The sequence below is a fragment of the Macrobrachium rosenbergii genome, chromosome 24 (assembly GCF_040412425.1).
Source record: "Macrobrachium rosenbergii isolate ZJJX-2024 chromosome 24, ASM4041242v1, whole genome shotgun sequence".
In the NCBI taxonomy this organism is placed as follows: Eukaryota; Metazoa; Arthropoda; class Malacostraca; order Decapoda; family Palaemonidae; genus Macrobrachium; species Macrobrachium rosenbergii.
In genome coordinates, this window is record NC_089764.1 from 9,099,748 (window position 1) to 9,171,836 (window position 72,089).

A 72,089-nucleotide genomic window follows, 5' to 3' on the forward strand; every position below is an offset into this window, starting at 1 on the left:
AAAGGAACAAAAGTATTTGTGTGTATGTGTGTGTTTTCTGGTAGTTTAAATCCATTCTTGGCGTAGTTTGGAGGACGAGATAGGATAGTAGTTACGGGTTATATAAATGCTAAGAGTGCGTTACACAGACACAGAAGACGTACAGTAGATGGCGATCAGTGAGCAACCAAAGTACTCAAGTTTAAAAATTATAATGACAATTTTATCATTTACCATGTCAAAGGTAGAATTACAATTTATCTTAACTAATCTGGTCTCATCTATATAGCAAAGCTTGTCTTCGGTATATATGGCCTCAGAAATGTCAAATTGTCCTTCATATGGATAATAGCTGCCAGAAGGCAAGTGTTTTATTTAAAGTACTTACAGAGTCTTTTAAAGATAAAATTTTTATCGAAAACTGCGATAATCATCATTTATACAATACATTGTAGCAGAGACCGTTGTACCCACTGGGCATTCAACTGGTTTAGTAGAAACAGTTATGAAAAGCAAAGTGGCAAATGCAGTTGAAGATGAATACTCAGTAGAAGTAGTATATGTATCAATATTAGAACATTATAACAACACGTAAAGTTCAAAACCAGCTAAATGTTAAATCAACCCCCAAATGTTTCACATTGAAAAATAGAAACCATGGACTATTGCTTGTTTTTATTTTTTTTTTTAAGTGGATAGGAATTGTAGATCGTGTTGGAAAAGTTAAAGAATTTGAATTTTTTGTGTGTGCGTGTAGTTCGCAATTAATCGTAACTGTCAAAATTCTTTGTCAATATTACTCCCCTGAAGCTTATATGGGGAGACTTAGGTCCATATTATCTTAGTATACCGTTCTCGTACATTTATATTTATATATAAAAAAATTATAATATTTTTAGGGCATGACTAATAATTTTGAAGCAATAATCCCCCTGGAATTTGATAAAAAAATCCAGAACATAATTCCAGCCTACAGTGAAACAAACAGAATTGAGCTAATGGTGGCAACGATGCAGTATAAAATGTGAAAAGTAAATACAAAGTGGAAAAATGTCTTAGTTGGTGGTAATAAAAATGAGAACCTTTGCTACATGGCAAAGGTGTCCGGAGCACGTGACTGGAGAAATTCCCTCATTGTATTAGGGCTCTGTTCAGGAGAATATTTGTGATTCTTAATTGTTTATATCGCCTTGGGAAAGTAGTGAGGTAAATGCAAATTCGTTTGGAAAGTTTAAATATCAAAAGAAAAAAAAAATTGATGTAATTTTACGAGCTATACCATAGCTAAATGTGAACGGTATCAGTTAGAAGCAAAAAAAAAAAAAAATAAATAAAAAAATAAACCATAAAAGAAAAATTCTAAGAAAGCACATAAGGGAGTCTTGCAACATCTACGTCAAAGTTAACGATGAGAAAGCAGTCGAGGTTTGAACCACGGATAAAAATAGTGTAGAACGTTCTTCTTTGGTGAGAAGAAATTTGCGGTGAAAACGCCAAATACTTGTAAAATAAGAATATATATATATATATATATATATATATATATATATATATATATATATATATATATATATATATATATATATATATATATATATATATATATATATATATATATAGACAAATGAATAAACGTTTCGGAATTAAGTAAAAACATTGCTTGCCGTTTTGTATTACTAATTGTTTCATCATAGAAGTAATTTGCTCTCTCTCTCTCTCTCTCTCTCTCTCTCTCTCTCTCTCTCTCTCTCTCTCTCTTCATTTTTGGGATCCTCCGCTTCTTAACTCTTGATAGATTAGTAAGGACTGTTGTAAATATATCACAAATGTTAATTCATAAAGAATTCAGGTTCATAAGATAATTTTGACAAGACTTTAACAGCATATTTTAGAAAAAAAAAGACATTGTCGTCAATTTTTTGAAGGAAACGAGATCTCCCCGCTAAATCGTTATTAGGAGGAGGTGTTTTTCATCCATAAATAATAATACTCTGTGCCTGTAGCAAATGCCTGATTTGAAATCATCCGTGCTCTTGGAATGTTTTTATAATATTAAAAGGAAATAGATATTTTCGTGATTATTTCTAAAACAAACACCTTTATTTTTTTTTACGAATGGCACAAGTTTGGAAATGTTTATTGGAAATTAGAAAGAGCAACAAGAACAACAGCAAAGAAAAGTCTAAACCATCATAATTAAAGACTATGGATAACTAAGTCGAAGACGGTTAAAAAGACAGCCGAGGAAATAGGCCTTTGCTGAAGAAAGCAATCTGAGGGTATTGATTTCTGCTGTGGGACTGAAGTAAACCCATGGCAGGTGTTACTGAACCTGAAAAAAGAAATGGTTTCTTCACCCTTTCCGTAACATAAATCGTAGAGAGAGAGAGAGAGAGAGAGAGAGAGAGAGAGAGAGAGAGAGAGAGAGAGAGAGAGAGAGTGTAGAAAGATAAGAAACCAATCAGTGATCACAAATGGCCTTTGATTATCTGCTTCGTAAAGGGGGGAATAAAGATTAAACACCTGGATTTGGTGTCATAGCGTGATATTTAAGGAAAACATAACACTTTAATATAAAAATAAACAAAATGTTACATGGAACTAAATTTCTAAAGATTTAGATTTAACATTTTCAATGAGAAGTCAGCAGAACGGTCGAAAAAGGCAAGTGGATAAGAGAGCAGACAACAAAAGGCTCTAATCAATTTCTTGTAGGTATTAAGAGCCACTAAGATATGCTTTTTTAGAGAAGTACTTGTTTGGAAATAAAAGCAGATAGAAACTTGGCAGGAAAAAGAGAAGAAAAAGACTAGGCTCAAAGATAAAACATAGAATAGTCTTGATGTAAATGAAAAAGAAATAGAATGACTTCACTCCTTGGTAAATGCAATAACAGGAGAAGGGTAGATTGCGAAAAGTGGCATATGGAGGTTACGAAAAGAGTGGGCGAAAGACAGAAAATTATGGAAAAATATTAGAAAAAGAGAAGGGGATCAGATTTTTTTCCTGTCACTTGCAGTAAATATAAACTGGGAATATAAATAAAGGAACGTGTTTAAAGAGAGAATTTAGTTAGAAATCATCAGAATGACGTCTAAAGCCTTAGTTGTAAAGTTTTTGAAATGCTAGCCAAGGCACACTCATACCTTTCCAGTAGGGGGGGGGGTGGGGGCATAGGGTTCCTCCATACCCAAGTGAGTCAGTGGTCTTCGCGTGCCAGAATTAGTACTAACGAGTACGACAAGGACTGGATTCAGGGTGTTTCAGGAAAGAACTGTATGAAGATCCTGAACTTTTTAATTTCCCGCATACTTTAGTAAAACATTGTGTATAGAAGGGAAGCTTTGAAAAATTATAAAAGTATCCTCCCTACCCTCATGCTCCTACGGAAGGTGGGTGCACAATTAACCATCAACTGAATTAGTGAAGCCAAAGGTTCAATTAGCTCACAAAATTCATTTAGAAATTTTATTGTAGCTTACTGATGCCAGACCCCTTCAGACCATACAAACAGAGGGATCAGAGAAAGATGATGATTAGTAATATATACCTCAGAGAAGAGCGCTGCATTTTGACGTAATTATTGAGAATGCTCTTGAAAAATGCCAAGAAATATTTTCCCCTGGAAATAAGAACAAGATATTAAACTTACTTTGAAAACTAGGAAATCTTTCGATGTAAAGTAATGACGCACATAACCTATACCACCTTTGAGAGACGCATAAATTGCAGGAACAAAGGAAAATGTTATAAATGACTGATGCAACCATTTCTGAACTGGATTACAGAGGAAGACCGAAAGCAGTCATGGGACCTGTGATTCGATGACCAGATTTACGATCTCGCCTCTGCAAGTGAAGGGGAACGGTTACTTAAGCAAGAACGGTCCACTGGAAACTTATAAAGATAATTATGTTCATACGAAATATTATTATGCCACAAGGAGGTATTTTAAATATACAGTTGATGGGGCTTTGCAGATGAAATAAATGGTGGAACATGATGGAAGATAGAATAATCCAATCCGTATTACTCAAATCATTATGAAGAACAAAACCTATTCGATGGTAGTGAATACTGTAATTAGTTTAATCATGAAATCAGATAAAAAGTATGTGAGTTGCAATGGTACCAAATTAATCCACCGCATATGGAAGTCTTCAGTATATTGAACATCATATGAGCGAGAATATAAGAATTCTTATACAAAGATGCCTTTACTGATCATTTTCATAATAGATATTTCATTCTGACATTCCTATAGTTAGTGTATAAATGTGTATTTTGTTTATTATAAAAATATCTATTTATCAGTTCTATTTCATTACAAAAAGTGTTGACTGATGAAAGAATATTCGACAGAAATTCTCCTTTCATGACTAACAGGAAAATATTGCTTGCCTTCAATTCTGCAAAGAAAGGCGCAATACGCATAATTAACGAACTATAAAAGTTACTTATGAAATATTAAATTTCGTGTTATAGTCTCCTTAGAGAATCATTTGATAATAATGCTGAAATAAAGTTCTTCCTCTAATTATTATTTTTTTCAGTTACGTGCATTGAAGTGTCAAGCTTCATCTTGAGAAGAGATAGATGTTATGTGAACAGTTTATTCAAGGTGCTAATCAGTGATTACTAAAAATAATTTGGCCTAAGAAGGTATGCTTTCCAAGTCTTTCCTTTCCATGACCTCTTTCACTTTATTGCTACAGTACTTCCCAGATCCTGCTTCTTCCTTATTCCTAAGATTGTATAACTATGGAATCTTTTTGACCATTCTTTCATCGCCCATGCTTTCCATATGGACCTGAGTAATTTAAAAGTCTATTTTTGGGCTTTCATATTTTATAGGAATTAAGCATTGGTGGAGTCATATCAGGTAAAAAAATGAAGCAAATCGATTCCGCCTCAGGGTCGAAACTTTAATTCATATCAAAATAGGTTCTTATACCGTCTACTCTCCCCGTCTTTTCCATGACTTGCCACATCACCCTATTCCTAATTATATTGTATCAAACATTTATGGAGACATAACACATCGTCGCGTTGTCACGGTAACCCGGTAGTCTTCCACTATATATATTTTTTTTTCGTTTCCAGCCATTTATCAACTGTATAACCTTGAAGCCATCCACCTGCCTCTGTAATGGTTCATTTATAAGGTTTTTCTTGGCTCACCGCTGTCAAACTGATCGCATTACTTTTTTTTTTTTATAATGAACAATTAATTAATAAACCCTCTCCCTTGTTTAAACCCTCACTGTTCACCCACTATTCGCCCCTTTATCATCTGTTTTACTGTTCACTGAAAATCCTACAAAGCACTAATGTCACAGTAATCTTTCCCGCCATCTCCGTTACATTTACCATTATACAGTAGAACAGTTATTACTCTTACCCATCCCATTGAGATGTTCCCCTCAACTAAACACACCTTACGAACACAGGTCAGTCATTAAACCATACTCTCTACATTAAAATTCAACATATCTCTCAAGTTCTTGTGTCTTCTTCAAGTGGTTTCGTCTTAATTGGTCTCATGACATCCTTGCCTCTTATTTCCACAAATATTCACAAACTAACATGTACCCCATCTACTCTTGCATAATTAATCCCCGTTTCTCTTTTATATTCTATTTCCATCATATCTTAAAAAATTTCACCATTAACCCAGGACTTCACTGTCTATAGAAAAAAAATTTTCCGTTTACATATGCTATTTCGAGATCCATTTGATTAATAACCTTCCTCACTGTCTGCTTCCTTATAAAATATCTTGTATTCCTAATGTAGGGTTTACCTTTCTACTCTCCTTCATTCTTTATATCAAATATCTTAATTTTGTTTATCATCTGCCTCCTATGAGCTTATCCATTCCCTTTACTTCCTGCTTTGTCATTGCAGCTTAAAACTCTGTTTTCTTTCAGTTCCTCATCCAACCATGTAAATAAATAAATATCTCTCTCTCTCTCTCTCTCTCTCTCTCTCTCTCTCTCTCTCTCTCTCTCTCTCTCTATATATATATATATATATATATATATATATATATATATATATATATATATATATATATATATATATATATATATATATATATATATATATATATATATATATATATATATATATATATATTTTTTTTTTTTTTTTTTTTTTTTTACGAATATCTCTGCTAGATCGCTAACTCTTAAGCCTTATGTCAAAATACCACACAGTAGGAGAGAGAGGGATACCCACAGACCGAAGAGCGACAGGAGAATTTTAGCTATTAACAGTTGCACCCTTCTTAAGGATGGGTTTTATGGGCCCCAAGAGAAAACATGTGTTGGGGTAAGTAGCTGCTTTTCTGTCTTAAACTTAAGGTTCAATTTACTGCCAACTGAGTTTCTGACCCTTCTCCTGGCTGTCTCTTTGTTCCTTCCCAGCAGGTACAAGTAGCTGTGCAGCATGAAGGGATGCCCCCAGCCGAAACAGACGCCAGTAAAACACCAAGGTCACCACCCTCGTCAGTCGAGTGCAACTTTCTCATGCTGGACAGAAGCGCCAATTCCAGGACATCATCGATAACTTGGCTCGCATTGACCTAAGATTGTGTGTGCAAGCAAAACCAGGAAGCAAAAAGGTACGTACCTTGGAAGGGAAAATTGGTTAGCCAGTTCCTTTTCTTTGACTCGTCATTCTCTATCTCTCGTACATTTCATTGTTTCAGTAATTCCTTGTCTTTACAATTTGAAAAGTGAATCTATTTGCCCATGTGTAAATTTCTTGCCAGTGTATAACGTAATTATCACCCCCTGTTGGCAAGAGAGTAGAGTAAAGGATCTCCCTTAAATTTCTGCATGTATTCAATTATAGAGAGAACATATTCTCAGTGTTAGTCTTACCTGGAGCCATCTCATTCCAGGAGTGTTAATGATGCCATTACCAGCCTAGCTGTGTTTCTGTGTTCCTGATTCCCTGAAGATTTCTGCCCTAGTGGGGCTAATAGAATTATTGCCTAATTGGCTTACAGGACCATTTGCATGTGGCCCATATTTGTATATGTGACGCATCATCCATTTCAGTCAGTCATTGCTATTGTGTAAATTTCAAGTTGCTTAATTAATTTAGTGAAAGTGTCCCCATTTAGCTCAGTAATTTCTTCCATGCTGTGATTGTAATTAATACATTAATATTAAGAAGTCCACTTTCACTTGGCAACCTACCATTTATTTGTTATTTTTGCATTTCTTTAGTTTATATGCTAATGAGGGGTTTTCTTGTAAGGATAAATTATTACTTCAAGGCCCAGTATACACTCCACCCTCCCAACCCATAACTATATATATATCTATCTATCTATCTATCTATATATATATATATATATATATATATATATATATATATATATATATATATATATATATATATATATATATATATATATATATGGATATAAATGAAGTGAAAGGAGTATATTAACGAAGTTGAAGAATGAAACACACCAAATGATGTGATTACCAATGAGTGGTGCTTATGGCCGTGAAAATGAGATTCATAACTGCCTAAAATGTATATGAAATATACCTTGATGACAGAGATGTTTCAAATGTATGACCGGAAGGAATGAGAAATTGGGTCGCGGATGGTGTGTGAAAATCTTACGTGTACAAATGATAAAGTGTATATTGGGCATAGTGATGGAAAATTGCAGGAGTTAGTTATTACTTTTTAGCGAGAGAGAAAATTTAATAGCCAATGATCATTGTTTTTGTAATCTAAGATAAAATGGAGATGTAGAAAAAGTGTTATAAAAGATACCTGGAAGTTAGGATAAATCAAGATCCTTCAAGATATTTCGCTCTCGCGGAAAAAAATGTAGTGGGACAGTAAAACAAAAGAGGGTATAAATTTGATAGATTTATAAAAAAGCACCAAATTTTTTTTGCAAAAGGTATGAGGCCACAAGATCTCACTCCTAATCGTTTGCTGTAAACTAAGGCTCTACTCTTTTGGCACAAAAAGAGCATATATGTATATACAGTATATATATACATATATATATATATATATATATGCTCTTTTGGCACAAAAGAGCACATATCTTTATATACAGTATATACATATATATATATATATATATATATATATATATATATATATATATATATATATATATATATATATATATATATATATATATATATATATATATATATATATATATATATATATATATATATATATATATATATATATATATATATATAATTGGCTATTAAATTTTCTCTCTCGCTAAAAAGTAATAACTAGCTCCTATATATATATATATATATATATATATATATATATATATAATATATATATATATATATATATATATATATATATATATATATATATATATATATATATATATATATATATATATATATATATATATATATATATCTTTTGCTATAAAATTTTCTCTCTCGCTAAAAAGTAATAACTAGCTCCTGCAATTTTCCATCACTATGCCCAATATACACTTTATCATTTGTACACGTAAGATTTTCACACACCATCCACGACCCAATTTCTCATTCCTTCCGGTCATACATTTGAAACATCTCTGTCATCAAGGTATATTTCATATACATTTTAGGCAGTTATGAATCTCATTTTCACGGCCATAAAGCACCACTCATTGGTAATCACATCATTTGGTGTGTTTCCATTCTTCAACTTCGTTAATCTACTCCTTTCACTTCATTTATATCCATAAGTTTTCTTGGGGGGCATTTATAATAACTTTTCTATTTTCGTCATTCAGCGGCCGGTTTTCTATCTTCTAGATTTTCACTTCATGTGGCCAGAACTGTTTTATCTTTAAACAGCTTTTCTCCATTTGATCAAATATTCTGACAACTATTTGTTCTTTAAGCTTCTTTTTTTAATTCCTCTATTTTCATTTACCCAATTAACCTAGCCCTTGCTTTCATTCACCATCATCTTTCTCCTTTAAACACTTTCTGACTCTCAATAGCTTCGTAACATTCTCTGCACTGTTCCCAATTAACACTTTGCTATCTGAAAACATCACCCTTTGTACGTTCCATTTCTGCTCCATTTTCTTATGACACAGCTTTAAATCATCTTATGCCATTCTGTCTTTGAACTCTTGCATCAGTCATTTTATATAGATAATTAAACATTCATGGATACATACCCCAGACATTCTTTGCCTATTCTAATTTATCTCAGCCCTTAATATTTCTATACCGCATATCCTCAACACGCTGCACTTAACACTTGTGTCCTTCATTACTGTAATCTAACACTGTACTATGAAGATAAAAAGGCCCATAAAAACACTACATACACGTTACAACCATATATTTCGAATACTTCTACATTCATGATCACTCCCAGTATTCAGACTATTTTACACTACACAGAGCGGAAAGGGTGCTGTTAATATTTCCCTCGATATCAACCATAAATAAATGGGGTGATTTTTCATTAGTCCCAGAAGAGCCTCATCGACCATTTATAGGCAATTTCTCCCTGCCGAGGGGTCCAGCACTCTTTACTAGTTGTTCTTTGTTGTGGCACACTTACTATGTACTCCGTACCCCAAGTACTTTATAGGGAAGCAATTGTGCAGCTTACTACCGGTAGAGAAGAGTTCCCACTAATGGATTAACCTGGTATGTGATTGCCTACGGCCCAGAGAGAGAGAGAGAGAGAGAGAGAGAGAGAGAGAGAGAGAGAGAGAGAGAGAGAAGAGGTAGTGGCGGGGCTCATTATCGCTCTGTTAATACTTCCTCCCCAAAGAGGTTTACAGCCCTTCACTAGATACTTCCTTGCCTTGGGATACGGTACATTAGAATACAGTGAAGAAATATTTTCCATATTACACCACGGAGTAGGATATATTTTATTTAAATTCATATTTATATAATACTGTCGAATTTACAGTAATTTTCGGTACAGAAGAAATAAACCCGTTGTCACAAAGGAGCGAAAGATAATTCATTAATTTTCATGAGAACTTATGAACAAATGAGATATACCATACTGATATCGAAAAATAATTGATAATTATATTCTGATGTCTCTTATATCCATATAAATAAACACGTAACGTTTTGCTAAATTATGCAAGTTCATCCTTGAACCCAACTCCGTCCGCTTCCATTATTTTTTCTATTTACCTATGTAGGATATCCAATAACAAAAAAAAGAGAGGTTTATGATATTAAATTTTAAAAAAGAGCAATAAACAGGAGCTTTTTGTATGGAAATCTATCGTCCATTGCATATAATAACAAAGGTTTTAAAATATAATTTGTTTATGCGGTAGTCAAAATGAAATTATTTCCTTTTTCATCACAGATATTCAAAGAACGACAAATAAGAAGCTACAAACACTGATTTCAGGTACAAATTGTGAAAATATATTCCGATATAATAATAAAATAAATTTCAGTGACTTGGTATGAGGAAATTTCGTCGTATGTAAGAAAAATTAGACAAAAAATGAGAGATAATATAGGAAATTCATATCTACAGAGTATTAGTACAAGCTCAACTAAATATGATTACTTGGGAAATAATTATTCAAAAACTGATGATGGTAATTCCTAAGGTCTGACTGCATTGAAAATTTCACTGTCTTAAGGCTAATAGGCTTTCACAAACACACAGTAAGCTCCTGAAAGACAAGATACTTTGCATCTTTACAATGCTGATAGATATGAAGAATTTTATTCATTTTATTTAAGTAGAGTCACTTTCAGGGGTTTTGTGACCGTGTTTAGAATACCAGTTTTTCTCAGAGGATTTACCAAGGCATGTGATACTAAAAAAAATTTGCTCCTATATACCTTACGAAAATGGGGGAAAGTTGTTATTGTGGACGTTTTTCAAAATGGCCGCAATCGTCATCTTAGAAAACTGGTAAAGTTCTATTTCTAGAGGTGGATGGCCAAAAATGACAATTTAGGTGCCAATTCCCACTAATTTTGATGTTAGAAACACAATGGGATGGCATGTATCATGATTCAGAGTCCCCTTGACCTCAAAATCAAGATGGCAGACATCTGTGTTCCCCTATTGTATTAAGATTCACTATCACTGCAGGACAAATATGATGCATAGCTGTAAGATTCACTTCCACGGCTCCCCACGTGTAGATGATTTGGAGTTGTTGGAAGTTCCAGGGATGATGGAAGTGCAGGTTTGGTATAGCGTACTGGGAGGCATAAGCCATTTACAAGTTGCTATCTATGGCCAACTGGTGATTGTTGATTCTGAAGCTGAAAGTTCTTCTGCAATTATGTGAGGTAACTGGTGCGCTCTAAGTGTGATCGTAGATTGTCAGAGTCAGATACCAGTCTGATGATGATCTTTTTCCTGAGTGCTGATCACTTTGCTGCTCTCACCTCTGCCAGTGTCTTGCTTTTAGTGTCAAGATAGATGTACCGGAAAACAAAATTTCTGTAAGTCATTGATGGTTTCTTGTGTGGCCGGGAGGATTGTGCCACAACTCTTAAGGAGGGTGTGAGCTTCTGATGATTTTTCTACATGGTCAACAATAGTTTTGTTACCTACTCCATAAAAGCCTGAGTTATGGTCACATGCAGTAGGAACCTGAAGTGGGATCAAAGACTCGGCCATTGCCTCATCACTCAAGCACTGAGCACTTATCAACTGAGATTTGTGTTTCTAGCACAAGAGTCCTGATATTTGCCAAGCCACATAGGTTGCCTGAACATAGTTATCGGTATCCCCATTGTCTATTATAACTGTTTCTGAATACCACTCTGACCTCAGCTTACCATAGAGTGTGAACAGAGTGGTGTCTGCTTCTACACGGGCAAATGTGAGATTCTGCAATACTTCATATGTGGTGAGATTCCATGCTGATTTGCCAACAGCTATATATGAGCTGAGTAGTGGTTGCAGACGTCCTTCTTTTGAAGGTCACCTCAATGAATACTTGAAGGCAAACTTTATTTTCTGGCTTACCAAGAAGGGCATGAAAGTCTCCAGTAGAAGAAAATTTGTCCCCTGACTTCATAAGCACATTGTGAATGGACTGATTTTTTGATGATGTTGTTATTCACTATCTTTGATTGAGAAGTCTTGCTTGTATGGGTCATTCACCAAAATAATACGTTCTGCATTCGTATGTCTGTTCAGGACAAAATTCATAAGTTTCTCACCATTGTCTCCCCAAGTGAACTTGGTTCCATTTGCTTTTTCTCTGTCTTCTGTAGAAGGGATTGTTAGGCGCCAGATTAATCCCATGTCTACTACTGATGTGTAAATACCAGGGTACAGCATGGATGTCAGCTTTTCCTGTAGCTTACTCTGCAGTGTTTTGCTCATAGTATCATTTGTATTAAATACTGAAAGGCACTAATCTGTTATTTGATGCTGCATTAAGCTTCCATCTTTGAGCCATCACTTACCTCAACAAGTATGATGACCGAGGCAAATCCCTTGCTCTGCATTTCTTCAGTTAGCCTACCTGTTTCAGATTTTCAGTTATTCTCTTCTTGTTTTCTTGAGTGGCAAAATTGCCTCTTTTACTATGTGGTATTCGAGCATTGAAAAACTTTGTTTTGGAACAGTCTCTTTCATTTACAAAATCTTCCACTTTCCTTTCTCCATCGGCCTTTGCAGACTCCAGATCAGCAAAAAGAGCTGGAAAAGCTTGAATTCCAGATTTTAGGGATCTTAGTGTCTGATCTGAGTGGTCAAATGGATCACAATGGAACTCAGTGAGACATGCACTGATATCCTTCACAGGTTGTTCATCTACCTTCATCTTACTTGGGACACAATCTGCATGCTTTCTTGAACCTTGCCTCTTGTGATTTGCATGCCAATGGACACAAGCTCTTATCTGGATGATATTATTAACATTTCATGTGTTTGACAGTAGTTGCTTTTCATTCTTGAGAATAGCCACCCATTCAGACTTAAGCTTTGATCCTTTATTCATCGTTGACTCTATCCATACATCAAGGGTAATACATGAATAGGATTTATCAGTCATTGATTGTGCAAACATGCCCCTCTCCATGAATTGTGTTTGGATATGAAAAAGACTTTCCAGGATTGCTATGAAACCTGGAAGATGGCGGCCATATTTATTGTCATCATAGATATGCGTCCAAGGCAGCATCAACTTCAGTGAGAACATGAACTCCATCAGTATCTCTACCATCTCCAAGAATGAAATAAACAATTCTGCTTGTGGGGCACCATCTAAGTTCTCAAATAGAGAATCAACAAGCACCTTGAGATCAGCATTGTTCTTTAACTCAGCACGTGCATCATTAAGTTCTTGTTGGTCTACTGGACAGCATAACTTACTGAAAGATGCCTGGATCTCTTCAGACAGAATGGATCCTTCCAAACGTTTGTCTGGTGCATGTTGGACTAAAGCCTCAAAGAAAAGTCGAAGGCAATGCCCACCGCAGTTGAAACAAATTATAACTCAAACAAACGAATATAACAGTAGAGTCATATTCGGAGGATGTGACCATGTCTAGGATACCAAAGTCTCCCAGTGAATTTAGCCACATCATATTAGTCCTGCAGTGATAGTGAATATTAATACAGTAGGGGACTGCCGACATCTGCCATCTCGAATTTGAGGTCAAGGGGACTATGAATCATGATATATGCCATCCCATTGTGTTTCTGCCACCAAAATTAGTGGGAATTGTCACCTAATTTGTCGTTTTTGGCCATCCACTTCAAGAAATAATACTTTGCCAGTTTTTTAAGATGACGGTGGCGGCTATTTTGAAAAACGTCTAAACTAAATTTCCCGCCATTTTGGTAAGGTATATGGGAGGTCATTTTTTTTTATCTCATGTCCTTGTTAAATCTACTGAAAAAAATTGGTATCCTAAACGCGGTCACAGAACCCTTGAAAATGGCTCTGCTATTTATAAGAATGACATCAGAGTTATACAAAGGAGAGCTGAAAAATACTGAAAATTAATTAGAATAAATGTTAAGAGTATATTAAAAGAAAGCTCAGGTATTTCTTTCTGTGTTATTCGTTAATGAGTCTCTACAAAAAAATATGAGAAAATGTAAAAAAAGTAAAGATATGCATAAAGACACAGCATTGCCAAGACGCCATGACCTTCCTATATAATGCATAATGAGAGCAGGCACTCCCAAGAACTAGGAGTCTTAAAGCTTCTTACAGGAATATTTTCTGGAATAAATAAGGAACTTTAAGGAAATTCTGTTCGCAGGATTATGTGTCACTTTTTTTTTACTCTCTCCTCCTCTCTCTCTCTCTCTCTCTCTCTCTCTCTCTCTCTCTCTCTCTCTCTCTCTCTCTCTCTCTCTCTCCATTGAGGAGCATATATGTTCGCTTTATTTTATCAATCAGTCTGTATATATATCTATGTAGATAGATAAACAGACAGATAGATAGAACAAGGTGAGAGTCTATATATATATCTAGATAGATAGGCATATAGACAGATAGATAAAACAAAGGGAGAACAGAAGTCTGTTATATTTCAGCTAATATTTTCCCATTTTTGAGTGTATCTATCTATCTATCTATTTTTCTATCTATCTAGGTAGATGGATAGATGGATAGATAAAACAAATGGAAAACAGAAGTCTATCATATTGCAGCTAGTATTTTCCCCTTTTCAAGTCTATCTACTATTTAGCAAACATATTTATCTAGCTGTCTATCTGTCTAGCTACCTATCTAGGTAGATAGATAGATAGATCAATCAAATGGAAAACAGAAGTCTGTCATATTTCAGCTAGTGTTATCCCCTTTTCCAGCAATCTATCTATATGTCTAGATAGATAGATAGATAGATAGATAGATAAAACAACGGGAGAGCGACAATGGCTTTGGCAGAACAGAAGGCCATAATAATTATAAAGCGAGTTTCGGAATCACTCCCATTTAAGGAGAACCGGTTTGGGTGCATTAGGTTCCTCCCAAGGCTCGAGGGAAAGGAGCGTTTCCTTATCTTTACTTTTCGTCTTAAACCGGATCTTTCAAGATGTTGCCAGTCCTATGTGGAACCCATGCCGCATGGGAAAGGTTCCAGTAGTAAGTCTCCTCAAGTAAAACTACTTGAGGAATCTTATCCTTTAGTGGCACGTTCTTACGTAAACGATATTTATACGTTCAAGTTAATGTTATGGTAACAACTTAAATTGTTATAAATAAAGTATTTAGTTCTGCATCTCCTATCGACTGTTGGCGTTTGATTTCTCCCTCTCTCTTCTCTCTCTCTCTCTCTCTCTCTCTCTGCTCAGGACTTTTCCCATGAAACGAGCAAGCCCATTAGTCACTGCAGACCTGATGCTATTTAGGTATATAAGAACAAAAGAATTGTCTCCCTAAGGCTTTCACTAATCTTGCTGATGCTATCAAGGAATAGGATTTTTATTTTGTTGTTATATATGTCCGAAAGAATATCTGATTCACTTTATAAACAGATTCCTTGGGACTATTGAAAGTAATAAAGTTGTTCAGGAAATATCTAAAATTCTGAACCCTTATTCTCATGGGAACAGATTATCAGGGTACGTAAAAATATGTTGTCTGCGAGTCCAACTTCAACTCAAATACCATGATGATAAAACAAATAAACAAAGGAAGCAGGTTCTCAATATGTTGCGAATTTGTTGTTATTACCCATTTTGTTAGAAATTTTATCGTTGTATGTATCTTTTGGCATATGTGTCTGGGTACGAAATAAAGCTGGTTCCTTTTTAATCCCTTCCGAGTGACGTAGTTGGGTATTTAACGGAAGTCAGTTGCTAGCTAATTATTTTGAAGTGTGTAGCCTAACTCTTGGGAATGTGCTTTCCAGCCCTGAGCCAGAGAAATTTCCAGAGCTATTCAGGTAACCAGAGAAAATAAATGCTCTTTCCAACAACAGGATATCAAGGTGTGTTTTCTATTGACTTTAAAATGTTTATGTAAATTAAAAATTTATATATTTCAAATAAATAAATCTCGTAAACATTTCTTGTCATTTGTTTAAAGTTATGAAGAACTTTTTGTACAATGTCATTATCATTCTCTCATACATTTTTTGTTATCTAGATTTTGTTAACTGTTATACCACCTCAATCAATATCTTCATAGGATTTTACGATTACACACTCGCTTCTATTATCATTCTTTTTATCATTTATATCTACTATTTTTCATTAAGAACAAATAATCACGTGGAACAATTCTTCAAAGCAATTGTCAAAACGAGTTACAATGACTAATGGTGGAGATTTAAGAAAGACTAAGTAAATATTAAATATATTGAAATAAACAACTAACGAACCTACAGTTAGTCGTAGAGCTCAGAAAACTTAATGTATTAGGCTTAAAGTAGCACAGCACGATTACTGGACTGCAATTTTGATTTTTTAGAATACATACTGAAGCTCAGCCTTCATTATGAAAATATAACTTCAAAAGTAGACGGTCTACACCATCCTTTCGGTCACTGACGCGACAGAGATAAATAGTCAAAGAATCTCTCAGGGAGACCAACCTTTAGTTAAAATGAATAAAAGACGTGGTGTCCCATGAGAATTTTTCGAGGCAAATCTTTGAAAAAGGGCTGTCAATCATTTTGAATATACTGAAGCTCACTGACCAGTTCTTTCTTCCTTCTGCCAAGAAATTGAATTTACCTTCTTTTTTTTTTTTTTTTTCATTTCTTCTCTCATAACCTTTCTTCATCTAAATGGCAAATTTATCTCTTTATTTATAGGTAAGTTCCACATTCTTTTCATCAGGCCTGTGCTGCTCTAGAAAAGGGGAGTAGCCTGCTCTACCTACCAGTTCCGTTGAGTTTCACTTTTATTACAAATGAATGGACTGATAAATTAGTTATTTCTAACTTCTATTTTTGGCTGCAGGATTTTAGTTTTCATTGTTTTTTTTTCATGTGTAAGGCTTATCCTTCTAGTACCACTAAAACCAGGCCAAAAAATCCGAGAACCTGCGATTGCTCTTTCATATCAGTTTTGGGTGTAAGCACATAACAGTAAAATTAAGAGAGCAGTCATAATTTAAGCGCGTTCATATGCGTCTGTTTTTAAGAGAGGGAGAGATGTCACTGTCCCTTGCCGCCGAACCACTCAATGATGTTATGTAAGCAGTTATATAAAAGAAAGTATTTCGATTGCTCTTTGTATATTATTCCTTAAGGTAAGTACAGAAACTTTTATTTACGTAAACTGTGGATACACGTCCGGGTTTTCGCATGCACTAAAAAAACGCTGTTCTCATCAATCATTCTGTCCAAACACGAAAATTTAATAACCGTTATCTTTGATATATGACTTTCCATAGAAAATTTTCTTATCTTTAATATACGTGAAACCTGAAACGTTAGTCTCGCAACTGAACCTATCATGGTACCTAGCAATATCTGCATCACTTGATTTTTCCTTTATGCCGAATATGAACCATAACAAACTAATAAGGGCGGAGGTTGAAAAACGTAGTTTTTCAATTTCTTCTCAGATAAATTTGTCATTTTATCGGAGACAGCATTTTCAGAGCAGCGGAATATTTTCGAAGCTTCACCAAACGAACCCAAACTCTCATCCAACTCTTGCAGGATAAGAGGAGAATACCATGAAAGTTGGTTAACCTGAGCTCGCGGTTCTGAAGAGTTCAGAGAGAAATTCACTGGAGACCTTGCCTCATCCTACAATGCCCATTTATATTCAAGTGGTCTGTCACATTTTTGTTAAAATAGAAGGGTAAATTTTAGTCGCATTTACATCATTAATTGCTTGATATCTCAACTGACTTAGAATGCATACTTACCTCCATATAAATATAGTTGCTCTGTATCTATTCCATGTTATTCATGATTAACTAAGGTTATCAATAAAATGTGCATACAAAGTACCACCAAGCAGTAAAGGGGCCAAGTTCCTCCTATAAAACTCCATAATAAAAAGTCTTGTGTTTCTGAAATGCGTGGTATTACGGTTTTAGAGGTCAGTGGTAGGAGAAATGACACAGGTATGACACATAGCTTCTAATTTGAAGATTTTTCCTATTTGAGGGATAAATCTTTCAACTCAGACAAGTAAAAATTCACCAAGCAGAAGATCATTACTTATGAAACACATTTATTGCCTATTACTCTCTCTCTCTCTCTCTCTCTCTCTCTCTCTCTCTCTCTCTCTCTCTCTCTCTCATGATTGCACACTGACCACTGATTCAAAAGGGCCGTGGTTCGATCCCGACATACCGCCGCTATTCAACACACATGTTATGGATATCAGTGTCAGCTTGGATTTAAAAGGACTGAATTATCTAATAACCTGATCTATGAAGACTTGCAGAGAACGTAAGGCTCAAACTTTCTGGCGCTGCCTCATCAAGATGGGAAGGAAGCCTATAGTGAATTCTCTCTCTCTCTCTCTCTCTCTCTCTCTCTCTCTCTCTCTCTCTCTCTCTCTCTCTCTCTCTATATATATATATATATATATATATATATATATATATATATATATATATATATATATATATATATAATTTATATATACATGGCTGTTTTTGCATTCACACAGTGATTTATTCTTACAAATATGAGGCTACAAATTTTTATCTTTGATCAAATTCATGCTAGCGCTCACAGATAATGCTAACTCCTGTATTTTCTCAGGAGGTTTATAAGTGATTGGATTGGTACTGCCGGGTCTCAGTCCATTTATCTCTCTCTCTCTCTCTCTCTCTCTCTCTCTCTCGGTGATAGTGTGTTCATCATTCACCTCTCGCATCGTTACCCAAGTGGCGCGTGCCTTGCCAGGATCCCTGACCAGAGTTCTCTTGGGCGATTGACGATTTATTTCCATCATTTCATTCCCAACTTCAAGATCTATCAAGAGGACTTTCTTTGCAGCTCAGATTTTCCTCTCGGTGAAACATTTCATCCTGGGTTCAAATGGTTGGATTAGGATACATCTGATTAAGGTTACTCGATTTATATATATTCGCCTGATGTTAGATTATCAAAAATGTTGTAGATACAATTTTACACAATTAATAAAGTTTTACGGAAATACATGTCTTCGAAAAACTGCCGATTAGTGACGTGGTTACGATTATTATTATTATTATTATTATTATTATTATTATTATTATTATTATTATTATTGTTGTTGTTGTTGTTGTTGTTGTTGTTGTTGTTGTTGTTGCTGTTGTTGTTGTTGTTGTTGTTGTTGTTGTTTATGAATTTTATTTAAATAGTAGACAAGTATATTAGAAGAAAGGGCCAAATTGTCATTCCGCCTACATGTGATAAAAAAAAGATGAAAATTATGTAAGCATTATTAACTTGTCGTTTCCTGTATGATTATAATTTGTTCACCAAAGTTTGTGCATGGATAAAATAGTTGTTCACATTTTGAGTAATAAAAGAAGTGACTTTTTCCCTTTGTCTGATAAATTGGAAACCTTAATTAAATGCTAGTTTATTTTCTCATTGAATAGTTCTAAACAATTCCCCTTTTCCTCCTTACTTTGGGATTTTGATCTTTCTCTCTTTTTTTATATATCTCTCTCTTGCATTGTGTTCATCATAGGTCACAATATGGCGTAAGACCATGGTGGCCATTTGAAAGAGATTCTTCGTGATTTAATTCTCTTGGGCGATTGACGATTTACTTCCCTCATTTCATTCCCACCTTCAAGATCTATCAGGAGGATTTTCTTTGCAACTCAGATTTTCCTCTCGGTGAAGCATTTCTTCCTGGATTGAAATGGATGTATTAGAATACATTTGATTAAGTTTACTCGATTTATCGTGTGATTCGCCTGATGTGAGATTATGAAAATTGCTATAGATACAATTTTACACAATTAACAAAGTTTTAAGTAAAGTTATTTTCACATGGCTTCGAAAAACAGCCGATAAGTAGTGACGTGGTTATTATTATTATTATTATTATTATTATTATTATTATTATTGTTGTTGTTGTTGTTGTTGTAGTTGTTGTTGCTGTTATTTATGCGTTTTATTTAAATAGTAGACAATTATATTAAAAGAAATACCCAAATTGTCATTCTGCCTTCATGAGATGAACAAAAAAATATGAAAATTATATAAGTATCATTAACTTATCGTTTCCTATCACTGATTAGGAAAATAAAATATTCTGTTGTATCAAAACCTGAATGGCAGGAGACCTTGCGTTAATAGACAATAAAAGAACTGACTATTAGATAGTATGTATCCGATAAATAAAAAGAAAGAAACCTTAATTAAATGGAGTTTATTTTATTGGCTGAATAGTTCTGAACAATTTCCTACACAACTTTGGACATTACTTTTGTGATTTTGGTGTTTTTTTTTTTTTTTTTTTGCTTCCAACATTGTACTTAAAGAAATAGGTCACAATGTCGGCTGTAAGACCATGGTGGCTTTTTCATTTATAAGAGATTCTTCGTGATATTTAATTAATTACTTCGCTTTTTTTATTGTTGAAGAAGATGGCAGTACTACCAAGGGCTATTAAGAGTACATAGGCTAATAGTTATTATTTAAAATTCCTCTAATGGAATAACATTTAATAAATGCAATGACTTTCTTTAGGAAATAAACACCCAACACCAAAGCTTTTTGCATTAAATGGAGGGTCTTCTGATATGTATATACTGAATTTAACCAAGAAGACGAAGAAGGATATTACACACGAAGGTAGGAGCCGTTTTTCAGACAAGTCGATGTAATTTGTTAACTAATAGGCTACACATTGGTTTCAGTATGGAAATATATTTTAATACTGAGCGAATATACAAAAAACTGTAATTGAAATCATTGTTTACGAATCCTTTACTTTGAATCCCGAATAGATATCGAGGAAACTTAGGTGAGAAAAGACAGCAAAGAAAAGCATGAAATGCATATTTCCCTGAGCTAAAAATTTCGATAATTTGAGAGAAGTTAGTGAAGTAATATAATTCATAAGGAACGATGACCACCAAAATTTTTTGCAAGATTTTTTCAGCTCCAGAATTTAGGAGATAGACCAGAAGAACTCGACTTCGAAGTTGGGTATCGTACCTAAAGTGAAGCCAATATGCAAACCGCACATCTAAACATAAAAGACAGATCCTCAACCATTCTTTTTTTTCGGAAGCTTAGGGAGTGGGGTACTATCAACATTCTCATTTCATATGAATAGATGAAAGAGTGTTGGCTCAACTTGCTCTTGGTAAAAATTTACCGAATTTAGTTCAGGATATTTCCGAACAGACGTAGTCGAGTTCCTTGCCCTTAATGCAATTACTCAGAAATTGACAATCACAGTGTTGATTCAGTCAGACTGCATCGTTGTCAACAGTATGAAGGTAAACTTGGTAACAACTGGAGAGTGAATTCCGGGGGGAAAAATATTAATGAAATGGTAAAATAATCTATTTTATATACTTGTTAGTACTCTGTATAAATTTCTTGTATTAAAAACAGTTTATTCAAATAACATCGATGAATGGTGAATCACATACCATTGCATCGTAGCCTGAAAATGGTCATTGTATTATTTGTTTTTATATATATATATATATATATATATATATATATATATATAATATATATATATATATATATATATATATATATATATATAAAAAAAAATATATATATATAGTATTTTTTAGCCAAAATACGCTACAAAATTTCTAAAAGTTCTTTCTGCTTTGCTTGGCCAATGGATAGATAGGCCTCTGTCTATTTGAACCTGTGAGAGGTAGTAAAATCTGGTTTAGGTTAGTTTCAAGCAGTAGATTCAGGGTTTCTGAGAGAAGCTCGGCAGATAATCCTTTGCCTAGGGCAGTAACTGGCTGGCGCCTTTTCTTTGGTACAGAAGCGTGACCCGGTCAGGCCATCGGCCCCCCTACAACCGTCCAGAAGGAATAAAAGGCCATTGCGCCAAGAGCTTGCCCTCACACACAGCCCAGTAGTGGAAGGAAGGAGGTCACGAGTGCAGACCTCCCCCCCTGCCCCTCTTTCCATCAACGCCACGTGGAGTAGCTGCCCTTTGCTTTGTACCCCAACCACGTGGCCAGCATCCAGTGCAAGTGGGGATTTGCAAATCCCAAAGTGAGCGGAAACTCAACTGCAGCTTTTCATCATTATAAGGGCGCCCTTTTCCTCACCCCACCTACGACTTGAAAGCAGTTCCTTGGCGCGGGAGGCCTTTGTCGACGCACACACGTGAACCCTGGCAGAAGACGACGCTGGACACCGACGTCAGCCTTACGCCCCTACGATTTGGTAAAGTACCTAGAAAGAGTTGCTTAGTCACGTTATGTTCGCCCTTGTGCATTTATTAAACTTTTGGGCCTATAACTTGATATTCCCTGAGCTTCTTGGTTCTATCCCGGCCCATGTGTTCACTGCCTTCTTGCTCAAAGTCACTAGACAAGCCTCGGGGATTCCCCAAATTCCAGCCTTAGATTGTAACCTAGGTCCTCATATCGTTTCAGAAGGACGACCGTAGCAGAATTCTCCTTGGTCCGTGTTCCTGGCATTCCCAAGCTTTCCACCCCTCCCCTTTTCAGGGGGACTGCTGCAGTAGCAATTTAACGTGTTTCAGTTAATTTTCCCCTTTTGATCTTGTTTGTCATGTAAATATACCTATTTTTGTATCCACGTGTTTCACGCACTTCCCTTTGAGAAAGAGCAGTGCTCCTGTATAACTCCTTCTATTTTTTGTTTTATATGTCCTGGTTATCTTTCAAGGCCATTATAGAGAAAAGTACTAAATGTGGAGACTTAAGAATTTTTGTGCTCAGGAAACATATAAAAAAAATATATATATATATATATATATATATATATATCTTATATATATATATATTTATTATTTATAGTAAATCATCAACACACAATCACGTGTGGAACAGAAATAAATTTTCTGACTCACGTCGGGATCATCGAACCCAGGTCTTTCAGGTGGAAAGCAATCTATTTGTCTGTTGTTACCCACTGGGCCATACAAGTCTATTTTAGTCGGAACCTGAGAGCAACTGCTCGGAATTACCTGGGCAAGCTAACTGCTTGCATACCAGCAAGTTTTCTTTTAGACTTGTATGGCCCAGTGGGGTAATAACGCCCTTGCTTTCCACCTGAGAGACCTGGGTTCGATCCCGACGTGAGTCAGAAATTTATTTCTGTTCCACACGTGATTGTGTGTTGATGATTTCTATCTTATTCACTCAGAAGGGATAATTCGAATGAAATGTTGTCCATTGGGTCATTGCTGAGTCATGGGAAGTTGGGAAAACTCGCTGGTATGCAAGCAGTTAGCTTGCCCAGGTAATTCCTTGGGTGCAGTTGCTCTCAGGTTCCGACTTCTTTTAGACTTGTATGGCCCAGTGGGTAACGCCCTTGATTTCCACCTGAGAGACCTGGGTTCGATCCCGACGTGAGTCAGAAATTTATTTCTGTTCCACACGTGATTGTGTGTTTGATGATTTCTATCTTATTCACTCAGAAGGGATAATTAGAATGAAATGTTGTCCATTGGGTCATTGCTGAGTCATGGAAGTTGGTGGAAATCTCTCTGGTATGCAAACAGTTAGCTTGCCCAGGTAATTCCTTGGGTGCAGTTGCTCTCAGGTTCCGACTTCTTTTGACTTGATGGCCCAGTGGGTAACGCCCTTGCTTTCCACCTGAGAGACCTGGTTCGATCCCGACGTGAGTTAGATTTATATATATATATATATATATATATATATATATATATATATATATATATATATATACGTTTGTAGCGTTTCTGATTTTTACACTCCTGAAATCTACCTTTCCCTTACTCGTTACTACTTCTCACCTCTCACATCTTGGCTAATTCATCATTGTGTTGAACTACATGCAACTGTCGTCTTGATTCTGGTGATAATTTCATTATTTGATGGTATTTGCATAATCAGTCACATCGAATTCAATTTCTGCACGTCGTCAAAATTTTAATCTTTGTCTTTTATCATTCTATGATGGAAAATATTTGCCCCCTCAAAAAAACAAAAAATTAATAGTTGATTGTATTTTTACCAATCATGTCCTGAAAATTTCTAAAACTTCTTGCAGTCTTTTAGGCGCTCCAGTGACAATGGAATTACATGCGTTAACAATATAAATTCTAAAACCTTGTTTTCATTTTAAGTATTATGTAATGATGGTTTTTATTAATTATTAATATTTTGTTCGACACCCTTTTCTGTCATAACAAGACTTCATTCTTGCAATGTCTAATATATACCATATAGTATTATAACATCGTATCCTCTATATCTTTTTGATCTAGCGTCTTTCCCCCATTTATTGCTGTAACTATAACTATTTTTTTCCTATTGTATACGAAGTGATGCTAACTTCCATTTACCCTGGGTCTTATCCGAAAAACTTTCGCCTAAAATATTTTGGTAAAATGCTTTCCCAATACTCCGCATCTTTTCCTCCGTAGGTGACTCAAATTACCCTTAGCGCCAACAAGTGACGCCCACTTACGTCCAACGAGCCTAACTTCTTATTATACAAAACGCAAAACTAATATAACAGATTATACAAATACCCCAAATGCTCAACACGATTCTCATAAATATATATAAATATAATATATATATATATATATATATATATATATATATATATATATATATATATATATATATATATATATATATATATATATATATATATATATATATATATATATATATATATATATATATATATATATATATATATATATATATATATATATATATATATATATATATATATATATATATATATATATATATATATATATATATATATATATATATATATATATATATATATATATATATATATATATATATATATATATATATATATATATATATATATATATATATATATATATATATATATATATATATATATATATATATATATATATATATATATATATATATATATATATATATATATATATATATATATATATATATATATATATATATATATATATATATATATATATATATATATATATATATATATATATATATATATATATATATATATATATATATATATATATATATAATATATATATATATATATATATATATATATATATTATATATATATAAAATATATATATATATATATATATATATATATATATATATATATATATATATATATATATATATATATATATATATATATATACTATATATATATATATATATATATATATATATATATATATATATATATATATATATATATATATATAAAGGAAAAATATATTCTTTGGCCTGTTCATACCATCAGGCGCACTTCAATAAAATTATGCCCGTTAGTTCATGTATAAAAATAAAGAAAATAAATAAAATAAATAAAATCAACGCACAGAGTTAGTTATTTATATGTGCAGTGTTATTTACGAATAGGATAATATATCATAAAAGTTAGAAGACCAAAACACATAGAGAGGATATGAATTTCCGATAGCAGTCCGGTATGAATTACTCGTGCACAATAATACAAGGCTCTGAAGATCCGTTGATGAAGCACGGAAAGCAGTGGCTTGTATCAATATATATATATATATATAATATATATATATATATCTGAAGATCCGTTGATATATATATATATATATATATAGTATATATATGCATCAAAACCATTGCTATGTAGAAAACTGCTATTTTGTTTGGTACACATAGAGATGAATTCAGCAGCATTTCCACAAAGTGTGTGGGAATGTTGCTGAATTCAATTTCTAAATATATCATTGGCATGATCGAGCAGCATTTTATACACAATTGATTTTGAACCCATTATGAGAATATGATCATGAATTACATTTAGAAAACTAAGAGAAATTTTATAGGTGCATATATGTCAGCAGTTTGTCAATTTCAAGGTTTAATACGGCTTTGCGTACCTCCTGATAACCAATTCGTCATCTAAAGGATATCCGATAACCCGGTTGGAAACAGTCGGTCTTTGCAATAAAGCAAGCTCCAGAGAAATGGTTCTCGGTCTCTTTGAAGAGCCTCGAAACTCCTCGAACTCTAGCGATTTGGAAAATTTAAAGTTGGTTGGTATTCTTTCTGAAAAAGCAAGACTGATTATTCCCGTTTTCTATGAGGTGTACCGTACGTTGAACTTTCATTGTGAGGCATTAATAGCCACATCTTCGAATTGGAAAGCAAATGGTCTTCAGCTGGACTAAATGAGAGTCGTTTACGCTGTCATTATCGTTATCCTCAACATTATTAGTGGCGAAGAACTAAAAATTAAGAAAACGCAGACATTTTCATCTCCATTTTCGTCACCGACAAACGACGTTTCCAACTTCTCTGAGGGAATTTTCTATATTCGGCTCTTGGGTAAAAATATTTAAAGAAAAATAACAAGATATGCAGAATATTTTTAAGTATTTAACAGTTAAAAAGAATTAGAAGGTCGACTTTTTCAATGTGAGTTGAAGAAGCTTGAAATTTGCTTTTTTTTAATATGGCATCTTAATTCTTTTCTAAATGAAATCGATTATACAAATCTCGTTTGCAAACAAACCTCAATATATAGAGTTCAATTTTTTATAGACCTAGTGAACTCGCATAGTGGATTTCAGAAGACTAGCTAAGGCTCCTCTCGTTCGACTGTCCATTCCACTTTAGCCATGGCAGCGAGATAAAATGCTTTATTTCGTGGTGCCAGAATAAGCAAATTGTCAGTTTGGGCAAGTAAACAAGTGAACTTCCAACGGCTCAAAAGTCTGTGGCAGCATTACTTTGCGATATATAAAATAAAAATTTTGAGGGAGGTATTTATTAAAAACTTTTTTTACTTTTGTTTTGAAATATTTGTTCGTTTCCTAGTTGAAATTAGGCATTTTAGCTAAAAACTTCGAGTGTTTTTGTTCGTAATATCGAACTCGAGAACCGAAAATGTTGTTAAGGGCTGACTTGCGTTTCGTACAGGAGATATGCGATGTTAAGCCATTCTGAGATTAATAATAAATTTCAATGGATTTAAGCATTCAGCGAACTTTAATATTGGTCAAATATTTTTTTTTTATTTCTTCGAATTAATTTTTTGTGATATTTATGGAATTTATGACATTAATGGCAATAACTCAATATCAGTTTCAAAGTGTCACCTATTTCACGGTTTTGTTTTTCATCCCACTCACCCAGGTCTGTTCTCTTGTATATAACAAAAGTAAATATTCTGCTGTTAATATTTAACACATAAATTTCTAATTCTCATCGGGATGGAAACCAGGACTCTCAGATGAGTGACTTCAGGGTTCGAAAACGATGTGAGTTGGAAATTAATTTCTATTACACACAAGATTGCGTGCTGATTATTTCCTTTAATATATTACATTAGAATTTGCGTTCATAAGCCCTGTCAGTTTCTATTTGTCCGATACACTGGTAACTGAGATTATTGTACAGGCGAAAAAATTTTGTTCATACGCGAAGAAATTCAGTTGGGATTTTCCTAAAAATTGTATAGGTAAAAATTAGAGAAGAGACATCCGTATTGTTTCAGCAATCTTGGAGTGACTTCATGATATTATTATTATTTTTTTTAAGTTGCCTAGAAAGACAAGCTTAATGCTCAGCTTCTGTTTTATTTTTTCTCTCCAGTGCTAAACTGTTATCAGATTTAGGCAAATTCTGTGAGGGTTTTTAGAAAAAAAAAAAAAAAAACGGGCATAGTAACCGGCAAGTGCTTGAATTTTGAGAAATACAATTATATAAGTTGGAGGGATTAAGGAGTATTTTGTGCGGTTGCCTGTTCACCCCCCTTGAAACGTTCCAGGCTTATGAAACCGAAACAGTACACCTTACTTACCTAGATTTTGGTAAACAATTACATCTCCATATAAATTCTTACTGGAGTTTACCTTCGAACTTGTAAGTATTCCTTTAGTTCACAGGGCCTTAAAAATATGTATTCACAGGTGGTTTAGGTCGGCGGAAGTATGCATTCTCTGCATAAGTTTTGCATCTTATTAAAGATAATTATTATACCATAATTACTTACCTTTCTTTCCAGGACAGAGGCGGCCGAGTGAAATATCAGATCGTAGGATTGTGCGACATCCTGAAAGTGGACGAAGGCGGCAGTATTCACGTCTACCGACTTCTGGATCGCGAGCTGGACGCAGACTCCGTGAGTGTCTACAGAATCCTGGCCAGTGATCAAGGAAACCCGTCGCTGATGTCCACAGCGACTCTCACCAGCACAGTTCTAGATGTCAATGACTGCCCTCCTCGTTTCCTGCCACCCACTGTCCTTCACGTCCAGGAAGGAGAGCCTCCAGTCATGTTAGGAGTGCTTACTGCCTCCGATGACGACGTCTGGGCATTAGGGCACGGGCCACCTTTCAGTCTGTCGTTGGCGCCGACGAATCCACCGCATGTCTTTGATCTCATCGAACTGCAATTTAATCAGCGTGAATATAGTTATTTATACACCTAATTAAAAATGGCGCTTTTGTTTATAAAAAATATAATTCGTCATATTTTTTTATACTCTCTCAAGTATTTATTAGAGGCAAATCATGTTTATTACACTATATATGAACGCATCGAATTTATGAACTCATTTATGGCATACGTGGTACATACGATTTTGGGCACCATAATGTTTTGTGCTTGACCAGTGAAAGGTCTACTGTACGTATTCATAATGTATATCCTTATTATAAACAACATTACTTTTTTTAGTTACATGGTAAAGACAATCCAATAACCATTTTATTTTCCTTGTTTCTCATCAATATTGTAGCTGAGCTCCAAAATCTTATAAATTACTTCAGTCCTTTGTTTAGGTTTTAGAGGATATAAAGATAATATTCATTCTTTATTAAATATTGATCTAAATGATAAAATGCTTAACTAGCCTTTATTTTAGAGAATTCATTCATTATGAAAATAGAATTGCAATTGCAGATTTCATGATAACAGCTTTACATATTCCCTGCTTCCATGTATTTTTTTTTTATTGTCGGTAAACATGGCTATTCTAATTAATAGTTTTCTCCAGGCTATAAAAGAAATGTTTCAACAGTTGGATGTTTGTATAAACATATACACATATGATTTATGTACGTATCAGTTGTGAGTTAAAATACCTCGCAATGGCCAATTTTTTTTCATTATATCGGGTGTGATATTCGTCATCTCAGTTATACTTTGACGAATCTCGTTTTGTTACATGAATTCTGGTTCTGTTTATGTACATGTTAAAATGCCAGGAGATATAAATTTATAATATCTGGTGTTGAACGAAATAACCTTTAGTTCAAAATCAAGAAGAAAAACCATGTTCCTTTTTCTATACACGTTGGGATTTAGTTTTTATTACGCTCTTTTACTGATGCATTTTTAACCTTCCTTGGACAAGTGTTTTTAATGATACCCAAAATTTAGTTACGATAAGGGGCTTCAAAAGAAGAAGAAGAAAAAATCTGACTATAATGTAGGACGCACCATTTTATGGTTAATAGGACACAATCTCTACAAACTTTTTTTTTTTTTTTTTTTATTAACCGTACATATTTTAAAAACAGATTGGGTACTGACAGTACCTACTACTAAGACATCTCTCTCTCTCTCTCTCTCTCTCTCTCTCTCTCTCTCTCTCTCTCTCTCTCTCTCTCTCCCTCTCTCTCTCTCTGCAGATTTGTTAAAATAGTTATTGAGGATTCAAATTCAAAACATATCTACCTTTAGGGAAGTTATTGTTAACCACCGTATGGACTTCCTTTCTCAGATAACAACAGTTTTTCTTCCTAAATAAATGCAGGATAAGCTAGTGGACCTTTGAATGTTCAAATATACCTGGAGTAGCAATTTATGGTGTAACGGATTTCGTGGGTATCATTGTTCAGTAGGTATACTGTTGTTTAGAGCTCCTTACTAATGCAAAATGTACATAAGATACATTTATAAAAGTCGTGAAACCTCCCTTTTTCGTAGATGGTAATTATTAAGCTTCGAGAAAGTGAAGGCGTGGCCTTACTAGATTCAAGGTGTAAAGTAGAAGTTTGTTCATAACAAAAGTTCTCCCCAAAAACTTTGCGCATTTACTGAATCCCTTTTCCTCGTTTCATGACTATCTCAGGCTTCTAAATGGTCGACGATCAACATTTCAATGTATAAAAGTTATCGACTAATGTATTCATGGAATTGGTGTTGAATAATTTTGTTGTATACAAACATTTTTGCTGAAGTTACAATTGTTTCCCATTTCTGGAGATCACGCTGTTATAGAGCAAAATCGCCATGGAGGGAACCTTTTATAAACAAAGTAATGTACAGTCTGTAATAGACAGAAAATACTGTAGATTGAATTCACTAGAGAATGCAATGGTGTAATTTGATGTCTTAACTTATTTTGATTTCTGTTATAATAATATTTTAATTAATTCATATTCTCGCAACATTAATGGGTTATATGAAATAACATATTTCAAAGATCAGTTCCTTTCTAATTATTGTGTAATTAGTATGGAAAGTAAATTGAGTCATTAGATAGGCTATTTCCATTAACGTATATATCTGATTTTCCCAACTATTTCTACTACCTTCCTGCTGTGGACACGATCGTTAATCCGACTGTTCCGTAGGTAATCATAATAAAAACAATATAATTGTATTGTAAATGCAAAATAGCTTCAATAAAGTCATTAGAATCAAAATATTTAACTAAGCATAATACTTATTTTTATGTTACTTATACTGATTATTTAAATCTTTCCTTGCTGCTAGGATTAACATTCAAAAGGCATATCGTTTAAGTTAATCGAGAGAGATTTTGCCGCTAAATGTTTAAATGCATACCGATGATGCACCTGAAATATCTTGCCATTTCGGAGGGATTGGGTTTAAATGATCTCAGTCCATAACTCCAACGTATTTTTATTCGATTTCAGTTGTGTGCAGTTTTGAATAGGGATCCTAAATATTTACTTTTCCTGCCTACACCTACAGCGTCAGTTGTTATCAACAATTTTATAACCAATATCTGAATAATTTTTAAAGATTTTATGATACTGTGAACAGCATAACCCATAACAATTCTGTAATAACCCAAGTTTATTTCGAATGGTCTTAGTTTTTTATAAGGGAGGTAGCATATTTGTCTAAATCATTAGAGAGAGAGAGAGAGAGAGAGAGAGAGAGAGAGAGAGAGAGAGAGAGAGAGAGAGAGAGAGAGAGTTTTAGGTTATTGAAATTAGAACAAGGTGAAGATTTAAATGAACTGTCTCTGGAATCTACTGGTAATTTGTTTAAACGTCTAATTAATGACCCTATCTAAGAATGTGAAGGAATTTAAAGCATTCTTTAATTACTTTTAGGATTTATCCTTGTGTCGGAGATACGATGCACTCAAAGGGGCAAAATGATTCTTTACTAGAGAGGCTATATTTTTTCTTATATTTCTTTCGATGAGTTTCTTCTCAAACTTTTAAGAAGGAAAGGATGAATTTTATCATTATATTCTCATAAAAATTCATGCTAATTTCAGGCGATTCTGAGTATACCTTAAAATAACTAAAATGAAAATATCTAGAAGTCACTGTAGTCCAAACATAGTTTTCACATTTTATATGCCAGTGAAGTTAGTCGTGAATGACATAAACTTTTCCAAAAGAATACAAACAAAATTAATCTTGATATATCAAGATAATTTCAAGATAATACTTTACACATCAAAGCATCAAATTTCCAAATTACAGAGGGTTAAATGTTTATGGGAAAAGATCAAAGGGATAGAAAGGTAAAGTTAATTGGATCTTCAGCAAAGGAGAGAGAAAAAAAAAGATCAGTATAGTAATTAGAACAAACTAATTTCCGAAATGAAAGAAACTTTTTTTCTTTACATTGACAAGGGCGATACGGAACAAAAGTAAAGCTAGATAAAATATACATAAAATATTTAAGTAGTTTAGATAATTTAGAAAGACAAAAACATAAATAAATGGCAAAAATGAGGTGATAAAAAAGTTGATGGTTAAAAGACTTGATTACTGAGATACAATATTTTCGTATGACGATAAATATGTCTTCCAAAATTCAACAAATATAAAACGAGGCAAACGATTATCCAGAAAAAAAAACATAACATTGAATTATTTTTTTGTTATCGACAAAACTGACTTATTGCAATATGCTCTAAAAATATTAAGTGCATATTTGACAACAGTAATAATGTTACCTAGAAGTAATATTAATAGTAAGACTATTTTTATACTTGTATTACTGTTTTTTTACAGATGTAAAATATAGCATAATTTCGCAATAAATTATTTATTCAGTTTATTCTGCAGTATCATTAACGGTCTTTTTTAATGCAAAATGAACAGAAAAATTAATTTTTCAATTTATTCTTTCAAACCAATAATAATTTTTTGCGAACATGAATAGCTAAATGACTTCTTAAGTTAATAGGTAAAAAATGATAATGATCTTTTTAGCACAACATGAATAGATATATTACTTCTTCACTTTATTTGGCTAAAACAATGATGGTGCTAAAACAATGATGGTGTTTTTAACACAAAACGAACAGATAAGTTCTCTCTCATTTTCTTCTGCTAAATCAGCAACGGTCTTGTTAACAAAACATGAACAGATAAATCATTTCCTCAGTCTATTCTGCCAACCCAGTAGGCTAATAGTCCTTTTAACACAACATGAACAAGAACATTTTTTCTTCAGTTTAATTTCCTAAATCAATAACAGTCATTTTAAAACAAAATGAATAGATAAATTATCTCCTCAGCTTATCCTGCCAAATCAAGACAACATATACAGATAAATGATTTCCTCAGTCTGTTTTGCTAAACAAATAATAGATATATTGTTTCCTCAGTCCATTCTTCTAAGCTAATATTGGTCCTTGTAACAGAACACGAACAGAGAAATGATCTCAGTTGTTCTTTGAAACTAGCAATGTTGTTTTAACACACCCTTGAACAGACATGGGTAGCGGAAGAGGAGGGACAAAAGTCTGGACCCCGACACCCTCGATCGAGAAACGAACCGCCAACTGCTGGGGGATGCCCTTTTCGATGCTGGAAACTTGAACACCACTCAGACCATCACCATTGTCGTTGGGGATCTCAATGACAACCCGATGAAATCCGCTTCAAAGACGGTTTATCTCTGGAAAACTCAGGTATGTTGCAAAATCTTGTATCCCTCTCTCTCTCTCTCTCTCTCTCTATATATATACACACATACACGTATATATATATATATATATATATATATATATATATATATATATATATATATATATATATATATATATATATATATATATATATATATATATATATATATATATATATATATATATATATATATATATATATATATATATATATATATATATATATATGTATATATATATATATATATATATATATATATATATATATATATATATATATATATATATATATATATATATATATATATATATATATATATATATATATATATATATATATATATATATATATATATATATATATATATATATATATATATATATATATATATATATATATATATGTATATATATATATATATATATATATATATATATATATATATATATATATATATATATATATATATATATATATATATATATATATATATATATATATATATATATATATATATATATATATATATATATATATATATATATATATATATATATATATATATATATATATATATATATATATATATATATATATATATATATATATATATATATATATATATATATATATATATATATATATATATATATATATATATATATATATATATATACATATATATATATATATATATATATATATATATATATATATATATATATATATATATATATATATATATATATATATATATATATATATATGGCTCAATGGTTTACGTCAACTGGAGTCGCTGAATAGGCTTTCGTCGCGGGCTCGTGTCCCCACGATTCCAATTCATTTATCACTTATATAAATTCCCCTTCGGCGACAATTCTCCAACGGAGATATACCGAGGTAGCGTGAATTTCGATATTAAGCGACATTTGTAGCTTCATGATTATATATATATATATATATATATATATATATATATATATATATATATATATATATATATATATATATATATATATATATATATATATATATGTGTGTGTGTGTGTGTGTGTGTGTGTGTGTGTGTGTGTGTGTGTGTGTGTGTGTGTTTATGTATGTATGTATGTAAATTTACATGGAATTTCCCTAGGAGGAGCTCTTGTAAACCGAACATGGAAATCTCTAAAAGTGGAGTAATTAAATTTCAACCAGAAGTTTAGTGATATCTCGTAATCCCCTCCCTTAAGTTTTGGAGAAAAGTAAAGAACAGAATTGACGTCGTTTGTGCTAAGGAAATCAGAGATTAATCTGAAGTGATTTAAAAAAAATAAATTGTTATATTTTAAAACGTAACATTCCTTAAGCAAACTAAGGAAGTTTTTTGCAAAAACATTTCAAATTACGGTACTCACAGGCAATAGCGTTTGAGGCAATTAGGACATTCGTGATTCAGTCAAATCTTTAACTGTCACAGACAGTTGGACATTCATGTAATACTCCTGTTACTATCATTGTGTTCGTTGATGGTGTATGTCCTTCGACGTTTAAGCTCCGGAAAACAAAGTATTTCCTATAAAGTATATAGTTTTTCCTTTTTGCAGAAAATCGAAAGTAATTACCTGACCTCAGTCCGTTTGTCCCATGTGTATAAACGTCAAAATTTTATAATTGGCCTTGTGCTATAAACTCACCTATCAGTGATTATCATAACAGGGTGAGTATCATTCTAAATACAGAATTTTAGTTCGACAGGAATATGAAGAATAGAGTCGAAAGTACACACACACACACAACACACACACACACACACACACACACACACATATATAGCGGAAAATCACTAAGAGAGCGTGTAGCATGTAGCATGTAGCGGAGCAGTCTGTAACTTGGTAGTGACGAGTCGGTTGGGAGTCAGTTGGGTGTCGGCGTCAGGTATGGTTACCTGAGATGTCAGTAGCAGAGAGTCGTTAGCCTCTTGTGGTTGTGTTTGTTGACCCTGTTTTGGCAATGTTTGTTGACCCCATTGTGGTTATTGAGGTTGTTGACCTTGTTGTGGTTATTGAGATTGGTAACTCTGTGGTGGTTGTTTTTGTTAGCCCTGTTGAGATTTAATTACTGTATTTGTTAGCCCTGTTGTTGTTGTGTTTGTTGGCCCTGCTGTGATCGTATTTGTTAACCTTGTTGTGAATGTATTTGGTGACCCTGTTGTGGCTGTATTTATCGCAATAATTATAAGTGCCTTATTGCCTGTTAACTATAGTGGTATAATGTATAATTTTTTGTTATGATATTGCATTAGCGTTTCAACGTGAGGGCTTAAATGGGGACTATTTGTGTGTGTAATTGTTTATTATGTGATGATTATTTTGGACGGTTTGATTTTACTTTTGCTTTATCTGTAAATTCAGATTTAATTATTGAGGTCATACGTTTTACATATTTTTTATTGACTCCATTTAAATGTGCTGCTCGGGTTATTTATAATGTTTATGGATTCGATCATTTATGTTGTTTATTGAGTTTTGTCATTTATTTACTGACTCATGTTGTTTTGACTTTGGTCATTATGTTTCTTGACTATTTTGTTACCGACTCATTTTTTGTAAACCATTTATGAAACTGGCTATTTTGTGTTTTATGCTCTGATTCTGTGAAGTGTAGTTATTGTGTTGTTCATGTGATATGTTTAATGATTTTTACTGACTGTAATATGTAATTCTTGTTTGGCTATCTTCGAGGAATGTTCATTGTAGTATTGAGTGCATTGACTCTGTGGTGTTTTCTATTGATTGTTTAATATAAAGTATCTATGATTACGCTGCTGACTGAAAACAAACCAAAACATCACGAACAATTTGGGTTCTACAGGTTCTTATTACAAAAAGAACGGGAATGAGAAAATCTGTCAGTAATTGAGGAAGACAAAGGAGGAAGGAGCTAAACAAAACCAAGTGGCTGCCTTAAAACTAATTTACAAAATTTACAAGATGAGTCAGTAGAAAAATTACCCCCCAAAATGAGTCAGTACAAAATTTACATTTATCAGTCAGTAAATAAAGTCCAAATAACAGAACAGTGTCCGTACATAGAAGACATAATCAATAAACACATCACATGGACAGAACAATAATTACATTTAACAGTCGATACATAAATAACCAAATCAATATTTGTCGCATTACCGAGAACCTTAAACACCACAATTCAAAATATACTAACAAAAGCATCTCCATCAATAAACAACAGGAGTAAATAAAACTTAATCAAATTGCTGCCATGTCAAAAGGACCTGGTTATTTTAAACATTTCAAACACTTCACAATAAAAATAACCATAACAGGGTTGATAATCTATACAAACATGCCTTGAAAAAACATATCAATCAAACCGTGGCAATAACTCAGGCTAGCTGTTGAGACAGACAAATCTACAAACAGATGCTGCACACACACATACCGATGAGGCTGCAACTCAGGTGAACTGCCGAGACACCGCTCAACTGACGTCACCTCACCTAATAAAAAAAAAAAAAAAAAAAAAAAAACAAGACCACAGGTGAAACAAACATCACAAGAAACCAATCGGAAGACGATTGTTCCAGCAAAAGGACCGCTAAAACCTTACAATATATACTGTATATATATATATATATATATATATATATATATATATATATATATATATATATATATATATATATATATATATATATATATATATATATATATATATGTGTGTGTATGTGTGTGTGTTACTATATTTGTATTTGTAATGTACAAAGCTCTCTCAAACCCATTTACCATTCTTTATGTTTATGAGTGAAAATAAGTTTTTATTGCGTTTGATTCGTTATTCTAACACTGAAGTGCATTATTTTTCACAGTATGCAATTTTTTAGTAGTAAATATTTTATGCCAGTCCCATAACCATATGATAAAAACATGAAATTTATATCTGTTGTCCTTGTCACGAATAAAACAAAGGCGGGGGAAGGTTTTTATTTACATGTATAACGCAAATAGGCTATGTCCAACAAAAACCAAGTGTTTAGATTATCATGAGAGACAGAAACCAGATTGGTTTCGTATCAAACCCAACTTCTGCCTAATGTCTCATTTCATCGTAGGTTGTGATAGGCTTGTGTTCTCGGCTTTTGGTGGCTAAAGTCAACAACATATTCAATCTCCTCCTGTTCTTCTTCTTTGTCGTACTGCGATGCCTTATTTTCAAAATGCAAGCCACGTCTTTAGGTTAACATTGCATGATATCACCTAATCAGAAAATAAGATATTGAAATATTAATTCTTATGAGGCTTATGGTGAAAGACCAGTAGCGAGGCTATTTCTACGGTTAGATGCTGATTAAATTATAACCTGTTCCATATTACAATAGAAGACGAAAGTAATGCGAAACATATTGCATTGTAATATAATTTTCAGATTAATTCTTGGCATTTTATTTTTCGTCATGACGTCAAAATGTAATGTAATGGCCGTTTATTGGGAAATATCTTGAAGTGGAATAACTGGGGCTTGCATTTGTCAATAATGTTGTTCTCTTGAAATATTTAGAAAATCTTTGATTCAAGACGGGCCTGGGAGAAACATAAAAGCAGCAGAGTGAGTCAAAGAATGCCTGACACGTCCAATATCTCACTGGATGATTAAGGAGTTAGAGAGAAGGTCCTTGGAGATCAGATATTAGTTTTACTTCAAGGTGCCATCAGACCAGGGGGTCTGAATACCTAAGCTGAATTATGCTTTCTTACCCTCTTTACAGTCAAATCTCCCCCCCCCTACACACCCGTCCCCGCCTCTCCCTTCTTCCGCTCTCTCCCTCTCATATGATCTTTCCTTGTGACACACGTACAACAAAGCCCCCTTCAGGATGCTGCAAAACAAGTGAGCTTTTCCTACATTGTTCAGTTTCACTCATTTCCTCTTGACTAAACGCTTTCATCACTTTCGCTTTTGTCACTTGTCAGTCCAGCGTTGTTCCTTCTACAATATCACTGCCATGATGAGAGTGCACGCTATCATCTAATGGGAGTTTTCTTATTATGACACTGTCTTGCTAATATCAGTGGGTAACATATCCTATTTTTTTTATATACTGAAGATATTCATGAATCAGAAAGTCAGGTATTGTAAGAATTAACAAACACATACCCCCATTTGCAGGGTTTGTTAAACAATGCAAGAGACCGTGCATCACTAGCATGTACACCCATTCTACTTACACGGGTGCACACACATACTTGATAATGTGGAGTGTTTGCCCAAGAAAGCTTGTAACTTTTTCTGAATAAATATTCCATTAGATACCATCCAGTTTGAATGAGGTCCTTTCAGTAATTCTACTAATGCACAGAACAACAGAACAATTGTGTTTATATGATAAATATTATATATATATATATATATATATATATATATATATATATATATATATATATATATAGAGAGAGAGAGAGAGAGAGAGAGAGAGAGAGAGAGAGAGAGTGATATGTATATGTATATATATATATATATATATATATATATATATATATATATATATATATATATATATATATATATATATATATACATATACATATGTGTGTGTGTGTGTGTGTGTGTGTATGTGTGTGTGCACCTGCGTAATTAGAATGGATGTACATGCTCGTGACACACGGTCTCTTGCATTTTTTAACAAACCTCACAAGTGGGGTATGTGTTTGTTAATTCAGCGCTCAGCTTGCATTCACCTGTGAAGATCAGCAACTGATTGGTCGGTGACTGACACATCATTCAAAGAGTGCCTAGAGAATGTAACACGTGCCCAAAGACGGAAGGTTCCATGGAACATTTCGGTCTGGTTCTGATCGGATTTTTGGGTGTGTTTTGGAAACGTACATTATTTTGTACTTTGCAAAAAAGCTTTGTGCAATGCTCTCTTGCGAAAGACGATTAATTCGCTAGAGAAATGTTTCATTGTTGTTGAAGGAACTGCTTGGAAAGACAGTGAAATTCTAAGCTCCGATTACTTGTTGAAGGGATGAGTTGAGATGTGCATTGACATTCAGTACCTTGCTGTGTATTTTATAATTTTTTTTATGTCTGTGGTTTTTTTTTTATTATTTACAAATTTCCTTTTGTTTTGGGAGATATCCCACATTATTTTATGTGGTTTAATGTGATATATATTTTTTTCGATCGACAGATGTATCATGGATGAAGACGCACACAGTTGTGCAAAACCGTGGGCAGTGACTTAGATGACTCTCAGACATTTGTCTGGATTTGGACTTTGATTTACTGACCCTAGTATTAATATGGAGAACTTAGTGCCTGGGAGGAGGAAAGGGAATTTTTTTTTCTTTTGTTATCCTTTATGTTTTATTGACGTTTGAGGTGGTAGTTAAATAATATGTATTAGCGTGTCTTTGTTTAACTGGTCTCGTTTTGCAAAATAAAGTTTATTTTTGTATACCAGGTTTTATTTATACACATCAGTTTAGATATCGAGTTTCTCAGAATTCAGAGAGAGAGAGAGAGAGAGAGAGAGAGAGAGAGAGAGAGAGAGAGAGAGAGAGAGAGATTCGACACTCAGCATGGAGGGATGCAAGCCAGAGATATCAAGATTTGTCTATTTGCATCCTCTTCAACGTAGATAAAATATAAAACGTCTTTATAGGAGTTGTAAGTTGTAACATTATACACACACACATATATACATAAATATATATATATATATATATATATATATATATATATATATATATATATATATATATATATATATATATATATATATATATATATGTACTGTGATGTAAAATTTCTTCCAATAGATGAGTTTCTTATTTATGAATATCTTCAAGTATATATATAAACCTGCGATTATAATTAAGATGAAATTACCACAAAATAGATGAAAAAGTAAGTAAATAAACAGAGGAACGTGCAATTCAGTGTGACCCCAAGCAAGGGAGCTCTAGCCCAAGAATATTGAAGATATTTGCACTAAAGGTATTGGGCATAATGAAGTTTTTTATACTTAAACATTTACCTATATTTATGTGCTGCAAGAACTTATGTAAATACTTTTTGGGACTTCGTTATTCATCGTTGTCTTACACATTACTTCGTTTTTTCCAGTCTTATATAATTTTTTTCTATATAGGAATGAAGCGCAACATATGTCAAAAACTGTTTCCTTTCATTGCATTTGACTTCATGCAGTCAGTCAATAAGGGGGAAAATAATTTATTTTATAATGTTAATTGAAATTTTTTCAAAAGTCGTACTCCATCTTTTGTTTGTGACTAGAATAATTTCTTATACAGATAACACTGAAATATCTCTATTCTTATTTACTTGACACGTTACTAAAAAAATCAACACTAAATTTTTGCAAATGCTCATATTTTAGGTATAGGAAAATCATTTGTCTGCAGAGGAGGATTATCAGATCTATTTTATCTCTTGCTAAATATATTTTTCATATATTCACTGGAATATATTTAATATGAAAACGTTAAACACTTACATGTAACAAGGCTACGCTTCAAAAATAAATTATCCTTTAATCTTTAGTTAAATAGGGATTACATGTCAAATAAAAATATAATCATTTCTACAACTGATTTTTTTTTAAATACGCCGAAAATCTTTCATCTTCTGTTTATTTCATAATTAATTTTTTTGTTTTTTTGGCCTTGAATTACTACTTTTTCAAGCTTACAAAGGGTTTATAACTGATATCTGAGGGTTCTTAGGAACTGTCATATTCTGTCCGAGAAGAGCGAGTCTGTTAATACAAGAAAAAAAAAAACACACAGCAACATGTCTTGCATCAGAAATATCCTAAAATGATTTGTTGTATCTGTATGTTTGGCTCCGAGCCAGTCAAACGAAGTCTTATCACTTTTCAGTAGATTTATCAATAGATTACACTCCACTGAATGTTAGGTTTCCATATCTCAGTAGCCATTACAGTGAATTCACAAGTTTAGACTATGGTAGCGTGATATCTATCATGAATTACCCAAAAATGGGATTCCTAATTTGCATATGACATGGCTTTGAATGTTGTCTGCTGTATGAAATGGAATACAACGTAACTTTTAACACGTTGCTCCCCTGTACAAAATTGAAATACATAGTTACATTTTCATTCAAACGATGTTTCTTGCAAATCTTGAATAATAACGTTAATACAATTAAAACCAAAATTCCTTCTCTGATTATGTAAAGATTAAAGACTGTAAATGAGGGACGAACTTTGCATTTCCTACGTAGTCGGATCTCCTCTAGATAGTAACCCCAATGGTTATAACACACATATATATATATATATATATATATATATATATATATATATATATATATATATATATATATATATATATATATATATATATATATATATATATATATATATATTAACAGGAGACATTTCAATAATCAGTGAACATGTCAAAAAGACATATAGAGATTCGAGTCGGAGAAGCGGAAGAAAAAAATCAAGAAAATGTCACCAACGAATATGAAGAAAGAAGTAACATTAGGAGATCAGTTCTGGCCCCTTCAATCCAAAGCACTTCAGAATGCGTGTGTGTATGTATATATATGATTTTTTTTCTGAAGTGCCTCGGATTGAAGGGGGCATACCTCATCGTCTGTTGCTGTTATTCTCATATCTATTGGTGACATTTTATTGATTTTTTGGTCCTCTTCTCCCGGTCGAATTTCTCCCGTTCTTTGTAACATGTTCATTGATTACTGAAATGTCTCCCTGTCAATAGTAGATCATAGCAGGACTCGATTTGATATCTAATTTTTGTTTGTTTCCCTGTTTATGGTAACGGAGAAACACTTCTACATTATCTATTAAACCTCCACTCATGCAAATCCACAAGTTAGGAATATGCATACGGTAGCTGAGGAGGGATGAATGACCATAATGTAAACTCCATTGATCAATAAATTATAATTACTGATCTAGAAGAGACAAATGCTTAAAATGCAGTTAACCTTCAAAGGAACGGATAATCGTACCTCTTAAGAGAAATAAGGTTGCAGAAGTGAAGGAAATAGTAAGCATAACAGGAATATCTGATTTTGCCTGTACAGAGAAAGTACGTGCACTGATACTAGTATCCCTGATATCCTCATATAGTCGTAAACACATCACACTACTAGGTACACATACGCTCTTATATATATATATATATATATATATATATATATATATATATATATATATATATATATATATATATATATATATATATATATATATATATATATATATATATATATATATATATATATATATATATATATATATATATATATATATATATATATATATATATATATATATATATATATATATATATATATATATATATATATATATATATATATATATATATATATATATATATATATATATATATATATTGTTGTAATTTTAAAGCTGGGGTTTTGCTAGATCAATGGGGCATAAAAGGATGATGAGCAACTTACCTTAATTAACACACAATCTGGACTCTGGCCTTGGAGACAGCTAAAATTACAAACAACAAATACGCCTGAGAGGCTACTTCAAGGGGGGGAGTAATTAGATAAACTCTGGGGTTGACTTAATTCATTATATTTACAAAAGAAACACATCAGAAGAATGGTAGCGTATTTCTGGAGAAATGAGGCGAAGCAAATGACGGGAAATTCCAGGAGGGAATACGAATGGGTTGCCAGCTTCAAAGTGGTTGAAAACGAAGTAAGGAGGGCCGCTAAGCACACAGATGATACGCGAGTCCACAGTGAAAAACTCCTAATCTGTAATCAAAACACTTACGCTTAGTTAACCAGCTCTAGCACTGAAATGAAGGAATCAAGGAATCACATGGAAAATGCCAAACTGAACTCGATTTCTGTGACTTGGACGTCAAACGATTACATTACTCTTGTCGTAAATGCTTTTGCAAATTAAACAGCACAAAATATAAGCAATACAGGTATCACTGTAATTATATCGTACATTGAAAAGAAAGGAAACTCAGTTGTAGAATAACACGGAACGTGGCTGACGAAAACCTTAAATTCTGGTACATTGCCTTTCTTTTAGGAGCTGAAGTTCTCTTCTTATGGGGGCCAGCGAAGGAGGGAATTAATTCACTTCAAAAGTTACTTTCCTGCCAGCCACGTGTTTGAAAATGGCAGTGGATAGAGCGAGGGACGGAGCTCTGGTGTCCGTGGGGCCGCAGACAATTCTAAGATCGAGTGTCTGTTGTTTCAGATTTAGCTGGCCTTGTGCCAGCACGGGCTCTTGCTCTGAGAGCAGCCCGTAAACGAGTGTCTTGTCATGGGCTCTTTTATAGTAGGGGGAGTTACAGCTTTTCCTCCTAGATGGTGTAGTGATCACTCTGCCCCATGCGGGAACTGCGGGGCTGCATGGCTTCAAATTCAAAATGGCGGAACTCACGTGGGCCGCCCGCCAGCTGGCATGCCTCTGGCGACGGTTAGCTCTTGGCAGGGCTCCACATCTGGAATTAAGGGATTTCGACAGCGTTTTGGACAAGGAACGATTTAAAGGGGTTTCCCCCACAAAAGGGCAGTCGGTAGAGGTGGTAGGGGCGAGTTTCTCACGGTGAATCATACTAAATTTGCCTTATTTAATTACTTAGTATATAGTTTATATTAAATCTAGTGCAAAAAACATATATAGGAATATATATATATATATATATATATATATATATATATATATATATATATATATATATATATATATATATATATATATATATATATATATATATATATATATATATATATATATATATATATATATATATATATATATATATATATATATATATATATATATATATAATGTGTGTGTGTGTATAACACATAAATGTGTGTGTTTACTTGGAAGATTAATTGCTCTTGGTAGTGAGGCGTCTATATGATGAAAGAAATAGTCATTTTTCCCAGATCGACAGCAGGGATACTGGTATCATTGCAGGCACCTTTCTCTATACAAGCACGATCGGGTATTCTTTTATGTTTACAGTTTCCATCATACCTTCTACCTTTCTTCTCTCAAGGGATACGATTATCCTTTTCTTTGAGGTTTAGTTACATTTAAGCATTAGCTAGTCTAGATAAGTTATAATGATTTTATGATCAGAGGAGTTTAGACTGTAATAAAGCAAAATATATCATGGACAACCAACATATATGAAAAATTAGTAAGGAGCAAAATTGGATAAGCTAGAGAGCTCACCCATCAAAAAGTTAATTAAATCTCACGATTATTAAAGGTCACGACGCTAGTATTATGAAACTGTTTAATGGTTTAATTGTCGAAAAGTATTATAATGCCACAGGTACTAGAAAAATATAAATAAGATAACCATAAAAAACATATTTGCCTAATTCATTCTAGACTAGGTATAGTTTGAAGAACTGTAGAGGAAAAATTTTAGTAAAATAAAAGGAACACTGGTTCCAAACTTACTGTAATGTGTCATTTATAAAGGTAAATTAAGAAACCAGCGTAAAACAAAAAATGTCGACATAAAACGGCGAAGAAACTTTATGAAGACCTTTCGAAGTAATTTATTATTCATCGAGTCATTTCCTATCATTTGTCATTTTATCAATTAGTCTCCGTCTGTCGCATTCTCTGCCTCGGATCTCATAACCTGTCTGTAGGGTTATCGGCTTCCATTCAGTCTTCGTTACGCAATAAAATTCAAACATTTGCAAAAGATTTTTGTTACTGGTAACCTCTTTGACCCATATGACTTTCGTTTTATATCCTATCAATTTAGAATCTCTGCTGAATACATCGTTCACAGACATCATATTTCAACATCTTACATTTATTCTGTAGTAATCATTAACATTTTACACTTCAATTTTAAATAAAAAGGCACCGAAGTGATAACATGAAGTAGGTAAAGTGACGAAATGGTGGTAATAATGGAAATTACATTATTTTGATAACGTTTTGAGTTTAGTAATTAATAAGATTTTTTTGTTGCCTCAACCTCTCAAGCGAAATAGCGGATAGTAAGAACGTGACCAATAATAAAGAGAATTACCTAGACGAAATCATGAACATAGGGAAAAGAACATTGCCGATGAATTGTTTTAACTGGGTCAGCGGACTAAATGAATCGCAAAAGATATCTAACATAGTTTGAATGCTTTTGTTAAAGCCTCGATCAGAAGACTGAGTTACAACTAGTCCCTGTGCCACGTGAATGCTCGTGTATTTAAAGAAAAAAAATAGTTATTATTGCAAGTGGTTTTTTGACTTACAGAAAAAAATAATCTCATTAGTTTATTTTCAAGCAAAAATTAGTTTACAGGATGTTATATATATATTTGGGTAATTTGTAAAAAATCTACTTCTTAGTGATGTTTTGCTATAGATTTTTCATAATGCCCTTCTTCAAAAATACAATACACCCCTTCATTCATTCGGCTTTCCTAAAATAGCATGATTTTTAGATAAAAAGAATAACATGATTTATGACATGGAAAGATAAGTTATTTAGCATGGTCTTAGTTGCTATTATAAAATATCCAGTTATAACAATGGCCAAACTAAACAAAGTGCTGAATTTATGACATGATAGCTTTCGTACGAAACTGGCTGAGGAACAGGATATTATGCAAGAATTGCAAATAACTGTTCTTGTTGAAGGCTGCCAATGTATAACACCAACAATAGTTCACAGGAACTTAATTTATTTTAGATTATCTTATATCATAAAAGTATTTTTTGAATTCTTTATTATTATTATTATTATTATTATTATTATTATTATTATTATTATTATTATTATTATTATTATTATTATTATGTGAAAGTTGTTTTCGATGCTATGATGGACTGAAAACAATATTTGTCAAGAATATATACCCAAAATTTCATATAAATTATGTAGGGTTAAACATAATGATAAAATTTCCGTATTTCATTACAATATATATATATATATATATATATATATATATATATATATATATATATATATATATATATATATATATATATATATATATAGATAGATAGTGAACTATGCCAAAACCTTAGGTACATTAGTAAAATGCTGCTAAAAATCACGTACAAAGTGTCATATCCTTGAATACTTATCTTTTCCGAGGTAACAATCTGTCATTCGCATAAGAAAAAGTCACACGTGAGAAAGTTGAAGGGAACTTCAGTCCACCCACAAAACGCGGGTAATTTTGAGAGCAGTTAGAAGTTTCTTCCCCGTTAAAATTCTTACAAGATTTTCTGTGAAGATCGCTGTGATGCTTTAGCCTGAGAGGAGAGGGGATTCAACGGTACGTTTCACCCCCGTCCGATAAGATTAAAGTGATGAGAGAAAAAGAAGAGAAAATAAGAATACAAAGGAGAGGGTGAATAACAAGGAGGGAGAATGCAATGCGATGGATTCTCTCAAAATACTTTTACCAAGAACGCACAGATCTATCCTTTAAAGTCAATTGTTTTTTGGCTTGAGGACTTCCTTTGAGAATTAGATAACTTTAAGGCTTCAGTGACTTAGAAAATTTAAAACAATAATTGAAGTAGTAATAATAGACAAGAACAGAAGAATACTTCCCGTTATCAATGCAATAATAATAATAATAATAATAATAATAATAATAATAATAATAATAATAATAATAATAATAATAATAATAATAATAATAATGGCTGTAGAATTTACAGTATTTGTTTTCTAAAGATACTTCCCTACGTGTCAAGTAATTCTTTTTTTTATCAGAAGGTCCGTCATTTACTAAAAGCTTCAGTTAGTAATCGAATTATAAAGGCGCATAGAGAGTTATGGTAGTGCGTTTGGATGTACAATATTTGATGAGTTATTTGGCCAGCCAGATACTTAGTTCTGGTGCCAATAGAGGCCCTTGGTCGTTGTGAAAGACATCTCTCCTAAATCAAGCAAAGCCACAAGGTGGTTCAGGCATTGCAGTCAGGGGCAATCTATGATATTTATAGAACTTACTGGTCAATCCCTAGCACGTCTTCTGTGATGCTTTTGTCGATATCAGTCGAACAGGACTCCTTGATGAAAGTTGGCATAGTTTCTTTCAGGGTCTGGCAAGTATCATTTCGGTGTGTAAGTGGTGGTAGCCATGATGGACACTGGTCTCTGGAAGGTCCAGATTGTTTTTCATGTGGAGTTGGCTGGTCTTCATGATCATATAGTAAATTATAAGTATTTCTTGATAGTAATCGTTATGATCTATTCATGGCCTTTTCATCTTCTAACCTAAGTTCCTCGCTGGAAGGGTCGGTATAGTTCTCATCTAGCACTCTACTGGGCCGCGTTCGAGTCTCCGGCCGGCCAGTGAAAAATTAGAGAAATTTATTTCTGGTGATAGAAATTCATTTCTCGGTATAACGTGATTCGGATGCTACAATAAGCTGTAGGTCCCATTGCTAGGTAACCAATTGGTTCTTAGCCACGTAAAATAAGTCTAATCCTGCGGGGCAGCCCTAGGAGACCTGTTAATGAGCTCAGTGGTCTGGTTAAACTAAGGTATACTTTTCATCTTCTTGCCACTTTTGATGCATATGGTTTCTGTAGTAGGACTTGATAGCGGCTTACTGGTCGTCTTTCGTATTGGAGGTCTGTCAGTATGCAGTTTGTTCATGTTGCTGCTAGTCTGTGGTTCTGCCAAGGTGGCTGGAAAAATTGTTTTAAAGATGTTTTGCAAGTGCCTCGATCAACCTTCGGCGACTTGAAGCAGTACTTGTCACTGGCATGAGTCTCTTGGCGAGGTTGTTGAAGGTCGGCCGCGAGGTGTCTTTAACGGAATTCTTGTTAATCTAATAGTAAGGGAAAACCTTTATGCCTCCTCAAGCTGAGTTTAAGTGAAACAACTGATAAAAAGAAATGACTTTATATCCAGACAGTGGTTATCAAAGTAAATTCTGAAGCAAAAGGAAAAGGAAGCTATTGGTGGATAATATCAACCAGGCCAAAGAGCTGTTAATAGCACAGTAGGTATCATGTGGTCGAGTTTTTTTATGAAAACACTGAATTGCCATTACCGTATTATGAAAATATTAATTAATTCATAATTAACATGAAGTTAAATGCATTTGAAAAATTAAGGTAAAACTGACTTATTCCTTATCCTAACAATATTTTGGGTAGATATATATTACGACAAAATACTTCTTGTAAACAATTGGTTATGTAAACAATTGGCTAATTCTTGAAAAGTCTTTTTCTTAGCAGTAATACTTCACTAATATCCATTTTTTCTAAAAAATTATCAGTGATTCCACTCTTCATAAACTATGGCATCCCAAGTGTAACGAGGACGTATTAGATATGAAATGTTGGTCTGCAGAATGGAATAGCATCTAAATACAGCTGTCGTTCTTACGGGCAAATATCTGACGTCATCACGCGGCCCAGGCTAAGCAAACTATGTCATATCACGAACCTGGGTGGGGTCAAGTAATTTCTGGGAGACATGCAAACAGTCTTACTTGTTTGCATATGTGCAGGGTTTTTTTTTCTATATTATCTTGATCACTAGATTAGTTTAGACTAAAATTTTATTATTATTATTATTATTATTATTATTATTATTATTATTATTATTATTATGGGGTTTATTAAAATAGTGGGGTTGCAAAATAAATAAATCTGTATATATATGGCTCAGAATAAGAATGCTGAAGCCTTCTTATTCTAAGCCGACAACCAACATGGAACTGTAGCTTTTTACTAGTTTTCTGTAAAAGAAAACTATTGATATGGCTTTGTCTGTCCGTCCGCACTTTTCTTGTCTTTCCTCAGATCGTAAAAACTACTGAGGCTAGAGGGTATGTTGATCATCCACCCTCCAATAATCAAACACACCAAATTGCAGCCCTCTAGCCTCAGTAGTTTTTATCTTATTTAAAGTTAAACGTTAGTCATGATCGTGCGCCTGGCATCGCTAATGAACAGGCCACCACCGGGCCGTGGCTGAAATATTCAAGGGACGCGGCTCATACAGCATTATACCGAGACCACCGAAAGATAGATCTATTTTCGGTGGCCTTGATTATATGTTGTACAGAAAACTCGATTGCGCTGAAGAAATTTCGGCGCATTTTTTGCTTGTTATTATTATTTCCATTATCGTGAGAAATTTTTTCGAAGTATTAATTTATCAGCATCAGTTTTTAATCGGAAATTCAATGAAAGTAGTCATGGCTCACATAGGTTAAGTTTGTCTACTCTTGGTGAAAATATTCAGACCAATTCATTGCATTCACCCTCCACCTCATTCACCCTTGTACTCTAATTTTGTATTCATTTTACTTTAGTCCTTTCAATCTCATAGCACGCTTACAAACATATTGGTGAATCCATCCTATCTGACTAAAATGTCACTGCGATCTACACAGACAACACACAGGAACATTACTGGGAAGGCAACATCTGTATTTAAAAACCCTTAAAGTTTTTAACGAAGTATTTAAAGTATTTAAAGAGGTTTATTATAATTTTATAGTGGCTTCATTTTTATATAACTATAATCGAAAAATTGTTACCCGACATAAAAATGAAAAATTGTGCGAATTTTTCCTCTTTTTTTTTATTATAAGGACCTAGACAGAATTATTTGGACGGGTATAACACAGGGTATTGTGGAGTCAACCATTTCGAATGTGGATAGCATGACGTCAAAGACGCCGCCGTCTTAAATCTTGTCAGTTTACAAACATATGCCCACGCTCTTTTATTTACAGTACACTCGCTCTCATGACCTTGGAGCTGTCAAAAGGCTTATCAGTCGCCTTTAACCAGCGGGCATATGAACTCGATACCTTAAAATCCCATTGCAAATAAAAGCACTGCAACAAGAACCTCTTTAAGACTATTTAATATAACGAGAAAAAGACCATATATTTTAATTCTAAATCACTGAAAAGTGGGTTCCATTTAATTTAGTAAAAGTAATAGGTAATTTTATCTAAATTGCTACTCACTCGGAGAGAGAGAGAGAGAGAGAGAGAGAGAGAGAGAGAGAGAGAGAGAGAGAGAGAGAGAGAGAGAGAGAGGGTTCCTACATGCCCTATCTGCTTTTACTTAAATTGTAGCATTTGTTATTAAAATTATCGTGGAATTTCTGTAATTATATGCAACTTGGAAAATACAAACATTATTTTACATAACTATTATTGAAAGGGAAAGGTGTCTTAGGAAACCCGCTATTATAATTATCAAAACTTACGTTAGCTGGGACTCAAATGTCACACGGAGCGACGTTTAAATTTTACGTCCCCGTGCCAAGTTTCTTGTGTTAGGTTATCACCAGCAATTAACTCAGCTACTCTGGTTAGTATTCGGGTACTCGAGCTGTTTCTTAAAGCGACAGAATGGAAAAAAAAAATACTCTGCATCACAGAAGAATTTTGGGTGCAAGTTAAAATTGACCACAGTTGGTTAAACTGTCTAGCACGAGTAGGTATTTTCAAGACTTACATATTGCGTGAATTCATTCCGCACATTGAGTGCACATTACCAAGTGAGTGATAGACACCACTAGTACCAGATCTAAGGGACACCGAACCCAAAGGACTGCTCCAGACTCCACACGAAAGGAAGTCAGCCACATCACAAGTTCTCCGGATCTAGCCACCCAAGAGTGCCAACCAAAGGGTTTCTCCTTCACAGTGCCACTAATCTGGTGAACTGTCATCGAGTAACCAACCTGCAGTGTTTTGTTTTATTTATTCTCTTTTTCTCTTTTTCTACTACTTATTGTAAGCACTCTACTTCGTGAAGAGGGCCATTTCCTTTTAGTACAATTGGTTTGTAATGCTGCCTTGTGTCATTCCTTTGAAACTTGTCAGCATCCCAGTGCCACCAAGAAAGAGGTCCTGTGTTAGTGCACAAGTTGTACCTGTGCACTGAAACAAAGAGTGCCAATAATAGCATGTCCACACATAGTGATCTTGCTAACAAGGATTGCTCCATCAGTGTGACCTTTGAATGGCACACTCAGCCACAGTACCACCATATTGAAAGGGGCCATTCTAGAGATGTGTCACAAAGTTAGGGGATACTTCCCTAAAATACTCTTACTCCCAGACCATTTTCATACACCCTAACCCACCAGAACCATGTCGGCAGAACAGTATCAAACTTTCATGGAAATGGTAAAGGAGGCTGGTCTCACAGGAAAAGAGCTCACTAAGTGGGCACAGGAAAGGCTAGATGCTGCACACAAAAGGGAGAAACAAGAAAGAGAGGAGCAAAGACAGTATGAACTGGAAAAAGTAGAAAGGCAGATGAAGGAGAGAGAAGAACAAGGGAAGGAGAAAGAAGAGCAAATGAAGTACAAAGAAGCAAAGGCAGAAAGAGAAAGGGCAGAAAGGAAAGCAAGAAAAGAAAGAGAAGGCAGATGGAGAAGAACAAAGGAAGTATGAGCTAGCTTTAAAGGGAAAGGAGATCTAGTTGAGAAAGCCCGACAAGACAGTGCTGCAGCTCTAACCCACCAACAAACCTCTAACCCCATACTTGCTCTGCCTAGTCCTTCTTTATCTAGTATCAACTGACTGTTACCAAAGTGGACTGAAGACGAGCCAGAGATGTGGTTGGAGGAGGTAGAAGCATTTTTTGTAAACTACACTACCACCAAAACAGAGAGGGCCTTACTTCTTTCCAAGCCCTCCACTCACTGGATCGTTGTACCAGGGAAAACATGGAGGAAGTTCAGAAGGTAATTACTAATGCCGATGAGATAACCCAAGAGAAATGGAGACAAAAGTTTAGGGCTCTTCCAAAAGAAATGGGTCAGACTTGGGCTGAATGGGCATATCAAAAGACCCAAGCTGGTCAGTGCTGGCTTGACTCCATGACGCGCACTGAGTTCGGGGACCTGTTTAACAGGATTATGCTGGAAGTTTTCTTCCAGTGTGCTCCTGGGTCCCTTGCTGTGTACCTCAACGACAACCAACCCAAAACACTCATGGAAGGCTGTTGTATGGCTGACAATTGGGGAACCTATAATTCGCCTTCCAGCACATCTCACTGGCACATAGTACCACCAAGACATCTTTCAGGGCCAGCTTGCCCAAAGAACGAACTCCCTTCAAAACCTCCAGTATGCACCTACTGTCATAAAGTTGGACACTCCAAATCTGAGTGCTGTTTTAAAGGGGGAGCTATCAAGAACCACCCTTCTAAGCAGATCATGACCCCAGATGGTGCCTTTCCTTCCAGTGATAAGCAAACCTCTCCAGCCACCATCACCATAGGCAAGCAAGCCCATCCAAGAGGCCCCTGCAAACACTGTGGTGATCCCAGACATTACAGTACCAGATATCCTGCCTGGCTAAAGCGTGGCACCTCTATTAGGTACAGCAGCTCAGTCAGTGCCATGCCCACCATGGCATGGGCTGCTGGCAGGCCTCACCCTGAGAGTTTGTATACTCAGGCAGTCGCAGTAGCACCCATTGACCTGCCGGCTAAGGTGGACGCAACATCAGGCATCTGACTGATTGACACGTCCCGAGTGCCACCCAGTGCCACTGTAGAAAAAAAGACCCATTGGACGATGACTTAGGTAGACTGAGTCCATTCCTACAGTCGAGCTCCAGGTCACGGCATCTTGGGGCACTCAGAACCAGCGCATTAACGTGGTAAGTAAGATTAGGCATGGAGTCGAGTTCCTGCTGGGATAAGACCTCCTCTGGGGAGGGCCTCTCCCAGCACCCCTCTGTTGCCAGGCTACCTTGTAATGGAGGCATCGACTCTAGCATCACCCGACAGCAGCATAGCCATGTTGGATGGCGTGCTGCTATCAACAGAATCCCCTTTCACCTGCAGAGTTGGTCGATGGAAGGAGTGCTCCTAGTGCCAAGCAAAACCGAGTCACACTCCTTACAAAAGGACGGCCACCAAAACCTCCTCCCCCACAGCGAAAAGGAGCTAACAAAAACCAGTACAACTGTAAGACATACAAAATGAAAGGGCATTCCATGAAGTGGTCTGGATGCCCCAGCAAGCACCATACAGCTGTCACCAAAACCAGAAACATTTCCAGAGGCTCTGACCTCCCCTGGGACAGGAATCTCTGTCTCAGAGGAGGTAGCCTGGGTGATATCTGCTTAAGTAACCTTATACCTCACATCCTAGACAAGATCCTGTAATTAATGGGAGTAACATGGTAAGTGTAATAGAAAGAATTTTGTTAATCAAGTAATGACCAAATATTGTCCATATATTAGAGCTAGTACATTCCTGGCACACTTGGCACAGTGCCTCAGTTGAGTGAAGTGTATACCAGACACCAAAATCCAGGGAAGGTTGTGTTGGTACCTCTCATTGGGTTATACTACCTATGTTAGATAAGAAAAATTAATTAAGACCTGTCCTCTAGCCTTACCAACTGAAGGACATGTCCTAGCCATTGCTACATTGAGTTGCATTTATTAACCCTTTAGGTTTACCTTTGTCACAGAAGTCAGAAACGTTGTGCTTCATAAAACTTGATGTATGTAGATAGTTCAATTTCAATTGAATGGTGCTATAGCAGCTAATCCTATGTAAATTAGTTGAAAAATTGAAACTTGTTAGGAATAAATTTTGATTGTCATAAATGAAAGATAATTAGATATCCGTATTCACCTTTGAGTAGTGTAAAGGATTTTTTAAGTTAAGCCAACCAGTAAAGTCACCTTTCCCCCTAGAAGTTAGGTGTGTCCCCTTAATTTAGCTGCATTACATAGATAAGACCTAGTAAAGGGAAGGAAGGAAAGTAAAAGTCATAGAGGCTGGCAGCTCTTTTCTCATACAGACCTACACACCCGAAAGGGAGTGGAAAGCCTGCTTAAAGGGGGAGCTGTCATAAATATTAAGTCACCACCTCTATTAAAAGAATCCTTAAGGAGGGAATTTGGGTGGATAAGATAGTTAGAATAGGACCCAGAGGTGGGCTACAGACTACCCTCTGAGAGGAGAGTTTTTAGCATGGGCTTTTGGAAAAGTCAGCGCAGGTACTACACATTTAGAACAAAAAGGACATCTAAGCGATGGTTATAGAGGTGACTTACAACTCTAATCATGCCTTCAGCTATTTACTGGTCTTAGAAACTCATTCCAGTGCAGGTGTTATCCTCGGGGAGAGTGAAGCCCTTTCCAGCCCTGTCAAGCCATCGCAGATGGGAAAAACAGTCAGTCCACAGCTAACCTGAGATTGGGGCAGATGTGCTCCTGGTCTGTGTAGGAGACATTACTGATTCCTTTTCCCTGAAGCAACTGGTATCAAAAAAGGGTAGCAGCACTCTTTCAGTTGTTGATGAAAGATCTATCAATGCCGCCTTGCATTGCAAAGTATGTGCAGTGTGGAAGATAACATGGTATGTGTCTATGAATTAACTTCTAAGTACCAGTAATCTTTCCCTAAGACTGAGCTTCCTTTGCATGAATCAAGTTAGGGATAGAATACCCTTGGCTATCCAAGACATAAAGTTCAAATCTCCCTCCATTGTGATAAATTAGCTCTACTGATAGGGTCCTTTATGTCTAACTGGAATAATCTATTTCCAGAACCGTGTTGTCTCAACCGGCCCCCCGCCATTTTTCTGCAACCACCACCTTGAAATTCTTGCCTCGATAAAACACTCACTCAATTGCACCACATCCTCGGCTCCCTTTGTTTTTTGCAAGACTGTCAAACTAAGGTTTGAGCTCTTCATTTATGATTCATGATTATGGTGAATACTATTTGGAAAACTATGTAAATATCCTGTGATGATGTTCCTTTAATTACCAGTTGTCATACTGGTTTGCACACCAGTCAACATTATTTCATCATGTATCTGACATATGTAATACTCCTTACTAACCCCAGATATCCTATGTTCTGTTGACTGTTTGTTGTGATTACATTACTTAATTTGCATCCCAATCATCAGTTACCCCATTGGTCACGGTGTGATTAAAGTGATTTAAGTAACCCATGTACAACTGGCTTTCAATGGCAACCGGCTTTATTGTTTAAATGTGATATACTAGGTAAGTGACCTCCTTTGTTACATTTCATTATGGATTTAGTTATGTTTAAGTGCCCTCAGTCCAGAATGTAAATTAAATAATTCCTTCAAAAGCATTTTGCAGCCATATCCTAACACTATATATATATATATATATATATATATATATATATATATATATATATATATATATATATATATATATATATATATATATATATATATATATATATATATATATATATATATATATAGACTTGAACGGCATTGGGAGTATCACTGTTCATCTCAGCGACCTCAAAAACCGTGGATTAGATACTAATATCTGTTGTTTCGGTTATTTTTAAATGTCACCCCTTCCCACTCTTCTAACACACACCCCCCTTACTTTTCGGGGCTGAACTTGGACTTAAAGGGCATCGAGAGTGTCGCTATTCACCTCATTGACCCCGAAAACTATGGATTAGACACTAATATCTGTCATTTTCGGTTATTTTTGTCACCCACTTCCCACCCCTTCTCACCTCCATTCCTATTGGGTCTGAACTTGGACTTGAAGGGCATTGGGAGTGTCAGTATTCATCTCAGTGACCTCGAAAACTATGGGTGAGACACCAATATCAGTCATTTTCGGTTATTTTTACATGTCACTCCCTTCCCACACTCCTCATTAGGTGCCAGTGATGTCTTACCCACAGTGTTCCTTTTGAGATTGTAAGTAATATGTATGCCAAGTTTGGTTGAAATTGCTCAATGTGCTTCAGAGTGTATGTGGAACATACACACAAACATACATACATCCATTTTCATGTATATGCAATAAATATATATTCTTTACAATCAATTACATAACCTATGGATTTTATGAATGTTTGCTGCCTTGTAAATGTCTAAGTAGGAAAACTCCAGAGACCTGTATGTAGAAACAATTAACCTCCAGATGATTATGTTAATAACATATCATCATTAATATATATGACCTAGAGGAGGAATATGGAATTACCTATACTGTATGCATACGTGCAGTTTCGAGTAATTACGTGCAATTGAATGATACACTCTGATCTCGCCTCACTTTCTACTTTTAGAGACTTAGCAATAACGTACTGTGCTACCGTTTAAAAGCTAATAATGGAGTGACGGAAATTATTAGTACATAATAATAAAAATGGAAATTTTTTCATAAAGCATTTCATTTGTAACTTGAAATAATATTGAAACTCATCAATTAGCTATATATACACACACACACACACACACACACACACACACACACACATATATATATATATATATATATATATATATATATATATATATATATATATATATATATATATATATATATATATATATATATATATATATATATATATATATATATATATATATATATATATATATATATATATAATATATATATCAAAATTCCTTATTATAAAACTTTCAAATTTAATATTTTCATAATGATGATATCGTTTACTGTTGGTTTATGATGCCTTTATATGATAATTTCCGTATTCAAAAAGGGATTGATTTTTTCCTTGTTGTTAACAAAAAAGTACATGCAATGATAATTTTAAGCAATCTAAGTTAGAATTTTAAGTAGGTATTCTCCTTATCTTTAACATCAATATGTTTTAGGTATTATATCCCAATCTAGGTTGGTCTTTAAATCTCATATATTAAATTCAATAATCTACCTGATGATTAATTTATTGATAAGGTGAATATCATTAAAATAACTAATGCCTTTGTGACAATGTGTATCCGTGTTGAGAAACAGCAAAATATGTCGGCCTACTGTTATTAAAGGGAAAAGAATTAGACATTTAAAAACATACAGTAACTGCTACGAAACACAGAATTTTGTGACGTCGAACAAATGGTAATCTATACTATACGCATAGCGCCAGCGCCAATTTGATGATGGAATATTGATTTGTCGTATTTGTCGTATCCCGTACCCTCATCAAAATGTATCTTGAATATTCTATGTTTAAGTATTCACAGTTACAGTCAAAGTCATTTCAAATGCATCCAGTTAAGTGTTTACTGCTGCTGCTGCCTTCTATTGAATGTTTTATCACAGTAGTAATGTGTTGCCATCAATAGTCATTGTCCGCCTTGGCAGTTATCGTGTCTCACTGGATATAAATATATCAGCATATTCGGTACAATGGTTTAAATTGAATAACGGATTGAAGTGGTTTTAAGGAATGGAAGCAAATTTCATCTCTCTCTCTCTCTCTCTCTCTCTCTCTCTCTCTCTCTCTCTCTCTCTGACACGCACACATTCACACACGCGCGAGCACATGCATACATATTCTCTTTGCAGTTTAAAAATTCAGAAAAATCTATAAAGTAATTTACGACACAATATTTCTACCAGGTCTCTCTCCATATTAACCATCATTTAATAAGATCTTGTTAACAAGAGAGAGAGAGAGAGAGAGAGAGAGAGAGAGAGATGAAGACCTCTCATGGAATTAGATATTTATACCCAAGAACTTGATGCTTTGATTAATACTTTGAAAATACGGATCTTTTGTATAAATAAATCAATGATTAGCATTGAATATCATTATGTTGCACTCTTATTGTGTTGTTTCCCAATGGCCAGTCATGTTAAGATAATATTTTTTTTCAATTACAAACTTTTTTAATATGGTGTATTGTCCCTATTATTGACTTTATAATATGAAAAATTGCGTATAAAAAAATCAGTTAATGCAGTGATCATCATCAAAACTAGAAACACTCACGTGAATATCTACTGCTAATGCTCATTATTTTAAGACCGTTATCAACTTAAATTAACAGGAATTTGTATCTGCTTGTTATATTCGATATAATAAAACAGATTAATTTAAAGCGACTTTGTAAGTCACTACAATACGTTTTTCTCAAAATAAAGCTTTGAAATGCAGAAGCACTAAAGCTAAACAGCACATTTAGTGGTGCTTAGTAAGGAGTTACCTTATCTACATCAAAAAGAATTAGGGAATATACGTCAGTCTAAAAGCAGACAAGTTTTTGTATGTGTTCCATATCATCCTAGCGTTGACTCTCGTTCGATAGCAAGGTAATATGTATTTCAGACAGGCAGGTGATGCCTCCGACAGACAGTTTAATTATTCTGTTATCCAGGTCTATCTTCGCAGGCATGGATGATGTGAAGGTTACATTAATGCAGTCTCGAATACCGCATGGGTTCTAAAGATGCGGCCCTTTGAGGTGACACTCTTGCAGGTCGTAAATGTTTCCTGCAGCCTCTTGAAAGCAGTGAGGGGACGAAATGTCTATTGAGTGACATTTAAAGTGTTTGACTTACAGTAAGATTTGCATCAAGGATGCATAGGAAGCAGCTGTCGATTGAAATGTCAATAACCTCGGTATATTGCATGATTCTCTTTCTTTCTGGAATATTACCATGATCATCACCATAGCGCATCCTTATGTTGCCATCTTGAATTGCGATGTGAAATCTATCAGAGAGGTGTATTTTATTTATGCCTACACAAGTGGATGAGCATCTTTGGGCAGGGCATTGGGGTTCGTAGACTACGCTTATTATCCTCCAGGGATTCTAAGTTAAAAGGTTCGACGCCTTTTTGTTCTGATAACAAAATGACAAGCTTGATTATCTCGTACCTGTCAGAAGCGATGAGGAAGGTGATGATATCTCTAAGGGTGTTCTTGTGTTTTCCATATTTAATGTTCACGTGCTCTTAAAAAAAAAATTGTCAGTGGCGTCGCATATTGTGGTACGAGGAAGGTCGAATGAACAGTCGTTTAATGTAAAAACGAGCAGGGGTTACTAGACAATCGACATTTTCGCCCAATTATTAGTCTTGCGCTAATAATATAAGATTCTTACTCTCTGCAAATTCATCGTTCGGGCAGCAATTTTACTATCAAATCCATTTTGATACTTATAACTTTTCCTGGTAACGGACAAAGGTAAACAAAGTAAACTAAATTAAAGTATAAACTATTTGGATGATATAATTTCGCCTCAAAGAGATCGCATCTCGAAGGGGCACCCAAGGATGTGGGCGAAGGATGTGTGTGAATAACTCGCTGGGGGAATGGGATGGGAGGTGAAGGAAGCCGGGGAGGGATGGTTGCAAGAAATGCGCTATATAGATGAGGGAAATGGGAATGGTTTGGGATTAGAATGGAATTGCATGTGCAGGAAATGGGGTTGCGGAGATGTAGGAAATGAGGGACGTTTATATGGCGACGGTCAGGTTTCAACTGAGTGGTTTGCGCAAAAGTATGACCTTATGAGGGGGTACACGTAGGTGACAGCTTATTGACCCTCCCAAATGTTGCATCATCAAGAATGTATATCTCGTTTAGAATCACCGTTACGTTTGATCTGAAAAATGATGCCTTGATAAATTAGCTTGTATTTGGTTAAGTCCGATCCATTGATTTCAACAATGTATTGATACTGAATACCTATTTTAAAAAAAGGAAGAATATTGCAATCACACACATGCACGCACACACACATACACACACACAAATATATATATATATATATATATATATATATATATATATATATATATATATATATATATATATATATATATATATATATATGTATGTGTGTGTGTGTGTGTGTGTGTGTGTGTGTGTGTGTGTGTGTGTGTGTGTGTGTGTGTGCGGCGCGTGTGCGTGCGTGTGTGTGTTTGCAATTCATACATGTATAAATTACTGTTTTCAAATGAAATTGAAAACTGGTGTTCTTGTTAATGAACCAGGAGGGTATGTTCGTTTATCCCTTTACAACGTAAATCTTATTAGCAGGTAGAGTACTTTAAACAAATTCCATTATCAATAAATAATTAAAACTGACATGATTGTAAAACAAAAATACCATGACTTACACAATCTGTGTTTTGTTCACAAGTCATGATTCAAACAACATAGGCATTTACAATAGATAGTTGTTCCACAACGATGTAAGCTTTATGGAAGAAAAATTGATTGCTTAAATTGACTATTTTTCGCTGTTAGTATTCCAGTTAGAGGGTTTATGACCTATGTCTGCTGTCACACTTTGTTTTGTTATTTTTAGACCCCAACATCACTGATTTTCAAAGGGTATGTTATGCATACTGCTTCGTATTCCAAAAATAGTATTTTACCTGTTCAAATGTATTTCTTATGTGAAACCGGGCTATAATATAACTATTGGTAACGATCAGATGCATTTTCTTCTGAGATTTAGCTATGGACAGTCCTGCAGGGTTTAAATGAAATGTTAAAATACATAAATTTTTAAAGTTGCTCTTGCAATGTCATTTCCATTGATAATAATGTTATAATTTTGAGTAGATATAAGAGATTCTATTCCAACGACCATCCACTCCTTATGACGTCATTTGGTGAGACCATAATCACATGGAGGTGACGTCACGCTTTGCAATTGTTGTATATAACAAATAATTTTATCCAGTAACGGTTCCAGTTATGTCTAACCTTTTATTCCCTCAAATTAAGGGCTATAAAACGTTCACAAAATCCCTCAATACTCTCTTTTTATGAAGTTAGTCACTGCTGACATAACTCAGAGAAAATGGGCCAACAAAAATTTAACTCGCTCTACTCTGAACAGGCGCTGACACTTTTCGAATAATGGGCTGCAAAACTGCATCAAAGGTTACATCACACGTAACATTTCCCCAGTTTTATCTCTGCATATTATTGCAATATTAGGCTTTCCTATTTCAGATGAGTAAACACAAACTGCCAATTATATTCTTTTATACATTAAGGTTGTGAATGAATAAAGCAACGGGTCTTTTTTACACCGGATGCTATAACCATGACTTGTGTCGTATCTAAGTAATAATGCAGTCACAAAGTTTTCTTCACTACGCTGTTTCACGCAGTATACTATCATCATATGGTCATACAACGCTCTGCGAGGTATGGTCTGCGCACGGGTTCACTTAAATATGCTGTCAGGTTCACCATTTCTTATTTTTCAATAACATCGTGATGTGATGCTATTTTCTTTTATCTAAAGCACTGTATGTAGATAACTACTACCTTTGTAATAAAGATCACACAATTCTGTACACAGCATATTCAGCCAGTATTAAAGATCACAATAAACGTTGAAAATGGCAGAGTCACTCCCAAAATATGGTCTTATAGTTTTTATCTCATTGTACTAACCTCTGGAAAAAGGAATACGGCGATGTCCCTCCCACTCTTCCTCTACCCCTTTTCAAATTGTCAAAATTCCCAATACCAGGAATATTGTATATCGAGTATTATGATTTTAGCATGAAACTTTAGCATGTTAAATTTTATGCCCTTAGTCTATGGGAAATATTGTTTTACAAGCCGACTTCAACCCTGAAATGTTATAGAGATCCGAAAGCGCGTTTTGGTTATTCTGGGTATATATATATATATATATATATATATATATATATATATATATATATATATATATATATATATATATATATATATATATATATATATATATATATATATATATATATATATATATATATATATATATATATATTTATATTTGTGTGTGTGTTTGTGTGTTTCTGTTGAAAATGCCTCATCATTCCGAAGTCATACGGATTCCTCTGTCAATTAAAAACCTATTAACTATAATTTCATCTCTGTAAGAAGAATATTCCTTCCTTTTTTCATTCATCAAATTGCTCATCCTTCTATTTTAAATACATATCCTCCATTTCTTATCAAAAACATACACACACACAAACACACACGCACGCACAGTAGCCTATAAGACCACAAATAAAGTGAAGCAACGAGGTTGGAGATCTTCCGCTTTTTACTCAAAGGCGATTCCATGCAAACTACATGCAATTAAACACGGTGTCACATGGAAGACTTGGTTTTATAAACAGCCACTAAGCTTACAGGAGTATATAACCATTCTAACGTAAATGAAAGTATTACATTTGAATTAACCTCTTTATGTGAGGAACAGCTGTCTGGGATTAACTGAGGTACACTGGATAACAAAATGAGGTAAATAGCATTAACCACAATTAGAGTAATCTTTTTTAATCTCTTTTGAATCTAACATCTAAAGCGGATTGGGGTCGAGAGTTACATAAACCTTGGCATCAGTAATATTATATTCCTTTGTTTGCGGTATAATTGTTGATACGATGCCATTTCCTGGGAAACATCGTCTGGAATTCGTGCATGAATTTCCGTATTTGGGCCACGTCGTCACGGACGACCTAAAAGATACGGCAGACACAGAACAGAGGCGTCGTAAACTATGTGCAGCTGGCAACATGAATGCAAGGAGGTTTGCCTTATGTCACCGAGACACGAAACTGCTGCTCTTCCGCTCGTACTGCTACATTCATACAGTGCATGGGTGTTCCCTTTGGATGAACTATACGTGAGAGGCCATGAGACGTACGAGCACCGTTTTACAACAAGGACATTCTGAGACTCCTCACCAATACATCTCGCTACCGCTCCGCCACAATTTAAAAAAAATAGGCGAGCAATTTGCAATCTGATCACCCGATTGAGAAACTGCAGTAACTCGCTCATACAAAGCATCCTAAGCAGTGAGACAAGAAGATCTAAGATGTGGGAAAGATGGCATTAGAGGCGTCTGTTCCATAAATGACGTCATCTTCCTTCACACAGGTGTGGCCTGAGTTGCTGTGTATACTTGCTCTCTGTTTTTGCAATTATTAAGCGTTATCTGCTGAATCGATTATTATTATTATTATTATTATTATTATTATTATTATTATTATTATTATTATTATTATTTATTATTACTTTTTTTTTTTTTGTCTATCACAGTCATCCTATTCGACTGGGTGGTTTTTATAGTGTGGGGTTCCGGGTTGCATTCTGCCTCCTTAGGAGTCCATCACTTTTCTCACTATGTGCGCTGTTTCTAGTAGTATACTTTTTTGCATGATTCCTGGAGCTATTTCGGCATCTAGTTTATTATTATTATTATTATTATTATTATTATTATTATTATTATTATTATTATTATTATTATTATTATTTGGACCTGACTTCTGTAACTACCTTAGGTCCCTAGCTGGAAATTCATTGTATGCAACATGCTTTTTTTTTATTGTTATCATTTTCAATATTTTTTTACTATTTATTCTCAATATTATTACTGTCATTAGCAATATGATGATTACTATTTCTCCTACTTCTTTTTTCTACTACTACTACTACTACTACTACTACTACTACTACTACTACTACTACTACTACTACTATTATTATTATTATTATTATTATTATTATTATTATTATTATTATTAGCTTTACGCCTTGTTGAAATTATACTATGGGGCGTGGGACTAATAAGTCCTATGTAATTTTCACATGGGTAGAGAAAAAGAGCATTATTCTTTATGTCAGTTCTAACTGATTATTTATGTTGATATATTCTGACATTCAATCCCTTGCATGGGATTTTATAAAGAATACTGCTGCTACGGAGGAGAATGTTCATATAATCACGTTTTTACAGTGTTTGTATATGAAAATATTACATTTGCACTGAATACTTTTAGCATTAAATTGGTTGACTCAAATCAGGTGAAATAAGTTTAAACAAACGTTTATTTAGGTAATTATCTCTTCCTATCACTTATGTTGTAAAATGTTCTCAAACTTTAATGTGGCAAGTACCTAATTTAGAGTATATAGAAAAACAACAATTCGATAACCTTAGCGGATTAGGAAAAGATTAGTGCGTGAGGCGAAGTTGCAGAGTGTCTTTTTATCTGGAAATGGAAAGTCTTGTCTTTGATCTGCGCCTGATATCGATAAGCTTGAGAGGAATTCATGCCATATTGATGAATTTATTTACGAGACCCCAAGATTAGTGTTAATAGCAAAAATCGTTGAAGTATTAAGATTTTACGTTAGTAGGTTAATGTGGCTTTTCTTAGCAACATTCACTTCAGGGTGTGACATCCCTGACTACACAAGTTAGGGTAAAAGAGACTCTTTAGCCCTGGTAGGCAACCCTTCTACGAGAAGGTTTCTGAGAACAAACCTTGTTCTCCAACCTTGGACTATGCCATAGCCATTGCACCGTGGCCTTTCATGGTCTTGGGTTTGAGTTCCCTTGCCTGAGGGTACAATCAGGAATTTATCCTCTTTTCCGTTCACTTTCCTGTATTTTCGAAAAGTATATAGCTATGACAGGCTGAGAAAGCCAAAGTTGCTGGGTGGATTATCAGGAAAGTGCCTTCGTCTTTAACTACTCTTTTCCTTCTGAGTTTTTTTTTTATTTCTAAATCCATCCTCACTGTCCTTCCCCAGTTGATGTGGCAAACCTGGCTTTTTTTTTTTTTTTTTTTGCCTTACAAGGTGTGCCGGCCCCACCTTGTTGACCAGTTGCTTCCGGCGCTTTTGTCAGTGAAGTATTGTGACGTTTATTTATACTCTCAACAGAATGTTTGTAAATAATGTAAATGCTGTTGTTGTTAATGGTATAGTTGTTTATTGTTCTGTTGATTTTTACAATGTTATTGTTGTTATGAGTTTATTTATTAGTTTTGATTCTGATTTTATGTTGTTAATTTTATATCTTTCCAGAGACACTACAGCAAGAAAAATTGCAAAGTACTTTACTCAAATATTCGCAGCTTAAGGTCAAAATTTCTTGATCTCCAGATCTGTGCCCATAACTACGATTTGTTGTTTTTATCTGAGACTCTTGTTAGTAACAAGTCAAAGGTCGAGTGTTTAATCCTGGGGTTGATGGCCCTGACTACATTTATCGTCGTAACATCCCACACACACAAGGTATGGCTGTATACTCAGAGTCCGGACAACCTATTTATTGTCAGGAAAATTTGGAATGTAGTTGCCATGAAGTTCTTTGTTTTACAATTTTCAGCACGTTCTAAAATGTTTATGTATTTGCTGTTTGCAGTACGCCAAATATCAGTGATTCTATATATGACTGGCTTTTGGAGAGGATTAGTATGGCTCAGTCACAGGAGTCAAAAGCCTCATTCATTATTTGTGGAGACTGTAATGCAAATCACAGCGACTGGCTAAATTCAAATTCCACAGATCAACATGGCAGGTCAGCTCTTAAGTTCTCTGCATCCTCCGATTTTGTCCAGCTAATTGACGAACCCACACACATTTCTGGTAATACATTAGACATCATATTCACAGATGTTCCAGCTATTGTGAAGTCCTAGGTCTGTGAATATATAGGCACCTCTGATCATTGCACCATTGAAATGATCATATCTGTTAATCAGTATATTCCTAATTCCACTGTTGGAAAAATGGTCTGGTTGAAATCCAGAGCCAACTGGGATCCTATTATTGAAGCTTGTCAGACACTCAGTATTTCAGATGCCCTGTATCAGATCCTGATCCCATAAAGTTAAATGAAATGCTGATGGTTATTCTAATAAGATATGTCCCCAGAAAGGTCATAAAATTTAGGACAAATGGCCTGCCATGATTTGATGATACATGTGGACGAGCCTACCATGGCAAACAGACCAAATTCAATGCATGGAGACGAAATCATTCAAATGAAAATTACATAATTTTTGTTGAGTCTCACCACACTGCGAATAGAACTTGCCACATAGCTGAGAGAAATTACAATAATTCTTTGAAGAGGAAACTTAAAGGAATTGCTCAACCTCATCTGTGGTGGTTCAAATTGGCTTCATCTATCTTTGGGTCATGCTCATCTTCCATTCCATCAGTGATGATGGTGGGTTGGTTACTGGCCCTAGGGAAAAGGCTGAACTGCTTCATCAAGCTTTTAAAGCAAACCAATCAGTTGAGGATGTCCCTCTCCCAGATACTTGTCATCCTGAACCTCCTCTTACAAAATTTGCATTTCACTCAGGGATGTTAAGAAAATTCTGGATAATCTTGAAAGCTGGGATGGAGAAGACCCTGATGGTTTTCTCCATTTTTTTTTTTTTTTTAAGTTTCTAGAGTGTAGCCTCCCTAGTTTAGTAGATTCTATAGATTTTTATGTTGACGTAGTATCTTTGTGGATGAGCACAAGCTTAGTAATACAGTTCCTGTTCCAAAGAGAGGCATATCTGCAGACTGCAGTAACTACACATCAATCTCTATTCTACCTGTGCTTTCAAAAGTTGCTGAGAAACTTATTTTTAAGCAACTATTTAGTATGTTGAATCTAAATGATTGTTACCTGATAGTCAATATGTATATAGGCAACAGCTAGGTACCTGCAATGCTGTTTTAGACCTGACATGCCATTTGCAAGGGAACTTTGATAAGGGTTTTGAGTGCAGAGTAATTCAGATAGATTTTAGTGCTGCTTTCGATTTAGTAAATCACAAGGCACTTATTTATAAACCTCAGAATCTTGTAGTGGGTGGATATGTTTTAGGATTACTTCAAGATTTTCTTGTGGGCAGGCAGCAGCAAGTTGCTGTGGAAGGGATCTTTAGTGAATTAAGACCTATTGTGTCTGGAGTTCCACAGGGCATTGTTCTTGGTCCCCTATTATTTTTAGTTCTACAAGTGACGTGGTTGTTGGCCTGGATAACAAAATTGTTCAGTATGCCAATGGTGCAACACTTGGGGTGTAGTAAAGTCTCCAGTTTTGAGAAATGTCACTGTCCTCAGTTTCAATCAGGACATGGACTGGACCAGGGAATAGTGTAGTTGGTGTGGTATGCGGCTGAACTCCAGTAAATAAGGGCATCACTCCATCAAACAACTTTAACTGTTTCCCTAGTCTTAATTCACTTCAGCAAAACTAAAGGGACAAAACATGTTTATCACTTTGCCTTATGCACACAATCACTGTTTTTAAAAATTTTAAATACAAGAGTTTATTGTTTAATTCAAAATTTATAATTAGAATTCACAACCTGAAAAATTTACTTTTACTTGAGAACAACACAAAATTTTATTAATGATTGAGTTAAATTATTAAACAAAATTAAATCACAAAACTTTAATTTATCAAGAAATTAAATTAATCAAGCAAAATTAAGATATCAAGAATTACTCATGATTTGAAAAGAAAATCTTAGTAAATGAAAATTAAATCAAGTATGCAATGTTAAATTATCAATAAATATTTAAAATGCTAAGTAAATAAATGTTAAACAACAAATATATATAACTGTGTAAAATAAAGAGATTGCAAACACAAAAACACACAAAAATACACAAAAGATCTATCAATAATAATTTCACTTAGGCAAAAATTTTCCTAATACACCTTGTTATACCATGGTAATAATAAGTGAAGTTCACTTTACCTTACAGAAGGTTGTGAAAATCTTTGTAAAATCACAGGACCTGTAGTTGTTTTCGATTCACGAAACACTTTTTGGTCTGGCACCGTTACAATTTAAATAATTTTACTAAACTCAGATCTCAAAAGCTAATGCTAATACCAGTGACCATAAATAGTTTACGTTAATAATTACTCTCTTTTTTAAAAATGAGAGAGAGAGAGAGAGAGAGAGAGAGAGAGAGAGAGAGAGAGAGAGAGAGAGAGAGAGAGAAACCAAACTGAACTGTCTCTGAAATAAGAATGAATATGAATTAATCTGAGGATTCCGGTAGAAATGAAACATATGATGTCATTTAGCCATTTTGGGAACGAAACAGAAGAGAAAATTTTTAAAAGCAGGGAGCTGACGTCCCTTCCAGTAAAACATTTTGACTATTTGTGTAATTACATTATTATTATTATTATTATTATTATTATTATTATTATTATTATTATTATTATTATTATTATTATTATTATTATTATTGGAGTTGTTGTTGTTGTTTATACCGCCATAAGGCTTGGTAGGTAGTGTTCTAAGTAACCCATCAAGAGCACTCAAATTCTCCTTTTTTCAAGAACAGTTGGGTACAACATCCTTCAAGAAAATAAGTACAGTTTAAGCCCAGAAAGTGTTGATCTTCAAATTCTCACAGTAAGAATTATCGAGTAAATTCAGTGACCCCAAATGACAGTAATAGGCAACCTTATTACATATATTACCTAAGATGTGTACTTTTTCATGCATCCAAGTATTAAAGTATTTCTCGCAAACTCGATAGCGAAAGTATCTTGTTCTTCATGCACTTTCGACCACACACGAAGGTACTGGAATTTATTAAACAAAGATGTAGTTATTTTTGTCTAAGCAGGAGTTTATGTGCTGCAAAAACGTACCTGAATATAGTATTGTAAGAAAATATTCATAATTCAAAGAAAGTGTGTGTAGCATAGTCCAAAAACCTGAGTAGGACAGAATCATTTTATTTCTGGAAGGGAACGAATGAAATCATGGAATGTTTCAGAGGAAAATTATTGCCAGAAATTACCCAACTTTTCGGCGGTGAAAAAAAAAAATGCTCAAACTCCTGGAAATGGAGAAACGCGAAGAATGATTTCCAAATAAAGATGGGTGGTGTCAGAAACTGAAAAAAATTGAAAATTTTGGCGTAGAACTCTCATGGTCTGTGTTCAATGTGCAATAACTAGAATAAAATCAGATGCTGTTTTTGTAGAGAGTACCAGTAAATTCTACATTATTGTCAGTTATAGAGGTTAAGCATAAAGACTGACTTAGGAATGGAAAATTTCTATAACTTTGAATGTATTCGTATTTTCTCATTCCAAGAACCTTCTTTATACAATGTATACCTTAGCATCTCCAAATTTATCTTATCATTGGATTTTTAATAGCTGAATGTACGTTGGAAGAAAGAAAATTATAAATAAAGAGAGAGGTGTTCTTATATCTTATAGGGTTTCCATTTATCATTGAAAATTACGTTGTGTGTCAGAAAACATCTACGTTCATTTCTTACGTTACCCTCATTTCATCATACATAAAATATTTTTGCACATAGATCTGCATCTGTACAATGGACATACACACACAAACATATATATATATATATATATATATATATATATATATATATATATATATATATATATATATATATATATATATATATATATATATATATAATCATATATATATATATATATATATACATATATATGTACATACACACACACATATATATACACACACATATATATATATATATATATATATATATATATATATATATATATATATATATATATATATATATATATATATATATATATATATCATATATACACACAAACACACACACACACACACACATATATATATATATATATATATATATATATATATATATATATATATATATATATATATATATATATATATATATATATATATATATATATATATATATATATATATATATATATATATATATATATATATATATATATATATATATATATATATATATATATATATATATATATATATATATATATATATATATATATATATATATATATATATATATATATATATATATATATATATATATATATATATATATATATATATATATATATATATATATATATATATATATATATATATATATATATATATATATATATATATATATATATATATATATATATATATATATATATATATATATATATATATTATATCAAATATATATATATATATATATATATATAATATATATACATATATTTGTTCTCTCAAAATTACTGTGACCAGCAAAAATAGTTTCATACACACTTAACGAACCCTATCGTTTGGACATGGTTAAGACCAGGCACGTCCAAAATTATTTGCAAAGATCTAACAAACAAGGTAGAAGCGACATAAAACTTCAGACTATTACTAAAAGTAGAATATTCACTCAAAAACCTAAAAAAAAATATTATGAGATTAAGACAGGAGAGTATGAGCATGGAAAATTACAAGACGGAGCCCCTAACCAAGAGGGTACACTGGTAGAGATAAGGAATAAAATCCATCATTCAAGATTCATGATATACAAGACCTGCTGGGGAAACACGGGAGATTGTAAGTGACGGGGTTAGCATGGAAAGAGAATAAATTAATTACATGTTTTTCATTAGGTTGTAAAGAAGAGAGTAAATCAGAAAAAAGAAAAGAAGTATTGGAAAATGAAGAGAGAAGAGGAGCGTGTGTTTAGAGTTTAAATAAAATTACGCCAGAAAACAATATAAAAAAAAAAAAAACACCAGAATTTAAAAATAATCGACCAGAGATAAAATGGATCCGTAGTAAAAGCACCTAATTCAAATATTATACCAGTTTAAGAGACTTTGAAGAATTTTGCAAAGGCAAATAAATTGTGGGCACCCTGAACTGCAACTAGGTTACCGGGAAAACAAAGTAGTATGGTTCTGATAGAGTAATTGTGGTTGACCTCAGCTTTTGATTTATAGTTGGGTGAAGGAAAGGTTCTAAACGAATGCATGGGAAAATAAGGTTAGTTCCCTCGTGTACGGATGACTGCGATCAGGGCGAGTGTAAAAGTGTTGTATACCTAACAGTAGCCCCTAAGTATGCCTTGGATGAGGTGTGAAGTGTTGATGAGGTTAATATGTGTTCCATGAGTGGGTAATGAGTGTTGCAGCTAAAAGTGGTGACTAGTATAGATTAAGGCGTAACTGCGGTGAGGTGTGATAAGGAGTAGGAGATTTATTGAAATACAGTATTCACTTGTGCAGATCTCTCTCTCTCTCTCTCTCTCTCTCTCTCTCTCTCTCTCTCTCTCTCTCTCTCTCTCTCTCGTGTTAAAATACACGAAAGTACTTGGCACTCTGTCGTTTCATTTTGAACTTTCCAAGTGGATTCAGCTAATAAACAAAATCACGCTCTTACTTTTGTGATTTTTAATCACTTATCATGGAAGAGTAATTTATTATGAAATTCTTTTGTGGTAATGGAATGGAATCAACAAATAAAGAGGGAATTAAATAAAATCTACGCTATTTTGTATTTAAGGAATATACCATAAAGTGAAAACAATTAAAGGCATCACATGATGAAGTTGAATAAATTAAATTTTCGGGAAGGTAATGATTTTACTCATTTTGCTCCTAAATGGGTAACTGACATTAGCAGTATCAAGTGTATCACTTCTTCTTCTTCTTTTAACGTGCTTTTTTCCCATTTTTGTATTGGGTAAGCACGATGCCTTCTTTGAAGGACTGATTTGGCTTTGGGGTAGACCGTAGTCTCGATCGGCTGCCCTGCCTGACATCGCTTAGACCCCGGTAGCGTACGTACATGTTTTATGCCAATCACCAACTCCCTTTCTCCCAGCAGCGAGGAGACGTTGAGCGATTAGGTCGACAGTTCGAGATGTGTGAGGTGTTTGTTATGTTTTTAGAAGTTGGAGTGTCCTTGTTTGTGTTTGTATTAGTCTGTAACACCCATTTGCTTTCAAGCAAACCTATCCGTTGATTACCTACATAATCCCGGGGTGTCTATACGGATAGCAAAGTGTCCGCCTCTCTGACCAGTTGGCTGTGGATTTGAACCCATGCCACAGACCTCTACGAAGTCTGAAGCTGCTGCTCTAACCGACATGGCCATCGAGGCTCTGGTATCAAGTGTACCACTGATTCAGTTATACATTTGTGCCTTCTAATTCCACTTGTACTCTTGGAATGAAGTTTATACCCCTATGCTCATATCCAGCAGGTTAAAGATCGTGCACTACTTTCTCATCATTATATTATCCTTTCATCAGCTGGTTCATAGACCTAAACAGAACAACGTATGAAACCTTGCTGCGCACTATATACAATTCACCCATCTATCTATGCTTCCTTCTTCTCAAATACCTCTTTCAGACCATACATTCAGCATTTTCCAAGCGTGTTCATCCTTCCTCCTACTACTTTGAATTATAATTTTTTTTTTTTTGT

At 34.0% G+C, this 72,089-nt stretch overlaps 1 pseudogene; it reads left to right on the forward strand.

Moving 5' to 3' along the window:
• The first annotated feature begins 13,157 nt into the window (after positions 1-13,157).
• On the forward strand, positions 13,158-34,950 carry LOC136851776 (neural-cadherin-like; annotated as a pseudogene).
• Positions 34,951-72,089: the final 37,139 nt, after the last annotated feature.